This window comes from Peromyscus eremicus, chromosome 23, assembly GCF_949786415.1.
Source record: "Peromyscus eremicus chromosome 23, PerEre_H2_v1, whole genome shotgun sequence".
NCBI lineage: Eukaryota > Metazoa > Chordata > Mammalia > Rodentia > Cricetidae > Peromyscus > Peromyscus eremicus.
In genome coordinates, this window is record NC_081438.1 from 26,464,334 (window position 1) to 26,534,040 (window position 69,707).

The window sequence follows — 69,707 nt, forward strand, 5'->3', positions numbered from 1 at the left end:
CACATCAGTGCCTGGGGGAATCCCCCTGCATGGCCACTACCCATGCCCTTCTAAGAACAGGTCCCTTCAGAGTCCTTCCCTGTCCCAGAATTGAAGAATGCCCTTGCTGGCTTCTCTCTTACACCCCCTGGTGGACGCGAGCAAAAGTGTGTGCAGCATTCAGGAGAGTGCTTCTGTATTTATCCTCACCCCGGAGCTGGCCCGGGGTCCCCCACCTCAGCTTCTGTTGACCAGTAGACACTGCCTCTTCCACTCTGCCCGTTTTTCTCCTCCTCCCTGAACTTCAGTCTCTAACTTAGTTCCCCCTGTGTCCAATCTCTCTAGCTTCACCCACCACCCAGTGGGTAAGAGACTCTGTACATGAAGCGTATTTATAACGCTCCCCATTTGGGCTCCTGTGTTTATCTCTGGTGAGGCATTTTCTGAACCTGTCCTCCCGGGGGGAGGGGGCTCCTAAGAATTTATCCAACTACAGGTTTCACTTTTCAAGGCTCCACTCATAAGCCTTCAGCCCACCGGTGGTTCTGACTGGAAAACTTAGGGCAATAGAGGGCTATCCCATGATATTTCTGGATGCATCTACCTCCATTCCTCTAAATAATGTGTCGACTTCCCCTCGCTCGCCCCTTAGACAGCATCTCACGTATCCCAGTCAGGCCTGATTTTGACATGTAGCTGAGGATGGCTTTGAACTCCTGATCCTCCTGCTTCTACTCCCAAGTGCCGGGATTACAGGCATGCCTGGTGAGGCCCAGTTTCTGCAACGGGTTCTGGGGATGGACGCCAGGGGCTCCAGCCTTCTAGGCAAGCACTTTGCCAATTGAGCTGCGCCCCAGCCTCAGCCTAGACTCTTTCTGCTTAAATATGAAAAGTAACTGTTGTGTTTATAGAGTGTGGCCTCCTTTGCTGCTGGATCTCCACACTAACGGGAGGGAAAGAACAGACTCAAAAAGATCCAAGTGGTTCCTAAGCCGCTCTCGGTTGCCAGAAGCCTCACTGCAGTCTCTAACCTGAGTGTTCCAAGCCCCGGGCATGCGCAGAACCTCTCTCCGGGTGATGCTATTGACTTGAACTTCTTGTTGGTCAAGGGAACAGTTGCTAGGGAAATGTTACCTCCACTACAGAGTTTGCTGGAGCTGGAATCCAAGGTGTGGGCTGTGGAGAGCTCCAGGAGGTTTCAAGGCTTGCAAGAGGGGACAGCCACGGCTGTCCAGATTCTTCCCAGTTCAGCCACTCCAGCTGCTCTGCTCTGTCTCAGCCTGGCCAGCCACCTTTCTGGTCGTTCCCACTACGGCCATATGGCAATAAAGGATCTTTGGTTCTTCTTCTGTGTGTGTATGTTTCATTTATTGTCCATGGGGAAGGAACACACACACACACACACACACACACACACACACACACACACACACACACACACACACCCGCGCCCTGCTCCCCCAATCAGCCTGTATTCAAGAGGATCTCCAAGCCCGGTAGCAATTGAGCTAATGACTTCCTGGGGCGGGAGGTGGGGTGGGGACAGGGAGGGATGTTGTCCACTGCACTCCCCCACCTCCACCAAACAGAAGAAAGAACCCAGGTTGGGCTAGCTCGGGGTCACCATTTTTCCCTTGGACATAGGAATGAATTGCTACCTAAATTATTGGGTTGCTCTCTTAAGTTCACTCGGTCCTCCAAGACCAGCCTCTCTCAAGCTCAGGATCCAGGCATCTGACTCCCACCTCTTTGGACCGTGCTTTCCAGAAGCTCTGCCTTTCCCCATTTCTGGGTGGGCAGCGCGTGACTGAGGAGAGAAGGAGGTGGAAGAACCTGGGCACCGCCCCCCCCCCGCCCCCGCCTCCTTCTCCAGAGCGGCGGAGACTGCGATCCTCAATCCTACCACACGGGGGCGCCAGGACAAGCGCGGACGCGGGCGAGGCAAGCGCAAGGTGGTTCTCGTCCGTGTGAGTGCGCCCATGGGTGTCTTTGTGTGTCTGCGTTTCTGTACATGTGTGTGCGAGCCAAGGGATGTCTGGGTGGGATGTATTCGGGGCAACAAACCTGATGTATCCTCTGAAACAGGTACTCCAAGTGTCTTTTTCTTTTTATGAGGATGCTTAATGTGGTTATGTGTGGACGGGGAGGCAGGCGACTTATGTGTGTGCAGGCTGTGAGTCCCCGAAACCGCGTCTTGATTTTTGAAGTCACGTTTCATGAGGTTTTTTTTTTTGTTGTTGTTGTTGTTGTTGTTTTTGTTTTTTTCTTTTTTTTTTTTTTTAACCCTCTCCCACCACCCTGGAAAAAAAGGAATAAGGTCTGCCAGTGCAAATTGCCATCACTCCGGGCACATCCTCAGCATTAAGTCTGGATGGCTGTGCTAAGGGAAGTGTGACATTGTGTTTGTTGAGTGGGTGTGTCTGAGAGTCAGAGTGTAACTCGGTAGGAGCGGGTCGTGTCCTGTGACAGGTGGATTTTGGAGGGGGTTGGAGTTAAGATCATGGAAGCACCCAATTTCTCTTGTTAGTTGTGAATACCACCTTCATTGTGTGTGTGAGTGTGAAATGTATGTGTGTGTATGCACAAACGTGTGTGGTGTCTTTCCCTTCCCAGGTCTCTCGAGTAGCAGTCTCTCTATGTCTCTCCCATCTCTGCCTCTTTCTCTCTTTGCTTGGTGACTCATCTTTGCGGCAATGGCCTCCCCCAGCTTGCTGGGTCTCCCCTCCCCCACTCAGAAGTGGGTGGGTGGGGGTCTAATGGGATGGGACCCTGGTATTAAAACTCAGAGTGAGAACCCCCCTTCCCACCACGTATCATTTGGAACCCTCTGCTGGCTCCTCCCTGACCCTCTCTCCAAGTTCCTTCCCAGACTTCCCCAGCTTTGGATTGGCCTGGGGGCGGGGGGGGGCGTTTAAGACATGAATGGATTCTAAATCGGACCATTTTCAAGGGTCTTTAACACTTGTTTTAAGCTCAAAGTGGAGGCCCCTATCTCCTTACAAAGTGCCCCTCTCTCTCATTGTCTATTTCCACCCCTCCCCATGGCTGACGAATGGCTGCAGAGGTGAGTCACCGGTTGGGGGAGGGGGGAGCAGGAAAAGGGGGGTTGGGTGAGTGGCAGGGGTGGGGGTGGGTGACGAAGCCCCTTTCTCTCCCATACCTCCTAATGCCCTTCCCCCCCCCAGCCCTCATCCCTGGTTTTCCAAGCCTTTCAACTCCGAGATCATGGTTCTGCTGAACCAACCTCACCTTCTCCGCCTACCCCTGGAATGCGTGAGGGATTCAGAAACCAGGACCAAGGTAGACAGGTCCATAGACGCCAGTCAGAGCACATATTGGGTGTCCCCTCTGGGTCCTCATCTTAGCTACGCCTTTTAAACTTGTCTCTCCGTGTCATTAACCATCTTGCCATCCTCCTCCTCTCCCCAATCCTAGGAACCTGCCCCTTGGCTAGATCTTTTCCTGTGTAGAGGCATCAGAGTCTCGAAAGGTGGTTGATAGGGCTGGGGGGTGCGGGGGAGTGTAGCTCAGTCAGTAGAGTGCTTGCCCAGCATACACGAAGCCCTGGGTTCAATCCCCAACACTGCATAAACTGGGCACCGAGGAGCATATCTATAATCCTAGCACTTAGGAGGGGGAGGCAGGATCAGACAGTCAAGGTCATCTTCAGTTAGTTATATAGTGAGTTGGTGGCCAGCCTGGGCTACTTGAGACCCTGCCTCAGAAACAACAAAACAAAACGACAACAGAGGGAGAAGTTGTGAAGAACATCCGTCATCACTGCGAGGGGAGGTATGTATGACACGTGAATGAGCTGAGCTAGGGACCAGGTAGAGAGACAGAGTCAGTCCCAAGAGGCAGGAGGGGTTCAGACCTACGAAACGAAGTCGCCACGCCTGTCTGGTATCTGGGCCCACCTTGCCCGTCGCCACCCTGTGATGACCAAGGGTCTTGAGATGTGAGTTTATGAGCAGTTACTTGGGTTTCCGAATAAGTAAGGATGGGGAGTTAGGGGTGATGGAGAAATGGGGAACACTCCTAACAACCTGGGAGGAGGACTTGGGGGAGGGGACTGCAGACAAGTGGCTTCCGTTATGAGACTTCATCGCCCTGAGATCTGTAAGGTGAAGAAAGAGGAGAGGGGACAAGGGAGGTCCAGAGAAGTTCCCATAAGCATGGGCGCACACCAATAAACAGCAAAGGATCCCCAGAAAAGCACAAAGACGTACGCACAACACACTAAGCCAGACACCAGATGTGGGTGCATTCAAAGACCCCAAACAGCACAGGTGTGTGCTGACAGTCCTAAGCGATTAGAATGCACACGGATGCTCCCACAGTCACACAGGTGGTAAGAGAAGCCCCCCTCCCCCCAACCCATTTAAACTGGAACCACATCTATCCCATCCAGTCTCAACCTGATTCACTTGCTTCTTCAAATTCTTTCTCTCTTCTCTGCTTTGGGTCTCTTTCATCTCTGTCCAGAGAAACGCACACACATGTACATGCCCACGAGGGTGCTTGTGTATGCACACGAACCCACAGGTATATGGTTTCTCTCGGTGTCTGTCTCCTTTCCCGGGGATCTCAGACTTAAGACTCTCAGTCTCCCCAGTCGCCCCTCGTTGGCGAGCTCTCTCCCCCACCCTCCTCTCTCCGAAGGCTCTCCCCCACCTTCAGAGGTTGGAACCATCAGCTTTCTGATTGATTTTCCTTAAGGAAGGTAATGCGACCCCGTCCTCAGCCTGCTGCTCCTGGAAACCAGGCTGAGATGAAGGGAGATGGGAGGGGGGAGGAAAGGAGGGGACTCTAGACGGGCAGGCTCTGGATAGTGGTGTGGGGGGACTGTCAGGTGCTGCTGCTGCTACTGCGGTGGTGGTGGTGGTGGTGGTGGTGGTGGTGGTGGTGGTGGTGGTGGTGGATCTCCAGGCCCTTCTTCCTCCTTTCTATGGAATGTCTGCTGTCACCTTGGCTCTCAAGTTTGTTGGTTTTTTTTTTTCCCCCCCTTTAGCCTGATCCTTCAACCTGCTCCAGGTTCTATTCCCTTCCCTTCCCCTGCCCCCATCTCTTCTCTTTCCTCTCTCACCCCACCTTTTTCTCCGCAGAGCTGATGGGTTCTCTTCTGGGAAAGTCAAGCCACTGATGGAAGGCAGAAGCCACTGCTGGTTATAGAGGGATAGCACGTGAGTGTGAGTGTGTGAGTGTGCGGGTGTGTGTGTGTGCACGCGCCCGCGCGTGCGCGTGCCCGATTTAGGGGGCTCAGAATGAGGGTCGGTAGCGGGATGGGATGACGGTAGGGCTGACTCTGAAAGAGGCTCTGAGACCCTCCACACACACACCCATCCCGGTTTCCAGCGTGTCGAGGTGCAGGGTGGGGGGTGAGGCTCTGCGTGTGCCTACAAGCACCCCTGTGTCCGCAGCTCTTGTGTGTCTGGTGTGTGTCATTGTCACCCCCCCCTTCCCTGCCCACGCCCCCGCACTGCTCTACGCCTGCACCGCAGCCCCCTCCAGCCTCCCTCCCTTCCTCCCTCCCTCCCTCCCCTTCATTCCTGCAGTCACCGCTCCCGGGGCCACCTTTCCCTCTCCTCTACCCCCTCCCCATTTCCGTCCTCCCCTCCCACCCCCGCCCACGTCTGGTCTCCCTTCACCGGCCCCGGCTGCCTGATAGATTTTCTGCGCAATCTCTGCGTCATCGCCCCCCACTCCCGGAACCTCTATCTGTCCAAGCCCCCAGCCCCAACCCTTCTGGGCAGGAGATACGGTCGAAGGGTCTGATGGCTGAGAGGGTCCATCTCTGACGTTGCACTGCACCCCCGCCCGTCTCCGGTCGCGTTCAAACCTCCCCGTTAAGCAGCAGAGAGAAATGGAGTTGAGTCACCCTCTCCACCTGCTCAACCCCCTCCCCACCTGGTCTGGTCTCGCCCTCCAAATGTCCTTGGGTGGGGGCTGTGGGGGAGAGGGGAATAAGCAGAAGGGTGTGGGAGAGGTGGATTGAAAAGGGGGCACCACAAGGACCCCTAACAGGCACAGCAGAGTCCGCTGGCCAGAAGGACAGACACACCTTTTTCTCCACCCCCTCCAGACACGAACCGATCGTGAACAGACACGACCCAGAGGCACACACATCGTCAGTCTTTTCCTTTTCCCTTCCAACTAGGACCCTTTCCAAGGTGATTACCCGAACCGCAATATCCACCCATCTGCCCTGGCCCTGGGCGGGCATCCCGCTCCGCAGATCCACCCCCTCCGCTCGGGTTCACGTCGTCCTTGGGCGTGCTCCCTACAGACCACGCTGTGGCGGAGTAGGGAGCCCGTCCCCCTCCCCAGCTTTCAAACCCTTACCGTCCCCCCATCCAGTACTGATCTCTTACTGGCGCCCAGTTAGATGCTGGCGGTGCCCTCTTCCTATCCTATTCTGCTCAGCAACGCGGGCTGCGCCGCAAGTTGCTTTGTAACCCACCCTCCCGCCTTCTGGCTCCTCTGTACCCACCCTTCCATTCATTCTTCCATTCATTCATTCATCCTTTTCTCCTCGTCCCTCCTTCATTCATTCATAGCCCCCTGCCCCGCCCGCCTCGACATTTCATTCATTCATTCATTCATTCATTTCCCGGAGCTCGGCTGGCGCACGCCCCTCTAGCCGAGGGCCTCACTGCGCAGGCGCAGGCCGGGAGCGACGCTCACCCTCCAATCACCGGACATCCACCATCCACCAGGCACCCGCCCGCTTCCCCATGAATGAACATTGACGTCAATGGGGCGGGGCGAGCCCACGTGACCCCGCGCGCTCCCCTTTATAAGGCGGCGGCGGCGCGGGCGCTGTCCAGCGTGCTGAAGCCGGAGCGAGAGCGCAGCAGCTGACCCAGCGGAGCCCAGCTCCCAGGACGCCAGCCCTCGACCATCGCTCACACTCCAGCTACGGAACGGAGCCAAGGCGGACGGGGCCCGATCTTCCCCCCGTCCCGACCCTCCTCTCCACCTTCCGCCGTCGTGACACCGGCTGGTAAATACTCCGATGTCCATTCCTCCAACCCTCTTCAGTCGTGGGCGTGAAGGGAGGGTTTTCTCTCCGAGTGGGGTGTTGAGAGCACAGCGGGGTGCCCCCCGAGAAGGGTCTTTGGTAAGTGGGGGAGTCTCTCTGCTCTTCTGTCGCTGATGAAGTCGCCCACGCACCATCCGGGGAGTCCTGTGGGGAGGGAACAGATCCCCCCCCCACCTCCCGCTTATCCTTGTACGCGGGCGCTGGCTGAGAGATGACTTGGGGAAGGGGGCGACAGGAGGCACTGGGTAGCCAGGGCGAGAACTGCGGGCGTTATTTCCCATTTGCACGACTCCAGAGATCGCCACATCTTTCTTGTTCTCTGCTAAACGTTTCCTCTTCGGGTAAGGTTGGAGAAATGAGGGAAACCCCGGATTTCCTGCTTAAAGGTGGGGGAAGGGAACGCAGAAATAGAAAGCGGGGAATTCTTACAGAAATCCTCTATTTCTTTGGCTTCTTCTATTTTTCAGTCTCTGGCAGCCCGTTGGTCATGAAAACCCTCACGTTGCCGGCATCCGTCCTCTTCTGCTTCCTTCTACTGATCCAGGGGTTGGGAGCAGCGCCCCCCGGGCGCTCCGATGCTTATCCTCCTCCCCTCGGCTCTGAGCATAAAGAGCAGGTAGCTGAGGACGCAGTGTCCCGGCCAAAGGATGGCAGCGCCCCAGAGGTCCGAGCCGCTCGGAATTCCGAGCCTCAGGACCAGGGAGAGCTCTTCCAGGGCGTGGATCCCCGGGCGCTGGCCGCGGTACTGTTGCAGGCACTGGACCGTCCGGCCTCGCCCCCGGCAGTCCCAGGAGGTTCCCAGCAGGGAGCACCCGAAGAAGCAGCAGAAGCTCTGTTAACCGAGTCCGTGCGCAGTCAGACCCATAGCCTCCCGGCACCAGAGATCCAAGCGCCCGCTGCGGCCCCCCCTCGCCCTCAGACTCAGGACAACGATCCCGAGGCAGACGACCGCTCAGAGGAGCTGGAGGCGCTAGCGTCCTTGCTCCAAGAACTTCGAGATTTCAGTCCGAGCAATGCTAAGCGCCAGCAAGAGACGGCCGCGGCAGAGACGGAAACCCGCACGCACACGCTGACCCGAGTCAATCTGGAGAGCCCCGGGCCAGAGCGCGTATGGCGCGCTTCCTGGGGAGAGTTCCAGGCGCGCGTCCCGGAGCGCGCTCCTCTGCCACCCCCCGTCCCTTCGCAATTCCAGGTTCGAATGCCCGAAAGCGCTCCCCTTCCCGAAACCCATCAGTTCGGGGAAGGAGTGACCTCCCCTAAAACACATCTAGGTGAGACTTTGACACCCTTATCCAAGGCGTACCAAAGCCTAGGTGGCCCCTTCCCCAAGGTGCGCCGCCTCGAGGGCTCACTCCTGGGCGGCTCTGAGGCTGGAGAGCGCCTGCTTCAACAAGGGCTGGCTCAGGTAGAGGCAGGGAGGAGACAGGCGGAGGCCACCCGGCAGGCCGCGGCGCAAGAAGAGCGGCTGGCCGACCTCGCCTCCGACCTGCTGCTCCAGTATTTGCTGCAGGGCGGAGCCCGGCAGCGCGATCTCGGGGGTCGCGGGCTGCAGGAGACGCAGCAAGAGCGGGAGAGCGAGAGGGAGGAGGAGGCGGAGCAGGAGAGACGCGGTGGTGGGGAGGACGAGATGGGGGAAGAGGATGAGGAGGCGGCGGAGGCGGAGGCGGAGGCGGAGGAGGCGGAGAGGGCGCGGCAGAACGCGCTCCTGTTCGCCGAGGAGGAGGAGGACGGGGAAGCCGGAGCCGAGGACAAGCGCTCCCAGGAGGAGGCGCCAGGCCATCGGCGGAAGGATGTTGAGGGGGCAGAGGAGGGCGGGGAAGAGGACGACGACGACGAGGAGATGGATCCGCAGACCATCGATAGCCTCATTGAACTGTCCACCAAACTCCACCTGCCAGCCGACGACGTGGTCAGCATCATCGAAGAGGTGGAGGAGAAACGGAAGCGGAAGAAGAACGCCCCTCCCGAGCCGGTGCCGCCCCCCCGGGCCGCCCCAGCCCCCACTCATGTCCGCTCCCCGCAGCCCCCTCCTCCCGCCCCGGCCCGGGATGAGTTGCCGGACTGGAACGAAGTGCTCCCACCCTGGGATCGGGAGGAGGATGAGGTGTTTCCCCCGGGGCCCTACCACCCCTTCCCCAACTACATTCGGCCGCGGACACTGCAGCCACCCGCATCCTCCCGCCGCCGTCACTTCCACCACGCGCTGCCACCTGCGCGCCACCATCCCGACCTGGAGGCCCAGGCCAGGCGCGCACAGGAGGAGGCGGACGCGGAGGAGCGCCGTCTGCAGGAGCAGGAGGAGCTGGAGAATTACATTGAGCACGTGCTGCTGCGCCGCCCGTGACCCGCCCCGGCCCCGCCCCCGCGCGCCCGCCCCAGGCTGGGCGCGCCACCACGCCCCCCCTCCGTGTCGCTCCTCCTCCCTCTCGGTGTTTGCATGCGCCCCGGCTCCGCCCCTCGGCTGCCGCCCGGCCCCGCCCCACGTGACCCCGCCCCGAGCTCTGCCGGGACCGGACCTGTCAGACTTTCCCCGGGTCTGCAGTCCAGAACTCCCCAAACTCAACGGGCGATCCCGGGGCCATCCCAGGCGGGTGGGTGTTTTGTGCGAGTCCCCTTACACCCCCACTTCCTCCAGGGGCCTCGTCCCCATCTAGTATCTCTTGAGACTTCCCGGTCCCCAACGGGAAAATCTGTTCTAATTAATCGTGTGAAGTGTCTGTCTCCCAGCCGTGGGGCCCCCGGAGCCTCCCCCTTCTCCAAATCGCTGTGAACTTACCCACTTCCTGCCCTTCTCTGTTGTAAATACCCCTCACGGAGGAAATAGTTTTGCTAAGAAATAAAAGTGACTATTTTATTAGGACTTTGTTTTCCGTTATTCACCCGACCCCTTGGGCCTGCTTGGTCCTCTCCAAGGGGCGGTGAGGGGAGCGCCAGTCTGATCCGGTTCTGGACTCTCTGACCAAAGCCAGAACTGGGTGGGAGAAAGGTGTGAAGCTGTACCTGCGAAGGGAATGATCTAGAAATACCTATGAGGGAACCCTACTTTGGGGCCGGTGAGATGGTTCAGCGGGTGAAGGCACAGGTTGCCAAGCGTGACCTGAGTGTAACACTAGTGTTCTTTCCACATGATGGAAGGAGAGGGCTGACTACCACATGCCCACCATGGTACACCCACCCACCCACAAAATAAATGAATGTAATAAAAAAAAAATAGAACCTCTGCTTTCCATTACCACCCTGTGCCGGAAGTTGAGTCATAATTGCTAGTGTTTGACCCACGGAAGAGTGGAATCCAACGAGAGCCAGGTGTTTGGTTGGGGCTATGGCTCAGTTAGTATGAATGTCTGCCTAGTATGCACTGGGCCCTTAGGTCTAGTCCCATAAAGTGAGTTCAGGGTCAGAAAAAAAAAAAAAAGACCAAACAAAAAAGAAACAAGAAGAGAAACAATTGTCTGGGATGAGCAAGTTTCTAGAACGCAAAAGAAAAAAAAAAAAAAAAAAACGGTACCACATAGGAGATGCTCCTCTTTGGGTATCTGGATGGCTTCCCCCACCCCAAGTCATCCATCCTTCCCTTCATGGCTCCCTGAACTCCTAGAAGCTTGGGGAGAAGGAGCTGACGCCCCCACACACACCTTGTTTTTAACCATTTCTCAGTTACCTCCCCAAACAAAAAGAGGCAAACAGAAATCCTTCCCACGGACATCTCAGAATAGAGAACCTAGGACCTCAGGGCTTGCCCTCCTTGGCTGTGTGTCCTCACAGCAGTGTGTGAGATTCTTTGGGGCAGCGCTGCCAGACAGAGCAAAAGACAATCATTTAACCTTCAATTCCAGATAAGCAAGATACCCCCACCTCCAGAATAACTCTTCACGGTGCATGGGACACACGTACTAACTTATCTGTTGGGGTTGTGGCTGGGGCTGAGTGATAGATCATTGACCTCGAACGCAAGAGGTCCCGGGTTCTGATCCCTAGTACCGCAACATACAGTATCAACATGTGGGTCGGCTGGTCCAGTGTTTGCCCAGCATGTATGAAGCATTTCATAGAACAGGGTGCTGCTGAACACCTGTAACCTCAGCATCTCTAGAGGCAGAGGCAGGAAGCTCAGAAATACCAAGCTGATTCTGCCATCCATATGGAGTCTGAGGCCAGCTTAGATTATGTGAGACCCTGATTCAAAATGTAAAGAAATGTCAAATGCATCTGTTGGGTTGGGGTGTGGTTGGCACATGCGTGTAATCCCAGCATCCAGGAGGTACAGGTAGCAGAATCATCCCTGAGATACAGGTCACTCAGAGCTATGCAGCAAAACCCTGTCTCAAAATACAAGAGAGAGCGGAGGGCTAGGCGCTCAGTAGACAGCGGAGTGTCTGCGTGGCGTGCACAAGGCCGTGGGTTTGACTATCCTGGGACACAGAACAAAACAATACAACCAAACCTGTTGTCTAGCGGCCATCCAACTGGGCGTCTTCTATTTTTAGCTTTTCTTCCTAACTATGACAACCCAGGTCCCAGGAAGACACTAGCAGGAAGCTGCCCTTGACCTCGGGGTGGACACCAGTCGGCTTCAACAAAGACAGAGGCAAGCCAAGTCCAGAAACACTTTTTCCTTTTATTTCAGAAGAAAGGAACTAAAGGCAGCCGCTTGGCCCACCCCACCTGCTTGGCTCCCGCCACATCCACAATGTGGTGTGGGGGTGGGGGGACAGGGCCAGTGTCCCAGAAAGCAGGCCCCTCCCCGAACCATGCCTTCCCTCCGGGTGGCAAGGTTAGAAAAACATTAACTCGGTGGTTCCTTCCCTGGCTCTGGCTGGACACTGGAGCCCAGGAGGAAGCGGGGGCAGAGAGGGAAAACCCCTCCCAGGCAGAGAAGCTGCCCTGCCTGGCTATGGGGAGGGGCGGAGGTAGGTTTTGGGGCAGAGGGGAGAAAAGAGCCCTGGAAACCTCTTCCCTTTAACCTGACGTATTTATATATTTACAGCGATATAGGACATGGGGAGGGCTGGAGGAGGGCTGGGGTTAACACGGGTTCTTCCAAGGAGGGGAATGAAGCCACGTAGCACCCCCATCCAGGTCACATTTCCCTGCCTTCTAGCTCCTAAAGCCTCCGCTGGGAAAGGTAGAGGGTGGAGGGAGGGAATGTCTGAATGAAGGGCTGGAGCCGCAGCAGCTCCTTCCAAAGAAGGTGAGGTGGCGGAGGAAAGGCAGCCGCCGGCTCCCGCCCAGAGAAGGGGCTGGGGGAGAGGTGGGAAGAAACAGCCCCCAAGTGCTGTCTCTTGTCTCGGCTTCCCCAATTCCACAGGGACCCCGGGCTGGCTGACGGGGCTATGCCAGGCCCATTCTCCTCCAGGACACTGCGTGGCGACTCATCCTCCTGGGACGGACGAGGGTGACGCAGAGACACCAGGAAGGGCAGACACGGGGTGGGCGAGACGAGGGGGTCAGGAGGCACAGACACACGTGGGGGGGGGGGGAAGAAGAGAAGCCGATGTGAGCCCAAGGCTGGCACGCTGTGAGCCCCCAGTGGAGGGGTGCTCACAGGCCTCACGACACCACTGCCAGCACCCACAGCGGCAAGGAGAGGTGGAGGCCAGGCTCCTCACCACCCAGGTGTGCAGCTTCAGAACCCAATGGGCAAGAAGCATGAAGCCGGGGCAGGACGCAGAGGAACCCTGACTCCCAGGAGGCAGGCAGTGCGGACGCTTGGTCCGTGCCTTTCAGAGTAGCGAGGGCAGTCAGACATTGGTACCAGGGTCCTTGGGGAAGGGAAGGTGGACTCCAGAGTGATGAGTCCCTAGGGTCCAGGAACCGGGGGACACACACGCGTGTGTGCATGTGTGTGTGTGTGTGTGTGTCAGGGAGTGAATGGAAACTGGACCAGTGGGGTGACCTCAAGTTTCATCCCGCCATCTTTTCCCCCTCGAGAGCTGACCAGCTCCTTCATTGCCCCCATCTCTCCTCTCCTCAGAGGCAGCTCAAGCCGGCTTGTCACTGCGGAGTCCTGGTGACTCATCTTCCTGCACCAAGGCTCAGCAGTAGCACAGCAGAGAGGGGGCAAGCAGCGATGGGCAGAGGGGGGTTGTGCCAGACAGACATCAGGGAGAACTAACAGACACCCTCCAGGCCAGCCCCAAGCCCCACAGCCGTTGGCTCCGAGCAACAGAGGGTGTGTGTGTGTGTGTATACATGTTGTTAAAAGCGAGGATTAGGCTGGGCGGGGGAGGCTGCTCAGTCATTAATGCCTCTGTCATGTAAGCATGAGGACCTGAGTTCAGATCCCCAGCAACCACACAACCTGGTATGGAGGTGCGGGTCTGTGATCCAAATATTTGTGGGGATGGAGTTGAGAAAGGGAAGATCCCTGGAGCTCAGTGGCCAACCAGCCACTGAATGGATGAACTCTAGGTTCAGTGTGAGACTGAAAAAATAAAGGTGGAGAATGGTTGAGGAAGATACCCAATGTCAACCTTGGGCCTCTACATACACATGTGCATACACACACGCCTCAGTGACACATAGGAACACAGAGACAGGCAAAGTAAGGATCAGGGCCCTAGGCTCCATCAGAGAGAGAGAGACAGACAGAGACAGATAGGAAATCGAGGAAGAAAAGGCTTATCTACCACGAACCGCTCTCCAGTTCTCTAAACAACCCTTATCATCAGAGAATCCTGAAGCCAAAGGAGACTGGGCCAGATAAGACAGACATCTTGGGCCTTGGGAAGAGGACAGAGAGATGAAAGAGGGAAACACGATGGGCACCAGTGGGGGATGGGCACCAGTGGGGGATGGGCCCACCCACCTCCTGCTCCAGGGGTTCGGGACTCAGGACAAGTTAGACAGCAGGGCGTGACGGGGGCCAGACGCCACAGGGAGGGGGGCCCACTCGTCGCCGGGCAGGGTGTCCAGGGGAGGGGGAATCCCCTCGGCCACAGTCCTCCTCCTCCTCCTCCTCACTGTCCCTGGCTCGTACCTCCTGCAGCAGGTCAGCCTGCTCAATGGCCTTAAGCACACTCTTCTTGGAGGTGTCCTGGACGTCCCCACCCATCAAAAACTCATCCAGGATAAAGTAGGCTTTCTCAAAGTTGAAGATGATGTCCAGCTCGCAGACCTGGGAGACGGGGGAGAAGGCAGAGCTGAGCATCAAGGGGTACCCCTGCTTTCTTCCCTCTGCTTTCGGCCCCTAGACAGTCTCATGCGGTCCAGCTGAAGTCCCTGAACTCACTACGTAGCTGAGGCTATCCCAGACGGGTTCTCCTGCCTCCACCTCCTAAACGCTGGGATTGTAAGCACATGCCTCCACACCACAGCATGTGGGGCAGGGAAGGTCCTCAGGCAAGCACTCTACCAGCTGAGCTACATCCTCAGCCCACAGGAGTTCCTTCAGTGAATCTTAGATCCTCCCAGTCCTCAACTCTCAGTACGTTGGTCTTTTCCTCCAGGCTGGCCTTGAGGTCTTGATCTTCTTCCTGCCTCAGCCTGAGTGCTGAGATTACCGGCACAGGCTGCCATGCCGCCTATTCTGGACGAGGAGACAGAAGTCTGTGGTTGCTGATGCCTTTCTCTTAAAATCTCCAACAGGTTCTGCCAGACCCCGGGCTAGCCGCTACCCTAGGCATTCTGGGGCAGAGGAGAATGTTATGGTCTTTGCTTTAGAAGACCCAAGGTGATCTCTGTTAATACGAAATTCGCTGTGCACATCATGGAACGTCTATGAGCCTCAGTTTCCCCAGCCAAAAATGGAGATGGTAACACTGACTCCTTGGATAGATGAAGAACAAGCCAGAGACCCTCAAAAGGCATGTGGGGTGGGGTGGGTCTCTTATCTCAGCTATGCAGGAAGATGAGGCAGAAGAGGCCTCCTGGGCTATGGAGTGAGTTCAAGGTCAGCTTAGGCAACTTGGTGAGACCCTGCCTCAAAATAAAAAGTAAAAAAGGGAGTAAGGATATACCTCAGTGGTAGAGCACAAAGTAACTTGATGTGTGAGGCCTAGGTACGATGTCCAGGCATCACAAAATCAATCCATCCATCCATCCATCCATCCACCCATCCATCCAGTCTGGGAATGTAGCTCAGTTGGTTGAATAATTGCTGAGGTGGTTTGAATAAGAATGGTCCCCATAGGCTCATATATTTGAACTCTTAGTCACCAGGCAGTAGAACTGCTTGAAAGGATTAGAAGGATTAAGAGGTGTGGCCTTTTTGGAGGACATGTGTCACTGGAGATGGGCTTTGAGGTTTCAAAAGCACATGCCAAACCCAGAGTGTGTATCCCTCTCCCCTCTCCTCCCTCTCCCTCTCCCTCTCTCTCTCAGGATGTAGCTGGCTCTCTCAGCTACTGCTCCACCACCTGCCTACATGCCACCATGCCCACCCCATGGTGATAATGGACTAAACCTCTAAAACTGGAAGCCAGCCCCCAATTAAATGTTTTCTCTTATAATAGCTGCCTTGGTCATAAAGCCTTTTCACAGCAATAGAACAGTGACTAAGACACTTCTTTAAAATGGGTCAGCTCCCAAAACCATATAAACTGGGTGTGGTGGCCACACCTGTGACCCCAGAACTTAGGAGGTGGAGGCAAGAGAACCAGAAGACCAAGGTCACCCTCAGCTGCACACTGAGATGGAGACCAGCTTAGGATGCATACATGCATCAAAACGGGCTGGCCAGACGCACTAGTAAGTAAAGGCACTTGTCACATAAGCCTGACAAGCAGAGTTCAAGGCCCTAGGACTTATGCAGAGGTGGAAGGAGAGAATTCCCTCAACAAAGCTGTCCTCTTCCTTCCTATGCATGCTATGGCAAGCACATCCCCACCCCAGTAGCCACAATATTAAAATAAGGGTAAGGAGATGGCTCTTTGGGTAGGGACACTTGCTGCCAAGCTGGAGGTCGGTTGATATCCAGGACCCACACGGCAGAAGGAGAAAACAGATTCTCAAAAGTTGTCCTTTGACCTCCACATTCCTGAGCGGGCCTGACCATCCCCAAGTAAACAAATGTAATTAAAAACAAACAAAAAACAAAACAAAAAAACCTTAAAACAAAAACAAACAAAAAAGAACAGCTCTGGCCGAGCACAGAGTAATAGCAGGAGTGCAGTCCTGGGTTCAATCCCTGGTACCAACAAAAGAAATCAACTGAAGTAGAACCCAATCGTGCTCCCCGCCCCCCAAGGCAGGGTTTTTGTAGCCCTGGCAACCCTGGGACTCGGTCTGTGTAGCCCAGGCTGGCCTCGAACTCAGAGATGACTCTGCCTCCCGAATGCTGGGGTTAAAGGTGTGTGCCACCACTGCCCAGCCCCCCAATTGGGCTTTGTACATCATTACCAGTGTTAAGTATTACGGAGGCATTCCGATTCTGTATCTAAGGTCTGCACTATCTGTCAAAACCCAGGCCACACACCACATAAATTCACTCAGAATCTCTGGGAGATTGGGCTCTGGGCATCTTTTTTTTTTTTTTTAAATATTCTAGATTTATTTATTTTTATGTGCTTTGTCTGCATGTATGTATAGGTACCACCTGCTTGCCTCAGGCACGAGAAGTTGGGTCCCCAGGACCCATGTAAAAAAAGCTAAACGTAATGGTGCTTATTTGTAATCCCAGTACAGGGGAGGTAGAGACAGACAGATAGGGGAGGTGGAGACAGACAGACAGGGGAGGTGGAGACAGACAGACAGGGGAGGTGGAGACAGACCGACAGACAGGGGAGGTGGAGACAGGCAGACAGATGGGGAGGTGGAGACAGGCAGACAGACAGGGGAAGTGGAGACAGACCGACAGACAGACAGGGGAGGTGGAGACTGACAGACAGGGGAGGTGGAGACTGACAGACAGGGGAGGTGGAGACAGACAGACAGGGGAGGTGGAGACTGACAGACAGGGGAGGTGGAGACAGACAGACAGGGGAGGTGGAGACAGACAGACAGACGGGAGGTGGAAACAGACAGGGGAGGTGGAGGTGGAGACAGACAGACAGACGGGAGGTGGAAACAGACAGGGGAGGTGGAGGTGGAGACAGACAGACAGATCCCCAAGCTGAGCTGAATCAAAGAGTTCCAGGCCAGTGAGAGACCCTGACTCCACAAACAGAAAATACCAAAACAAACAAACAAAAACCTCACAAAACAAGCAAGCAAAAACCAAATCAAGGCAGGAGCTGGAGAGATGGCTCAGTAAAGACGACATACTGTCCTTGCAGAGGACCTGAGTCCAATTCCCTACACCCATGTGTGTGTGTGTGTGTGGGGGGGGGGTCATGACCACCTGGGACTCCAGCCCCAGGGAATCTGATGACCTCTGCAGGCACCTGCACTCACATGCACATGCCTAGACAGACACACATACATAGAGATAAAAAAATAAAACGAGCTGGGTGGCAATGGCGCACGCCTTTAATCCAGCACATGGGAGGCAGAGGCAGGCTGATCTCTATGAGTTTGAGGCCAGAGCAAATTCCAGCTTCATAGAGAAACCCTGCCTAGAAAAACCAAAATAAATAAAAAAAAAAAAAAGAAAGAAAGAAAGAAAGGAAGAAAGAAAGAAAGAAAAGAAATTCCATCAAGGAGGAGGGTGCCTGAGTAACAACATGAGTTTGTCCTCTGGCCTCTCCATGCACATATGCACACACACACACTCACATTCTCTCTCTCCAGAATATTCCAATACAATGCCAAGGTCAGGAACCCCTATAAAACGAGAACTTGGTCTCTGCCAATGCCAGTCTGTCTCCCTCTACTGCCACCCCCTCCACCTCACGCAGAGCTCTACCTACTGAGGTATACCCCCAAGCTGATTAAGGGCCACAGCTAATAGGCTTAGAGCTTAAAAGGGGAGATTAATTACGGTCCCTGTGCCCCAACACCACCTCCCCACTGAGACTTCCAGGGCAGGGATTGGATGAGTCTTTCTTAAGGCTTGGCAGGAAGACGGAATTGCCTGGCAGGGAAACTGGGGTTCATGGGGAGACGTACGCTGCCAAAGTACTTGTCCAGAAGCTCCACGTATCGGTGGATCAGCTCCAGCGTGATCAGCTCATTGTCTTGACCTTCGATGGCGCAGCAGAAATACAGACTGGCGTATCTGGAGAGGAAACCCAAGAGACAGAGTTAGGAGCTGGTTTCAGGACCCTGGAGCTCCAGGTCCAACCTGCCCGCCAGCCTGAGGTCCTCCGACAGTACACGGACATGGTGGTCCCAGCGGGTACAAAGACTAACGCTTTTCCTGTAGCGTGCTTCAGAAACAACACAAGTTCCATTTCCTCTCCTTCTCGCCCTGTGACCCGCCCGGGGGGACTCAGCCGAAATCTGAGCCAGTTTACACGCTTGTTCAGAGTAGAAGGAACTAGAAAGGGAGGGTGTGGGAATGTGGGCGTGTGGATTGGGAAAAGTGGGGTGAGGCCTCAGTGTGGTGAATGAGACTGGGAGGGACCTGTATGCGGGCAGGGGGGTCTCCGGGTACTCTCAAGAGGCTGTGTCAGAAAACCAAGTAGGAAGCAATAACTGAGAAGAACTCAGAAGTAAGGGAAGAGGGGATTCCTGACCAGCCTGTGGACTCCTCAGCTCCCCGGAACTCTCCCGACTTCGAAGGGAGTTAGTTATTCCCCAGCCATTTTAACCCAGTCACCTCTTATAGACAACTTTGAGGTCCCTCCACTCCAGGAAGCTGCACATCTTGGGCTTTCGAGCCAGGACGACCTGCATGAGCTCGCGGACCATTTTCTTCCTCTCCTTGTCTGAGGTGGCCAGGTACCATTTCTGCAGCCGAAGTTTCCCCTGCCGGCTGAACAGTAGCATGAATCGCATCTGGAAGGGAGGAAGGACCAGAGCTGAGGGCCAGAGATTCATCGCTACCTTCTTCAAAACTTCTGTCCCAGCTGTCAACGCTGGGTAGAGAAGAATGTTCTTCCTGAGGGAAAGTCAAAGATTTTCCTGCCTGCGGTTTGGGTTCGAATCCTGGCTCTACTAGCTGAGTACAACCTCAGGCAAGATAGCTAAATTGGTTCAGTTGCTTGCTACCGAGCCTGATGACCGGAGTTCAATACCCATGACCCACATTACAGAAGAGAATTGACTCCCACGAGTTGTCCTCTAGCCTCTACACTCATGCTGTGGCAAGCGCCCACCTTGCCCACACACATATGATAAAATAAACATAAAAACATTTTAGTGTGAGTGTGTGTGTGTGTGTGTGTGTGTGTGTTTCAGAAGACAGCTTTTGGGAGAGGGTTCTCTCCTTCTATCATGTGAGCCCCAGGGATCAAATTCAGAGACTCAGTCTTGGTAGCGAGCGCCTTTCCGCGCTAAGCCATCTTATTGTCTTTGAAACTTAGTTTCTTTACCGGCAAGACAGAAACAATAAAGTTACTTTCCTTATAGAATTCTTTTAAGATTTGTCTTTCTTCTTATTAATTAGAGATATTTAACTCTGTGTGTTTGAAACAGTCACATGCCTGCCTGTTGGATTCCCCCAGGACAAGGGTTACAGATGGTTGTGAACCACCATGAGGGTGACGGGAATCAAGCCCAGGTCCTCTGCAAGAGTAACACATGTTCTTAAGCCCGGAGCCATCTCTCTAGCCCGTTTTTAATCATGTGTAAGTGTGTGCTGTGTGTCTACACAGCGGGGAGCAGCACATGAGTGCAGTGCCCAAGGAGGCCAGAGGCATCACATCTGCCGGATCTGGAGTTACAGACGGTTGCAAGCAGCCTGGCATAGGTGTTGGGAACTGAGCTGGGTCTTCTGGAAGAGCAGCAAGTGCTCTTAATGGCTGAGCCATCTCTCCCTCCACCCCTCCTCCCTTAAGGAATTCTTAAATGAGTTACTTCATGGGTGTGCGTGGCGCACAGTAGGCCCTATAACATGCTAGGCCTACTGTGCATCCCTGACCTCCTCTTTCCCAAGCTTGTCTTCCACGAGGAATAAGATGCCTGGCCTCATGACAAGCGGATGTCAACAGACTACAGTTCTACTTATGCTCCTTCTAGACCCCATGCCTCAGAGAGGTCGGGACTCTACCCAGCCTGCCATAAGCCCTGAGATGCCCCGTGACATACGGCCTCTCCATGCCAGCCCCATGCTTGTTGACAGTCTTGTCTGTATCGTACATATATCCGAATTGCACTTGGTACAGGGATATTCAGATCGTGCCCTCTGCCATCCACACATTTGGATCCTAGTGTTGGCTTTCTTTCCATTTTTCTAAAATGTTATTTTATATGGGGGGCACCCATGTGCCACTACCCACATGTGGAGGTCCTAGGACAACTTTGTGGAGTCAGTTCTCTGCTCCACCATAAGGGTCCCAGGGATTGAACTCAAGTTGGCAAGTACCTTTACTTTATAAGCTGAGCCATCTCTCTGGCCCTCTTTTCTTTCTTTTTTTTTTGAGAAAGTGTTTCATGTAGCTCAGGCTGACTGATCTATATTCCCTTTGTAGCCCAGGCTGCCCTTGATTTTCTGATCCTCCTGCTTCTACCTCCTGAGTGCCAGGGTTACAGGTGTGTGCTCAAAGGCCTGACCTTTCATCCCAGACACCAGATCCCGCAGTCCCTCATTGAGGGTCCGGTCACCCAGATGGCTCTCCTAGGGAATGTCTGAGGAATAAAGAGCAAGCAGAGTCCTCACAGCTCTGTGGATCTAGTTTTTTCCCAGCTGCAGGGGTTCCTGGTTCCATATCCTGAACTCAGTTCCCAGCAAACAGATCTGTGAACATGGCCAGGGCTGGAATCTCTGGGTGTGTGCGGCACTTCCAGCTTACAAATGAAAAGGAACAAAGACCCCAGAAACTAGGGGCGGGAGCTGGTGGGGGGGACAGGGACTGGGAAGAACTGAAGAAACCGCGTGTGGCCAAGCTACAGAGGTGATAACTACGGCAGGAAGGCGGAAGGCCTGGGTTCCGGAAAAGAGAATGGATTGGGGAGGGTGGAGAGCCGGGAATGCCGAAGTCGGGGAGTCCTCCGGAGACCCGGAAACCGTCCCCTCCCACACGGCTCTCCCCGGGCCTCCTGGGAAGGGGACTCGGCGCCCCGCGACCCTCCGGCGTGACCCCGGCGCCCCCTCCTCGAGTGCCCGCCCCTGCAGCAGTGACCGGGGCCGTCTCGAGGACCGAACCCCGCGCCCCGAGCGCTGCACCCTGCTCGGGACGGTCCCGCCACCCTCCAGCCCAGTCCCCTCTCTCTCCCCGCCCCTGTCCCGAGTGCCATTTCCAGCTCCCGAGGTCGGCTCGCCCCGGCCGCTCCGGGAAGTGGATCCTCGGCGGACCACAGGGAAGACACGGCGCCTCCCACCAAAGGCGTCCCCCGTCTCCTCCGGACCCCCGCAGGTACAGCCCACGCCCCTCGGGTCCCCGTCCCCTCCCTCCCAGCACAGCCTACCATCCTGCAGCCTCCGGCCCGGCACGTCCCTCTCCGGCCACCGTAGGCGCCAGCTCCACTCCCCGTCCGATTCTTTTCTTTTCCCTCCCTCTCCGCCTGAAGCCCCGCCCCTCCCGGGCCTCGCCGGCTCCCTCGAGCGGCCGCATTGCGCAGGCGCCAACGCTGGGCCGCGGTGCACCCCCACCCCACCCCCCTCCCATCCCACCCGGCGCGCGGGCGGGGCTGGAGGCGGAGAAGCGGAAACCATGGCAACCAGGTCCCTGACTTCGGCTTTGCAGAAGCTCGGTCGTCATGGTAACAAGGCTGTCTCGGTGGGTTGATTGGAGGATGGGAAGGGCGGGGGTAGCGGGGGGTGGGGGGGGACAATGAAGGGCCTCGAGCTGTGGAGCATTTTCGGGGGGGGGGGGGAAGAAGGCGGGAAAAGGGTGAGAGGTGAGCGAGGAGGAATGATGCAGGGAGCCGAGCACCGAAGCGGGAGCACGGTGGGAACGATCGGTCCAAGGGTGGTGGTGGGGCCGCACGAGGGAGGCTAGGGGCGCAGAGGTCAAGAACAGCTCAGGGCGACATAACAGTACCCTGTCCCCCAAACAAGCAAGGCGGTGTGGTGGTGCAACCAAACAGTGCGGGTACGATGGCTCCGATCATACAGAAGGTCCCCCAGACCATAACTGACTCCTGCAAGTTGTCCCCTGACACCCCCACAATCGAGCACCCTGGCATGTGCACGCTCCCACACGGCACGCTCCCGAGCAACACAAAATACATACATGAAATGTAATCTTGAAACTAAAACAGCCGGGCGGTGGTGGTGCACGCCTTTAATCCTAGCACTCGGGAGGCAGAGGCAGGCGGATCTCTGTGAGTTCGAGGCCAGCCTGGTCTACAGAGTGAGATCCAGGACAGACACCAAAACTACACAGAGAAACTCTGTCTCGAGAAATAGAAATAAAAATTATATATATATATATATATATATATATATATATATATATATATATATATAGTGTGTGTGTGCGCGTGTGTACAAGTGTACAAGTGATGGTTTACACTTGTAAACTTGTAATACTGGAGTTTGGAAAGTAGAGGCAGACAGATCAGGATCATGAGTTCAAAGTTATCTTTGGCTACATAGCCAGTTCACAGTCTGGGCTGAGACACCATGTCAAAAACAAAACAACAACAGAACAGCCAAACAAACAATAAAACTACACAAACAAATAAACCATATTAGCCGGGCATCATTGTACGCGCCTGTAATCTGATCCCTGGGGAGGCAGAGGCAAGAGGATCGGTCAAGAGAGTTCAAGGCCAGCCTAGGCTATGTAAAGAGAGAAGCTGTCTTAATAATAAATAAATAAGTAAAAGCAAACAGCAACAACAAACCCCCAAATCAAAACAAAACAAAAAAAGCGTGGGTCAAAATTAAAATGCAACAGATGTAAACGACACCTAAATGTGAACTCAAAAAGAATTGTAGCAAGAGCTTTAGTGTTCTCTCCCTCCCCATTTCCCTCTCCTTTTCTTTGTCTCTCTCTCCACTAAGGAGGTGTGGATATAAGGAAAACACTCAATGTGTTTAGGCTGAAGGTTTAAAACCACACTCACCCTTTATCCTCTGGAGATTGCACCCCAAGTCTCCCAGGTGACTCCTGAAGCCTCAGACTGTGTGAAATCATGGACTGAAGTTTTCCTATACCGATAATAAAGTTTGATTTATAAATTATGCACAGAATGAACCTAAGGACCAAAATAATAATAAGGACTAATATTAGGAGCTGGAGAGATGGCTTAGTGGTTAAGAGCAGGTACTACACTTGAAGGGGACCCTAGTTCAGGTCCCAGCATCCCCAGTGGGTGACTCACGAGTGCCTCTAATTCTATGTCCAGGGATCCAGCTTCTGGCCTTTGGGGGGCATCTTCACATCTATGCCCATACATAGACACACATGAATAAAAATTAAAAAATAGATATTAAAAAGCCCACATGCTGAAATGGAACAGTTACTACAGTGTGTTGCCATGGAGTTATCACCCTCACTTCTTTTGCACTTCAGAACCATTCAGCAGAATATGTGGTATTTGAACACAAGCACTGTGCTCAACCTCACAACCAAGATGGCCACTAAGTAGTGAACGTGTGAGTGTTGGACAATGAGACGATTTGGGACAGAGGGGGAGTCCCTAAGAATGGCATGCGATTTAAAGCTCTCGAACTGGGGCAGGGAATGTGGCTCAGCTGCTGGAGTGCCCGCTTGCCCCGTGTGAAATCGTGGGTTTTGCTCCCAGCACAGCATACCTTGGGTGAAGTGGTGAACACCTGTCATCCCAGCCCTTGGGTGGTGGAGGCAGGAGGATCAGGGGTTGAAAATCGTTTCTCTCTACGTAGCTAGGTCAAGGCCAGCCTCGGGTACACGAGACACTGTCAGACAAAAATAAAAGACCAGTGAGATGGCTGAACAGGTAAAGGCACTTGTCCCCAAGCCCTGACCTGAGTTTGACTCCTGGAACCTGTGTCGTGGAAGGAAAAACCTGGTGCCTACAAGTTGTCTTCTGATCATCCATGTCATGGCAAGTGCACACACACAATAAATAAGTAAATAAATGTATAATAAGACAGAGTGGTGGTGGCGCACGCCTTTAATCCCAGCACTTGGGAGGCGGATCTCTGTGAGTTCGAGGCCAGCCTGGTCTACAGAGCAAAATCCAGGGCAGGCATCAAAAAACTACACAGAGAAACCCTGTCTTGAAAAAAAAACAAAACAAACAAACTATATATACATATATATATAATAAAAATAAATAGGAAGCTTGTGGATTGTTTACTTCTGGGTATTTGCCATTTAATATTTTTGGGTTACAGTTGACTTTAGGGAACTGAAACTACAAAGACCTTAACTGAATAAGGTTGGGGGCAAGAAACAACTGTATTTTTTTTAATTGTTTTTATTTTTAAATTGTGTGTGTGTGTGTGTGTGTGTGTGTGTGTGTATCTGTCTATGTATGTATGTGGGTATGCTCTTGTGAGTATGGGTACTCTTGGAGGCAAGAAGAGGCTTGAGATGCCCTGGAGCTTCCTGATGTGGGTGCTGGGAACTGAACTCGGGTTCTCTATAAATGCTCTCGACAGCAAAGCCTTCTCTCCAGCCCTGTGCTTTATTATTATCACTTATTGTAATTTTTAGACAGAATCTCATTATGTACCCCTGGCTAGCGTGGAACTTGCTATGTAGAGCAGGCTGGTCTCGAACTCACAGAGATCCCCTGCCTCTGCTACACAAGTACTGGGATTAAAGGCGTGTACCATGCTACATGCCACCCTAACATCATGCCCAGTGGCAGCTTTGTTTCTTGATCGTCGGCTGCAACACATGCTGTTATTATTTCTGTTTGTTCATCAAGAAATTGCTGGTAAAGCCTTACATGTTTTCACCGTTTCTTGTTCTTCGGTATGGATGTAATATCCTGGATCGGTTGGAAGAGAACCCAATTCCCGTGGAATGGAATCTGTCTTTAACTTTTTTTGGTTTTGGTTTTTCTTTTTTCTTTTCTTTTTTTTTTTTTTTTAATACATTTCCTTTATTTCTTCCAGATCAGAGATGGTTTTGGTTTTTCAAGACAGGTTTTCTTTGTTTAGTTTTGTTGCCTTTCCTGGAACTCTGTAGACCAGGCTGGCCTTGAACTCACAGAGATCCGCCTGGCTCTGCCTCCCGAGTGCTGGGCTCAAGGCGTGCGCCACCACCGCCCAGCTATAGGTGAGCCATTCAACTCGCCCTGTCTTTATTTTTTTTTTAATAATTTATTTATTTTTATTTTATGTGCATTGGTGTTTTTGCCTGCATGTATGTCTGTGTGAGGGTGTTGGATCCTCTGGAACTGGAGTCACGGACAGTTGAGAGCTGCCATGCTGGGAATCGACCCTATGACCTCTGGAAGAGCTGCCAGTGCTCTTAACTGCAGAACCATCTCTCCAGCCCCCGCCATCTCTTTATTTAAAAAAAAAAAAAAAAACCCAGAACAAAAACAAAAAAACAAAGGGTTGGGCTGGAGAATGGCTCTGTGGTTCAGAGTGCTGACTGCTATTTGAGAAGATCCAGGTTCGGGTCCCAGCACCCACACTGGGTGGTTCACCACCACTTTAACTCCAGCTCTACAGGATCTGACAGGCTCTGGCCTCTTCAGGCACCACGTAGGTACATGGTGCACATAGACTCATGCAGGAGCATACACACGTATACACATAAAAATAAATAAAAGAGTTTTCAAAAATGAAGGATTGGCAAGATGGCTCAGTGGGTAAAGATGTCTGCAGGCACGTGCATAAAATAAATAAATAAAAAGGTCTTTAAAAAAAAAAAAAAAAGACAGTTTAGCCGGGCGGTGGTGGCGCACGCCTTTAATCCCAGCACTCGGGAGGCAGAGGCCGGTGGATCTCTGTGAGTTCAAGGCCAGCCTGGTGTACAGAGTGAGTTCCAGGACAGGCTCCAAAGCTACACAGAGAAACCCTGTCTCGAAAAACCAAAAAAAAAAAAAAAAAAAAAGACAGTTTTAATGAATAAAAGTACCTCTGCTGCCAAGCCTGATAACTTGAGTTTGATTCCCACCCACATAGTGGAAGAATAAATAGTAATAAACTCATAGTGTGTACTCTTTCTCTCTCCTTCTCCTCCGCTCTCTGGAGTAGTATGGACACACATGATTCTCACATACAGTTCCCATGAGTTGTTCTCTGACCTCCAATCATATTATAGCAAGTGCATACTCTCTGTCTCTGTCTCTGTCTCTGACTGTCTCTCTCTCACACACACAAACACACACACACACAGAGGCACACGAACACGCACGCACAAATAAACATTAAAAAGAAAGAGGAGCGGAGAACCAGCCAACAGGCTGCTAAGTTTGGAAGCTCCAGAGATGCGAGCCCCTACACTCCCTGGAAAGCTGAGAAATCCTAGAATTCCTCATCGCACTTTGCCTAACTGCGGAAAAGAGGCGATTCACAAGAGAATTGTCTGGAAGGTAGGTGTTCCCGACCCGGCTTGCTAGGTGTGGAAGCTGGCCATGGTTCCTGGGTGGTTTGCCTATCTTGTCTTTCCACCTGGAAGATGGGAGAGCAGCAAGATCCTGAAGGGGATCATGGGAGGTGACAGCCCTATTACCTGTTCCCCTCCTGCGCCAGGCATGTAGCTCAGTACGCTGCTTGGCTGATGAGAATGTAACTAGTATAAACAGCTGTAGCAGCACACACTTGTAATCCCAGCACTTGAGAGACAGAGGCAGGAGGTTCAGGAATTCCAAGTATTTAGATGCTATACGGTGAGTTCAAGGTCAGCTTTGGGTTACGTGAGGTTTTGTATCCAAAGCAAAACAAATAACAAGATAACAAAACAAACAGGGAGAAGAGGGAGGAGGAGGAGGAGGAGGAGGAGGAGGAGGAGGAGGAGGAGGAGGAGGAGGAGGAGGAGAAGGAAGAGAAATAGAGCAGCTAGAGCTAGAGAGCATAGAGAGGACCTGAGTTTGATTCCCAGCACCATGTAAGGTGGCTCCCAGTCCCGCCTGTAACCACAGCTCCTAGGATTCTGCAGCTCGCTTTTTACGTCCTTTGGGCGCCCGCACATCCACACAGACACAGAAACACAGTACATCTTAGAAACAAGCAAACAAAGAAGCATTTTGCCTGTCATTCGTCCGGAATGACAGAAAGGTGATGGACTGGGTTGCTTAATTGTTTGTGAGTAATGGAAGTTGAGACCACACAAGAGGGTTCCTTACTGCTGGTGCCTGGGGAGGTGTTAGGGTTTGATGCAGTGGGCAGTTGGGAGTGATTACGGCTATTGGAGTTGGTGAGCCACCTAATGAAAATAGTGGTGAGAAGCTGTGAGCCGGCTCCGTGGTTAGAGTGTTAGTCACATAGCAATGTGTGGGATAATTGGAAAGCATTGATGGAGGGCCAGGAGATCACAAAGGAGGTGGGTTATCGAGGCACAAGGAGGAAATGGAGGAAGACAATCAGAGTTGACTGTGATGAGCTAATCAGCCGAAGTTGATAAATGATCTATGAGGTAAAGAAGGGAGAAGAATCAAAGATGAGCTAGAGGGGTGTGTGTGACTCCGTTTGTACAGATGGAGACAGCAGAAGACAGCTTGGAGGGGTGCCACTGTCCCAGATGTCATCAGAGTCCTCGGATGACATCATCTTTATTTTTATTTTTTTGAAATGGGGTCTCAAGTAGCCCAGGCTTATCTCGAGCTTGTTATGTAGTTGAGCATGGTCTTGAACTTAGGATCCTCCTGCCCCTACTTCCCCAGGGCTGGGATTGCCGGCAGGAGCCGCCACATCTGTTTTGCTTTTTGTTTGTTTGCTTTTCTAGACAGTGTTTCTCTGTGTAGTGCTGTCTGTCCTGGACCTCGATCTGTGGACCAGGCTGGCCTCGAACTCAGAGATCTGCCCGCTTCTACCTCTTGAGTCCTGGGATTAAAGGCGTGCGCCACCATGCCCGACTCCACCTGGTTAATGCTGTGCTGGAGATGGGACCCAGGCCTTCATGCCTGCTAGGCAAGCACCCTACCACCTGAGCATACCCCCCGCCCCCATTTGACATCATTTACAATTAAAAAAAATTTTTTTTTGAGACAGGGTCTTAAGAAGCCACCCCAAGACTAGCTTCCAAGTGACTCCACAGCCAGGGCTGTCCTGGCTCTCTTAGTCTCTCGAGCACTGGGATTACAGGTACATGCCACCACACCCTGCTCACATGACCCTTTGTGTCCAGCTCTGCGCGTTCATGCACCCGACCGCGTGGACTTTGGTCTAGGAGTGGGTGAGGCAATGTAGGATAGATTGGACTCTCAAGACCGTCAGAGAGTAAAATCCCTCAGACAGCGGTGTGGTGGTGCTGATGAGGTATCCCGCGTTCAGCGAGGATGGCTGGGGTAGGGGAGCACAGGTGTATGGGGGGCGTTGTTCTTCATACGTGACTCCGTTCCCCTGCTGTCCCGTTCCCCCTGCTGGGCTTCAGTTAGTCAGAGCTGGTTTCTGTTCATGTCACAAAGCACTGCCTGGTAAATTTCCTCGCTGTGAGTTCTCCGCTGACTGCTTATGACTCAGCCTCATCGATTCAGCTGGGTCTCCGGCTCCTGTGGGATGCTGTCACGTGCATTTTCATTTCTCCCCATCACCCGGAAGAGAGCTGTTTGTTTCTGTATATGTGTGTGCGTGTACACACACGCATGTGCTTATGTGCACATGTGCCATCTGTGTACATGTTTATACGGGTGTGTGCATGTGAGTTGTCTGCATGTACACGTGTGTATGTGCATGTGGAGGACAAAGATGGATATCTGGTGTCTTCCCCAATTGATCTCCATCTTGTTTACTCATGTTTATTACATTTGTGTGTGTGTGTGTGTGTGCATGCTCACACGTGCCTGTGCACATGTTTTTCACATGTGGAGGTCAGAGGACAACTCTCAGGAATCTGTCCTCTTCTTCCATCGTGTGGGTCTCGGGGATTGAACTCCGGTCATCAGGCTTGTTGGCAAGTGTCTTCATTTGATTCCTCACCTCCATTTTGGAGACAGGGTCCCCTTGAACCTGGAGCTCACTAACTGGCCGGCCGGTGAGCTCCAGGGCCGGCCTGTCTCTGCCTCCCCAGCACCGGGATGACAGATGAATACTGCTGCACCCAGCTTTACACAGAGTCTGTGGGGTCAAGTCCGCACCTCTGCCCAGCAAGCTCTTGCCTCAGCAGGCTGAGCCCCGTTTCCAGCCCCAGAATGGTGTTTTCTGACTACCCCTAGTTGTGACCCACATGGATGAGTTTTGAGATAGATTAAGTGTGGGTCTCAGTGTGACAACATTGGGAAGCGGGGCCTGTAAGATGTGAGATTAGGGCTGGGGCTGGAGAGATGGCTCAGTGGTTAAGAACTCATTGTTCCTGCAGAGGACCCAGATTTGATTCCCAACACTACGTGGTGCTTCACAAACATCTGTAACTCCAGTTCCAGGGGATCTGATGCTCTCTTCTGCACTTAGCAGACACCAGACATACATGTGGTACACAGACAGACAGACAGACAAAACACCCATAGTCATGAGAGAGAGAGAGAGAGAGAGAGAGAGAGAGAGAGAGAGAGAGAGAGAGAGAGAGAGAGAGAGATGGTTAGGGGATAGTTATGGTTTGAAGCTGAAATGCCTCCTACAAGGCCGTATTTAAAGCACCCTGTCCCCAAGCTGTGGAGCCTGTTAGGAAGCGTGTGTGTGTGTGTGTGTGTGTGTGTGTGTGTGTGTGTGTGTGTGATGGTTAACATTAATTGACAACTTGACACAGTCTAGAGTTCCCCCAGGGTGGGGGTTATCTTCATCTCATAAAGTGGAGAGATCCTTCCACTGTGGGTGGCACCATTCCCTAGGGGGACCCTGTACCGGAGTAGAGAAGGGAGCTGAGCACCAACATTCATCACTCCGTTCCTGGTTGTGGGTGTCATGTGACCAGCTGCTTCCCACTCCACCTGCCTAGTGGTGGACTGTGACCCTTGAACTGTGAACTACAGCAAACCCTTTCCTCTTGGAATTGTCTCTGTCAGTGTATTCTATCACAGCAGTGAGAAAAGTAACTAACACGGGGCGTGGCTGACGGAAGTCCGTCACTGGTCTTTGAAGGTGATACCCACCCCTTGTTCCCATCTAGCTCTCCGTTTCCTGATCTCTTACCATGTGAGGAACCACGGCATCATGCCCCCACTGCCCTAGATGGAGCCATTCTGTTGTGTCTCCCGGGGTGATGGACTGTGTCCCCCTGAAATCATGAGTCAAACTAACTCTGTGATGGCTAATCTTCCTTGTCAGCCTGCCTGGATTGAGAATTTCCTAGGAGACAGACATAGCTTTTGGTGTTACCGTGCAGCATCTCCAGGGAGTTTAACTGAGCCGGGAAAACCCACCCTGAATGTGGGTGACGTCATCCCATCCACTGGGACTCCAGACTAAATAAAACAGAGACAGTGAGCCGAGCACAGCATCTCTCTGCTTCCTGACTTCAGATGCGATGTGGCCTGCTGCCTCACCCCCTGCCCCCCCACACTGCTGTCATCCCCTCCCCACCGTGAGGGACTGAGGGAACTGTACCCTCAGACTGTGAGCCGCAGCAAACTCTGCTTGGAGCTGCTTTTGTGAGTTTTTTTTTTTCTCACAACAACACAAAAGTAACTAACACAGCCATTAAGGGGAATGATGATGACTTCCTCGCTCCTTTGAGCTGGATTAGTCATTGAAAGTGCGTTGTTATAAATGGAATCCACCCTCCCCGTTTTCTCTCCTCTGCACACACAGCCATTTGCCCTCTCCTCCCCCCCCCCCCAACGGGAAGCAGCGCCAGGCCCCCGGCAGAAGCTGAATGGATGCCAGCCCTGTGCTTCTGGCCTTCCCAGCCTCCAGAACCATGATCATCACGATTCTCTACTCTTTACAGCTTATTCAATCCTACCTGGGCATGCTGGCACACACCTGTCATCCTCTTATTTGAGAGGCTGAGACAGGTGAATGACAAGTTCGAGGCCATCCCTGGCTAAGCAGTGAGGCCTATTCTCCTAAAACAAAACAACCCTAGAAACCAGAACAATAAAACAAGACGTGTGTGTGTGTGTGTGTGTGTGTGTGTGTGTGTGTGTGTGTCTGTGTCTGTGTCTGTGTCTGTGTCTGTGTGTACGCGCCATGGCGCACATGTAGAGGTCAGAGGACCCTTGCCCAAGTTGGTTCTTTCCATATCAATATGGGTCCTGGGGATGGAACTCAGGTTGTCAGCCTTGGTGGCAAGCGCCTTTGCCCGCTGAGCCGTCTCAGTGAACCGCTAATACTTTCCCCACACACCTCGTTGGTGGAGATGGGGGTCTCACGTATCAAAGGCTGGCCTCAAACTTGCCACGGAGCCAAACGTGACCTACAACTTCTGATCCTCCTGCCTCGGTTACAGGAGTGCTGGGATACAGGCCTGCGCCGCTGTGTCCGGTTTTGTGGCGTTCTGGGGCTAGAACTCAGGGCGTCGTGCACAGGAGGGAAAGCACTCTGCCAGCTGAACCACGTTCCCAGCCCCGGGTTTGTCTTTTAAGTGACTCTAAGCTAAACAACAGAGTTCAAAATTTTGGCACGATTTTGTTTGAAGACACAGCTGTTTCCATCCAGAAAAGAGCATTCCATTAGAGTCAATGTGACATCTGGTGGGAGGGGGGGGGGGACGGACACGCGCGATGACACACACGCCTCACCCAGGAAGCTTCTGTTTAGGCTAAAGAGTGGCGTATGTGAATTCAGGCGCTGGAGACGGGAACATGAGGCCAAAATGGTTTGCCTGGCTGTGTATAAGCTCTTACACTCACACACACACACACACACACACACACACACACACACACACGCGAGCGCTCAAACAACACAATGATGACTGATTGCGGTGTGGGGGGGGGGAGGGGATGCACATACCATGTCATGTATGTGGAGATCAGAGGACAACTTTCAGGAATCCGGTCTCTCCTTCTGTTATGTGGGACCCAGGAATCGAACTTAGTTCCCCAGGCTTGGCAGCAAGTACTTCTACCAACTGAGCCATCTCACTGGGCTGTCTCATGGCTCTTCTAAGCACTTTTGGTGTCTGGAGAGACTTATTCTCATTCATAAATGCCACAAAGAGTCAATACATATAGTGACAGAAGTACAGATATTGTCCTCTGTCGTGCTGTTAGGTAGCTATGATAATATTAGCAGGAATTAGGGTGCATTAGTTACTGTCCATAGTCCTAGCGACTTAGCAAGTTGTTAAGCCCAGGCGATTGAAGCCATCCTGGGCTATATAACAAGACACTGTCTCAAAAATACTGCTGATAGAACCATCCAGTTTCTTAATCTGTTTTTCTTTCTTTCTTTCTTTCTTTCTTTCTTTCTTTCTTTCTTTCTTTCTTTTTTAAGTTAATACATACTTCTTTGAAACTTTTTTTTTTTTAACATTTATTTACTTATTGTGTGGGTGAGCATGTGCCATGGGTGTGGAGGACAGAGGACAACCTGCAGGGGTACATTCCCTCCTCCCTCCGGGGTTCTGAGCATTGAACTCAGCTCATTTTGGAGACAACAGCCTTTACCTGCTGAGTCCTCTCGAGGACGCTGTCTCAGGTTTCCTCATTGCTACATAAATGTTTGCCACTGTTACTATAATGAGACTTACTTGGTGGACCACTTTAAAAATGGTTTAAGCCGGGCGGTGGTGGCGCACGCCTTTAATCCCAGCACTCGGGAGGCAGAGCCAGGCGGATCTCTGTGAGTTCGAGGCCAGCCTGGGCTACCAAGTGAGTCCCAGGACAGGTGCAAAGCTACACAGAGAAACCCTGTCTCGAAAAACCAAAAAAAAATAAAATAAAATAAAAAAAAAATGGTTTAAGGGCTGGAGAGGTGGCTCAGTGGTTAAGAGCACTGAGTGCTTTTCCAGAGGACCTGGGTTCAAGTCCCAGCACCCACATGGCAGCTCATAGTCATCTATGACTAACAACTCCAGTTTCAGAAAACCAAATGCTTTTTTCTGCCTCCTCAGAAGCACATGTATGTCTGTGCACACATGTACACCCACACAGTAAATAAATGTGCACAGACATACATGCAGACAAAACAGCCATACTAATAAAATAAAAATAAATGAATAAATCTAAAAATACTAATTAAAAAGAAGATTTCCCTGAGCCCCGTGTGATGTTACATGCCCGTCATTCCAGCACTCAGGATGCTGGGGCTAGCCTGGGCTACATATCAAGACCCAGTCTTAAAACAAAACAAACAAAGCATTCTTGTTTGTTTGTTTGTTTGTTTGTTTGTTTTTCGAGACAGGGTTTCTCTGTGTAGCTTTGCGCCTTTTCCTGGAACTCACTTGGTAGCCCAGGCTGGCCTCGAACTCACAGAGATCCGCCTGGCTCTGCCTCCCGAGTGCTGGGATTAAAGGCGTGAGCCACCACCACCCGGCTCAAACAAAACATTCTTAAGATTAGTGAGTCCTTTAATTCCAGCACTTGAGAAGCAGAAGCAGATGGATTGCTAAGAGTTCCAGGCTAGCCTGGTCTACATAGTGAGACCCTGTCTCAAAACAAACAAACACAACTGAAATCCCATGGTTATTATTTGGCAATGTGTCACACAATCCCTGCACTCAGTAGCGTGAGGCACGAGGATTGTGAGATCAGGGATAGCCAAGGCCATTTAATGGTATCCTGTTTAAAAAAAAAAAAAAAAAGAAGAAGAAGAAAAGGAAAAAGTTTGGAAAACAGGTCACGTCTCCTTAGCAGATGTGGTCTTTATAGAATATTTTTATCACGGAGGGTTTCCCACATTTGTGTTCATTGCCTGTCCGTGGGCAGATAAACAATCCCCCTGTGTAATATTGATAAAAAAAATAAATTAAAAAAACTGGGCGTGGTGGCTGGGGACAGATCTTAGTTTTTCATCTCTAAAGAAAGAGAGAAAAGAAGAAAAACTTTGGGAGGCCGAGGAAAGCAGGGCAGGCAGAAGTCAAAGAGGCCGGGCAGGCCGCACGCTGTGAGGTCGCCCAGGTCCCTCACCGTCTTTATCTTGGCTGCCTCTGAGAATAGCAGAGAAGCTGTTAAGTGGGGCAGCGCCGTGCTGGACTCCGCTGCAGTGAGGGGACCTTTTGAAGAATCCTTTTCTCTGGAGCCTTCTCAGCATGTGAGGCCATTTTTGAACTGTCTGTTGGAGAATTAGGGCTCACGAGTCCTGCTTTTTTGAGCTTTTTTTTTTTTTTTTTCCGATGTAGAGTTCCTTGTAAGTTTTTAAAAGAAAATCTCTTATTATAAATGGGTCACTATTCAGCCTTCACCCCGAGGCCTAGAACTGCTCACATTTTTGGGGACATAAGGAGATTGTATCTGGGTCCCCGTGTCCTTGACTTCTTAGACTGCTGTCTTCATGACCCTAGCTACCCACCCCTGCACCCAAAGGGGACTTGTACAAGAGAGTGAGGCAGGAGGATGGAAACTATTGTCAGATGAGGGTTGTTTTCTTTCTTCTTTTACACTTATTTCCTTTTCGTGTGTGTGTGTGTGTGTGTGTGTGTGTGTGTGTGTTCATGAGTAGAGAGATGCACGTGCCATGGTTGACATATGAAGGTCAGCAGACGATTGACATCCATCAGTCTTCAGTTTTCTCTCCACCACACCGTATCAGCCCTGGGAATGGAACTCGCATCCTCATGCTCGGCAGCGAATGCCTCTATCCACTGAGCCATGGTGCCTGCCTTCAGCTGAAGTTTGGCCCACAATCTCAGTCTTGAACTATCTGGTTTGAATCTCGAGGTTAAGCTAAGCCCTTTGTCCTTTTAATTCTGTCAAGTTTCTGTTGTGTGCTGGAGACTGAGCCCGGGGCCTCACCCACGCTCTGTAAGCATCCTACCACTGAGCCAAGTCCCCAGCCCCTCACCGGTCAGTTCTAGCCAGCCTAGAGAACTCTTGCCAATCCCAGCCCTGCACAAGACAAGCGCGCACGCGCACACACACACACACACACACACACACACACACACCAGAAATGAATAAGCCCCCAAGCCCCAAACTGGAGGTAGAACAAGAGAGAGAGAGAGAGAGAGAGAGAGAATCTTTAAAAGTGGCTATGGAGAGTATGTACGTAACAAAAGAGCCCTGGTTCCTAGACACATGAAGACAAGCATTGTTATAGGCCTGGAAAGTCTAACAGGGGCCATGTTGAAAGTGATCCCACTGGCTGGCTTTGCTGGGCCATCCCAGAAGGAAAATCTGGGGCTGGAGGAATGGCGAGCAGGGGTAGAGGTGTGTGGGGGGGGGAGTTCGTGATGGAAGGAAACGATAGAGGAATAGATTCAAGAGTCCAGAGACCGACAGAGATTAGGCGCTTGGGTGTGGGTGGGAAGTGTTTGGCAGATCTGGATCTCTGTCTCCCTTTCTCCCCACCCCCTCCTCTCCCTCCTTGTTTTCACATACCCCAGGCTGACCTTGAACTCACTATGTAGCAGAGAATGACTTTGAACTCTTGATCTTCCTGCCTCTACCTCCCAGATGCTGGACTTACAGGTGTGCACCGCCAAGCCTGGCCCTCCAGCTTCGGAGACACAATCTCACTGTGAAGCTCGTTCTGGTATCCAGCTTCGAACCATCAACAAGTGCTGGGGTTACAGGCACGCCCCACCCTGTTTTTCCCTCCCCTTCTCCTTCCTCTTTCAATTAATCAGCCCCCACCCCCACCCCCTTCTCGCCAGGGTTTGTCTGTCCATGTAACCCTGGCTGGCCTGAAACTTGTAGATCAGGCTGGTTTTGAACTCACAGAGATCTGCCTGCCTCTGCTTCCCAAGTGCTGTGTTGTGCGCCACCACTGCCCAGCTTACCTTTCCTTCTCCCCACCCCCCACCCTCTCTCTCTTCTTTTTTCCTCCTTTTGTTTTTCTGGAGACAAGGTCTCACACAGCCCAGTTTGGCTACAAATTCACTACATGGCCCAAAACGATCTTGAATTTCTGAATCCTCCTGCCTCCACCTCCCAGGCACTGGAACTACAGGCGTGTGTCACCATGCTTGCTTTGATGGAGTTCCAAGGATCAAACCCAGAGCTTTGTCCAGGCTGGGCAAGCATCAGCTGAGCCTTGTCCCCAGCCTTCCCTTTCCCTGTTTTAAGGATGATTTCCCCTGGGGGAGAATCAGACCCTGTACAACGTGTCCTTGAGGTGGGACACAGAGCTGTGGTGACCGTCTCATGGATTTTCCCACAGGGTGTGCGCTTCACCAAAGTCCCTACCACCGGAGGTCAGTTATGGCTTCTTTTTCGTTCTTGCTATAGTTATCGATTCCAGTTTATACCCGAGGCTGAGCTAGCCTAGAACTGGAGATTCTTCCTGCCTCTGCCTCCCAAGCGCTAGAGCACTGGCTTGTGCTCAGTCATGGCTTATTTTTATTTACATTTATTTTATGGGTGTGGGTGTGAGCACCTAAGTATGTGCTCAGCATGGGTGTGTCAAAGTCAGAGGATAACTTGTAAGAAGAGTCGGGCCCAGCGGTGGTGGCGCACGCCTTTAATCCCAGAACTCGGGAGGCAGAGCCAGGCAGATCTCTGTGAGTTCGAGGCCAGCCTGGGCTACCAAGTGAGTTCCAGGAAAGGCGCAAAGCTACACAGAGAAACCCTGTCTCAAAAAACCAAAAAAAAAAAAAAAAAGTAAGAGTCGGTTCTTCTGCCCTGTGGGTTCTGGGAATTGAACTCAGGTCTTTGGGCTTGTCAGCAACTGTTTTTACCATTTGAGCCATGTCGGCTGTCCCTCAACTCTGTTTCATTCTCATTATCTGAGTGTGTGAGTGTGGGTGCACGGGCCGTGTCCTGTGTGTGGAGGTCAGAGGACGTTTCTGTTCTCTCCTTCCATCATGTGGGATCCAGGGTTTAAACTCAGATCATCAGTCTTGCGTGGCAAGCATTTTACCGATCCCCAGGACGGTTTTGATGCCTTGTGTTGAGTAAAACGTAGAAGGCAAAAAGCAGGCAATTTTATTTGCATATCATTTATTTTTACTGTTTTTAAAAACATATTCACCTGTTTATATATCAAAAGTGAAAAAAAAAAAAAGCATTTACCAACAACATTCAAGAACATTCGACCCCACATTTGGGGCCCCTGTGGGTACAGTGTGTGGCTGTCCAGTGCATAATGAAAAAAGGAAAAAGAAAGAGAGAGGGAGAGGAAGAGAGAGAGGAAAGAAAACACAAAGACGGAGTTGTTTTTTTCCGGTGGAGGCATAATGGATGCAGAGTGGCCCTGCTATGAGATTACATTCACGTTACCTTCTTGTGCAATTTTTCAGTAAATTGGTTTTCTGATCATACCCCCAGCTGAGGAGGCTTTCAAAAATGATTATCTAACTAAGGTGGTTGACCGGGGAGCTGGCTGTCTCTTTCACCCCTCCCCCTCCACCCCCCACGTGTCCACTGCTCACATACAGCAGCCGGAAATGACACATTGAAGTGAGTCACCAGTGCGGCTCTGAGTCACCCGGTAATTGGAGAAAGTTCTGTCCTGTTAGGTCACACAGCCCCTTTTGCCATTCTGTTCCTGAATGTATTGGGAAAATGTGAAACCACTTTGCCCTCCCTCAAATCTCTCTCTTCCACCCAATCTTTTTTTTTTTTTTCTTCTTCTTCTTCCTTTAACGTGGGCTGTCAAGCATCACCTTGGCAAGGTCCCTAAGGAAAAAAAGCCACGGGGGTGGGGGTGGGGGGCGAGTATTGGGGTAAGGGTGTGTTAGGCTGCCACTAGGCGGCAGTGTGAACCCCCATCACTGGGGCCACCCGGAGGGGCAGGCTTGTGGAGTGTCGCACCCCTGAGATACAGGAATACAGACCCCAACTAGGACACCATGTGCCATGGTTTAAATAAAATGCTTTTTCCTTAACAGTGCTTTTTCTCTCCAACAAGCATACAAGAGGAAGAATGTGATAAATATTCACGCACACCCCTGGCCTCTCCCCTGCACCCCTCTGGGAGGTTGGGGGGATGAAGAGCCAGGCATACACACATCTGACCTTTCTTTTCACTGTTCCCAAAAGGGAAAGAGTTTGTGGGTTGAAAAAAGCTATGTAAACAAGTCACCTACACTCTGAAATAACCTATGCATGCTGTGTCGGGGAGGGCACACAGGGAGCTGGGAGAGGGCTCAGTCCTGGGCAAACACTTGATCCGTCCATCTGCTGGCCCTGGGAGCTGGGCAAGGTGGTCGGTTCCGCAGTGCGCCTTGAGAGAAAGGCAGCGCTTCTTCCTTTAGCCCATGGCCACCCACCCCAGCCATGGCAGACAGGGGCAAGAGGTGGCCACAGCGGGACTGGAACACAAATGACTTTTGCCCAAGCATGCCGAGGGGAAGCCTTGTGGCCCCACCCCACTGGGGCGTTGGTGGGACCCAGGTCCAAAGGCTGAACGTTAGAAAGATGAGCAGATGAAGATTCTGTGAGGTCTGTGGTCTGGATCACAGACCTTTGTGGAACAGGGGAGTCCAACTCCCAGTGAGGGAGTTCGACTCTTTCCCCTTCGAGAGTCCGAGGTCTGGGAGGCCGGTTGGAAAGATTTACCAGTGTGGGAGTGAAAAGGAAATGCCTCCTTGTTCTCCAGAAAGAGTACTTAAAATAATTCTTTTCTTCAGAGTTTCTGCTTATAAACGTCTCCAGTTTTGTCCCAAGTGAAGGCTTCTCTTCCCGCTGTCAAGGCTCCATCAATTGGCCCATGAAGAGGATTGTCTCTGGGGGAGGGAAGAATCATGCCAGGTGAGAAACTAAGGAGGTGAGTCACAGCTGCCATGTGACCAAGTTAGGACAGGGGTCCTGGCACTGTGTGGGCTATCTCAGGGTGCTGGAACGGAATGGAACCGAGTTCCAGAATCTTGGCTGAGTCCCTAAAGGCTCAAGGGATATCTACATGGTGGGCAGGTATATAATGATTTTTGAGAAATAGCAGGAAGAGAGGAGAATGTTAGGGGGTTCTGCTCACCTGTCGGATTGTGCCGAACCACAAAGAGGAAGGGCCGGTCCATAACCACCTCCTGAGGAGCCATGCGGGCTGAGACTAGAATGGCTGGAAGAGAAGGGACACCGTGTTAGGGTGAGGGGGATGTTGTCACTAGTATAGTCCCAAGAGATGCAGCGACACTAGTCTATCTGGTGTCAGCACTGGGAAGTGATTTTCAGGTGGTTTAAAAGAAACTAGTCGTGGGTATGGAACCCAGAGCCTCAGGCATGCTAGAGCAAGAGCGCTACAGCTGAGCCACACACCCCAGCTCCTCACTGGGGGATTCTAGGCAGATGCTCTCCCACTGAGCCACACCCCCAGCCCCTCACTGGGGGATTCTAGGCAGGTGCTCTACCACTGAGCCACACCCCAGCCCCTCACTGGGGGATTCTAGGCAAGTTCTCACCACTGAGCCACACCCCAGCCCCTCACTGGGGGATTCTAGGCAGGTGCTCTACCACTGAGCCACACCCCAGCTCATCACTGGGGGATTCTAGGCAGGTGCTCTACCACTGAGACACACCCCAGCCCCTCACTGGGGGATTCTAGGCAGGGGCTCTACCACTGAGACACACCCCCAGCCCATCACTGGGGGATTCTAGGCAGGTGCTCAACCACTGAGCCACACCCCAGCCCCTCACTGGGGGATTCTAGGCAGGTGCTCTACCACTGAGACACACCCCCAGCCCATCACTGGGGGATTCTAGGCAGGTGCTCAACCACTGAGCCACACCCCAGCTCCTCACTGGGGGATTCTAGGCAGGTGCTCTACCATCAGGCTACAATCCCTGTCCTTGGTTTTCAGGACAGGGTCTTGCTTCTTTGAACTTACATCCTTCTGCCTCAGCCTTCCAAGGCATGCACCACACTATCTGGCTTTGGGTAGTTTCTTTGTTCTCTGACCATTGCCCTTAAATTTCAAGACTTTCTCTGAGCCCTGGTTTCCTGTAGGATTTGGTTAAGCTCTATCATTCACAAATGTATTCAGGGCTCGCTGCCTAGCAAATGTTTTAAATTCACTTCCTTCAGGTTTTCCTTTGGGGTCCTGGCCGCATCCTGGGACCTCGGGAGCCATAGACGAGGCAGCAGGGTCCCAGGGGGAAGTGGAGCCATTTTCCACACGGAGGAACAGGTTTGGGGGAGGGTGGTGACTGGGCTTGCTCTGGGTTCCCTCCCTGCAGGGTGACTGCCCACCCCCCCCAGGTGGCAGGCTGACACAGGCAGAGCCCCACTCACCTGTGGAGGATGACGCCACAGTGCCGCTCTCGTTCACCTCGATCTTGACTTTCTGCAGTGCCTGAGCTACAGAGAGCTGCTCTTGGTCTGAAACAGAGCGGGAGGGGAGGGGGGACGGGTTAGCCACCGCTCTATCCTCCCCGGGGGACCCTGACCCTCGCAAGCAATGAAGTGAGAGGGTTTATATCTCACCGGAAAGACTTGTGAAGTCGGCCTGGACTGGGCTAAACATGTCCGTCATGCCCAAACTCTCCAGGGGCCCTCTGAGGTCCACCTCAGTCTCCAGAGAGAACCTGCGAGCAGGAGCAGGGAACAGGGTTAGTTCGCCCGTCAAACGCTGCTACTCCCAGGACCTACCAGGTGTCCTCTAGGGCGGTGGGAGAGAGTAGATCCTGTGTTTGCTTGACACAGGATCTCATGTAGCCCAGGCTGGCCCCAAACTCACTGTGTAGCCAAAGATGATCTTGAACTCCAGATCTCCCTGCTTCTACCCCCTGAGTGCTAGGATTTACAGGTGTGCACCACCATGCCTGATTTATGTAGCGCTGAGGTTTGAACCCGGGGCTCCAAACAACTTGGGCAAGCATTCCACCAACTCAACTACTTCCCTAGCCCTGACCTTGAACTTCTGATCCTCCTGCCTCCTCCTCCCTAGTATGGGATTAGAAGTCTTTGAAATCTCATTTGGCTAGGGGGTCTGGCCTTTTTTTTTCCTCCTTGCCAGAAACTTCTAACATTAATGAAACATTGTTCAGTCTTGCCACCCCCTCGAACCCGTGACCAATGGCTTTCCCCAAATAAGACAGCAGTTTGACATAATTGTATTCCGTTTGACCGCAGGAGAGGAACAGGTTCGCATTCTCCTGCCAGGGGGCTGGAGATAACTGTGGTCTGCAAGCTGTTTCTGAGCGCCTCACACAGTGAGACCTTGGGGGGGCCCTCTGCTTCCCACCAGGGCATGACTCATTATCTCCATCTTGATGAAGGAGGAAAACAGTAGACTTAAGTAGCTAAAGCAACTCTATTCCTCTCTTTCTCCAAGCCTGACATTAGAGCATCTGGGAGTTTAGGGGAAGCCTGGGCTGGGAGCTTCCCTGTAATTCTGGAATTGCCCAGTCCCAGCCCTCTCCACCCCTTTCAATTCTGCAGAAGGATTAGGGGAAAAGAAAAAAGAAAAAAAAAATCTGTTTTCTTCTTCTTTTTTTTTTTTTTGAGGGGAGTAGGGGGAGTCTTACTCAGAAGCTGTGGCCACTCCTCTGCCCAGTCTTGGGATTGATGCCTTTCAGTGTTAGTAGGTGAGGGAGGGGGTGGGGTGGGAGCAGGAGACATTTACAAATGGATGTCGAATGATTTAGAAGCTCCTACATACTGATTTCTCTAGCTCCTCTTTTGGTGGGTCTTATTATTATTATTATAATTTTTCTTTTAAGATGGGGTCTCATGTAATCCAGGAACAGAGTGAGGATGACCTTGAACCCCTGGTCCTCCTGCTTCCACACCCCTCGTGCTGGGATGACAGGTGTGCACCACCAGCCTGGTTTATGGGGTGCTGGGGATGGAACTGAGGGCTTTGTACGTGTGCACCCAGCCACCTGAGCTGTGTCTCCACCCCTTTCCCTGCACCCCTCCCCCTTTATGAGATAGGGTCTTGCTGCATCTAGCCCAGGTTGGCCTTATCGCTCCACGCTAGCCTTTCAAGTGTTAGGATTACAAATTTGTGCCTCCATGCCTGGTCTATGCGGTATTGGGGTCTAACCTGGGGCTTCACGCAGGGTAGGTGAGCACTCTACAAACTAAACTATATCCTCAGCAGTCTTGTCCCCATAGCCAAGGCTGGTCTTGAACTCACTGTCCTGCCTCAACCTCTCAAGCGTTGGGGCTGCAGGCTTGCGCCACTATGCTCCACTTTGGCTGACTCTTGCTGGGTGGGTATTTGGTGCATGGTCTATGTGGGGATGGATTTTATAAAAACCTGTCTCCTCTCCAACAGTAGAAACTTTCTCCAGGCATGATGATGAAATAAGAAACCATAATCAAACCCAGGCTAGAAGGTTTCTCATCAGCCTCCCCCACATGTCCCTTCTGGGAAACTCCACATGGGGACAGTGGCTTTAGGAGAGCTGGTGGGTGTCGGGATTAGGGTGTTGGCAAGCGGGATGGCTTACTTAGGCAGGATGAGGAGACGGGGCAGTCTGGTCATGTTCCCTTTCCATTGTCGGATGAGCTCAGCATCCAAGATGCTGGTGAGGGCGGACAGGGGCACTTCCTTCTGGTAGGGCGCCGCTATGAACATGCTGAGAGTTTCGCCGTGGTAGGGCAGTTCCAGGATGTCATAGTAGTGGCCATCAGGAGTGGTGAATTCAGCTGGGAAGAAACCACGATGGCACCTTAGAAGTGGCTCCAGCTCACATGGAGTCCTTCCTAGATTTCCTCCTGCTTCTCCTGTCTTCTCTCCCTCTAGAAGGCCAAGCTCTCCTCTGTTCTAGCTTTGGAGATCCTTTAACCATTCTACATCCCTCCCGTTCAAGTGTTTTCCTTTCCTTTCCTTTTTTTTTTTTTTAACTAGCGATATAGCCGAGGATGGCCTTGAACTTGCTCTCGACCACACCTGGCTTATGAGATGAGCATGGAACCCAGGGCTTTACTGATGCTGGATGAGCATTCTCCCTAAGCTGTAACCAACCGCACCCTTCCTGTCTATCTGCTCCCCTTGATCTTCACTGTTTTCTGTCTGACCCCAGCCACTCATTATCCCCATCCTCATCCTCTAAACCCCAACTTCCCCCAGCTCCCCCCCTCGCCGGGCTTGTTGGCCCCAGGTAACCACACTAGAAACCCCTTAGGAGGAGAGATGGCTTAACAGCAGGGCAGATGTGGGTCCGGGAGACTATCTCCATTTCAGCTTCATCTAGCATCAAAAAAACTGATATTTTTTCCCCCTTCTCGAACTATCTCAGTATCTCCTGTTGGGAAGTCATTGCCATCACTTGGGTGTGTCCACCTCCTCTGCCCTCTTCCTCACTCTGAGAGGGACACTGGGTGCTGCCCAGGGCCTGCAGTTGTGAGATGTGAGGACGGGGGATCTTGGACTCACTGTAGTTGAACTTGTTGGTCTGAGCCATCATGGGCACAGAGACGGTGCTGCCATCAGACTTGTGGAAGAGGCGGTGGTGGGTGCTGGACGCTGAGAAGGGGGTCTTCCACTGGCCGTTGAAGTAGAGGGCGTTCACCAGCACCAGACGCGTCAGATGGTCCACAGCCCCTTTGGCAAGCAAGTCGCTGATCATACCTAGGGGAAAAGAGGCGGTCAAGATGTAAGATTGGGGCTGGAGAGATGGCTCAGCGCTTAAGGGCACTGGCTGTTCCTCCAGAGAACCTGGGTTCAATTCCCAGCAACCACATGGTGGCTCACAACCATCTGTAATGAGATCTGGCGCCCTCTACTGGCCTGTAGGCAAACATGCAGACACAACACTGTATGCATAATAAATAAATAAATAAATAAATAAATAAATAAATAAATAAATTTTTTTTTTTAAAAAAAGAAGACGGTTTTTAAGCATCTTTTTAGATGCTTCCCTTCTGTTCCCAAATGGATATACATTGAAGGAATACAAAGAGCTCGTGGGGGTCAAATGGATCGATTTGTTTTAAGTCTCAGGATGTCTTCCAGCTCAATATTCTCTCCCTCTCCTATTCCTTTCCTTCCCTTCCTTCTTTCTTTCTTCCCTTTTTTCCCCCCCTCTTTATAGTACAGCCTAGTCCAGAACTCACTCCAAAGCCTAGGTTGGCCTTGAATTCATGGTAATCCTCCTGCCTCAGCTTCTCAAGAGCTGGGGTAATAAGCATGAGCCACGTCCCTGGCTTCATCACATTTTTCTTGGCTCTGGGATCCAGGTCAGCATCAGAATTAGACGCTCCTGCCTTCCCTCACGACACCTCTTCTTTTGGTCCTTAAACTAACAGTCTTGGAGGCCTGTGCACACCCGTGTCATAGTTACTGCTGCTCTTATTGACAGTGATGTCTTTGATGTTGGTGTTGCTTTCGTTCATTTGTTTTAAAAAATATTATTATTATTATTATTATTATTATTATTATTATTATTATTATTATTGTGTGTAGGGGGGGAGTAGGAGGTGTGTGTGGGTGCGTGCATGCCAAGTGGAGGTCAGGGGGTGACTTATGCAGAGTTGGTTCTTTCCTTCCACATTTCTCTGTGGCTTCCAGGAATCAAATTCAGGTTGCCAGGCTCCACAGCAAGAGTCTTTGCCGGTGGAGCCATCTTGCTGGTCCTAGTGGGTTTTGGTTGTTGTTATTTGGAGGTAGTAGAGTAGCTAGGATTATAGGTATACTGTATACTGTACTGCACTCGGCTTGAACTGGTTAGTTTTCTTTCTCTCCCTAGAGTTTTGGTTTTGATTTGTTTGTTTTTTGGACAGGATCTTGCTATGTAGTTCACTCTAACCCCAAACTCAACATCTTCCTACAGGGATGAGCCATTATACCCAGCTCCGAGTGCTCTTATGCAAAAGCCTAAACAAGGCAAATACGGTTTTGGGTTTTAGCTCAGTGGTAGAGCATGTGCCTAGAATTCCCCGGTGAGGGGCTGGGGTGTGTCTCAGTGGTAGAGCACCTGCCTAGAATTCCCCGGTGAGGGGCTGGGGTGTGGCTCAGTGGTAGAGCACCTGTCTAGAATCCCCCAGTGAGGGCCTGGGGTGTGGCTCAGTGGTAGAGCACCTGCCTAGAATCCCCCAGTGAGGGTCTGGGGTGTGGCTCAGTGGTAGAGCACCTGCCTAGAATCCCCCAGTGAGGGCCTGGGGTGTGGCTCAGTGGTAGAGCATGTGCCTAGAATTCCCCGGTGAGGGGCTGGGGTGTGGCTCAGCAGCAGAGCGATCACCCAGCATGCATGAGGCCCTGGCTCCCATCCTCAGCACCACAGGAGGAAAGGAAAAGGACAGACATTAACTATTATACGCTGGTTCTGGAAGCATTTGCCTTTTCTCCACAAAGACGAAGCAGAAGGGAGAGCTGAGGATGGGCGCATTTGACCCCGAATTCCCTCCCTTACGTGCGCCCTCGGGACTGGCCTGCCTTCCCCACCCCCTTACCTTTGGTGTGCCTCTCCACCCAGTCATTGATGATGAATCTGGCTCTCTCCACCTCTGAGAAGTCCACCTGCTTCACCGTGGTCCGGAAGAGCTTGAAGAAGTGGGGCATGAAGCCCTGGACCAGCTCCAGGTCCCGCTGGACGAAGATGGCGTCCGCGGTGGTGATCTCGTTCTTGTTCCAGGGCCCCATGAGCTCCTTGGACAGCCGGCGGAGAGCGGGGGCCGTGTTCTTCTCTGCGGAGGTACCAGGACAGGGTCCGTTAGGCTCACGTTGAGCCCAGGGCTTTCATCCGGACCAGGTTTCCCAAGGAGGGCCTTGCCTCACCCAGATGGATGGGGTCCATGGAGGGAAGTCTCTTTCCAAACTGTAACTTTTTTCTTTCTCTCTTCTTCTTTCTCATCCTCCCTCCATTTCCTCCCTATTCTCTTTCTTTCTTTCTTTCTTTCTTTCTTTCTTTCTTTCTTTCTTTCTTTCTTTCTTTCTTCCTTCCTTCCTTCCTTCCTTCCTTGCTTCCTTTCTCTCTCTCTCTCTCTCTCTCTCTCTCTCTCTCTCTCTCTCTCTCTCCTTCTTTCCTTGTTCATTTTTTTGAGACCAGGTCTCACCCGGCACCTCTGGCCTTGAACTCACAGAGAACGGCCTGCCTCTGCCTCTGGAGTCCCGGGACTAAAGGTGTTTGACACCATGCTGTCTCTGCTCCTTTGTTCTCCTCTCCCGAGCCCTCTCAGAGGGGGGTCTCACACTGTAACCAGACTGTATAGACTGGTTTGCCCCTCGCTATATGGTCCTAGATGTCTTGGAAGCTAACAGAAATCCCCCTGCCTTTGTCTCCTCTACACTGGGACTGTACTCAGCTCTCAATGCAACCTTTTTGAGCATCCTTTCGCAAAAGGTCTCAACTCCTGTTTTCTTTTTCTTTACATTAGCATATTCTTCTCAGCTCTTAAATTATAAGGATTAGCTTGCTTCCACCCCTCCCCCCACCTCTTACCCTTGCGACAGTCTTCCTAAGGGCCTTGCCAGTGCTGGGATGACAGGCATGAGCCAGCCTGCTTGCTTGGCTCTTCTGTTTGGTTTTGTGACAAGATCTCCCTCTCTATCCCAGCCTGAACTGGAGCTTGCTACGTGTAGCCCAGGCTGGCCTCAAACTCATAATCCTCCTCCCTCAGCCTCCCAAGGGCTGGGACTACAGGTATGTACCACTGTACCTAGCTAGGCTGTTTGTATAATAATGGTGTTATTAAGTAATTCGTGTTCATAATCCTCTTACATATTTACTCAGCCCCGTGTGGTAGGCATTTTTTCAGTTGTCCCCCTCACTTTATAGATAATAAAACAGAGGTTTACAAGCGTTAAGGTCACAGGTTTTTTGTTTGTTTGTTTGTTTTTAAAGGTCTCATGTAATCCAGGCTGTTGCTAAACTCAATACATAGCCAAGTATGGGCCTGAACTCCTGATCCTTCTGGCTCCACTTTCCAAGTAATGTGGTTACAGGTGGACACCACCACCTCCAGTTTGATTTGGTGTTGGGGATGGACCCTGGGGCGGTGTGCATGCTAGGTGAGCTATATCCCCAGGGCCAAGGGGATGTAAGCACACAGTTTGTATATTCTGTATCTACTGGCTGGTACACCACAGCCAAGTCAAGGCCGTCCGACCCAGAAGCTAGAGAGAAAATGGGTGGTCCCGGGGCTGCAGTTGGACATGACTGGACTTGGCCATGCTGGAGCCAGCTTCCTCTGGTCTGAGAGAACCTCCTGACCCTCTTCACCTCCCACTCTCCCCCGTCTCTCACCATTGACTTTGAATCCCATAGCGTCTTGGATCTGCTGCTGGGTTTTCCCTGCTGTGGTCAGCTGCAGCATGGCCAGTACCGAGGACACCCCGTAGGGAGAGAAAACCACGTTCCGGTCCTTGGAGGCCTGGACCACATACTTGAACACTTTGACCCCGAAGTCGGTGGCCTGATGGGCTGTGTGGGACTCTCGAGGATGTAAAGCAGATCCTCTCCCAAAGACCAGAGCCAGGCCCAGGGCGAGGCACGCTAGCGCTGAAGTTATCTGCATCCTAGGATAAATGGAAGAGAATCTGATAAGATGTTTCTGAAAGACTGCCCGGAGCGGGACATGGTGCCTCAGTCATGGACTAGGCTCTCTGTGTTTGTCTCTAGCCTGTAAGAGATCAAGTCCGGTAAATTCACATTCATTAAGATCCCATAATGCAATTGGATGATGAGCTCATCCCCTTCTGCCTTCAACCAATTCTTTTAATTTTTTTTCCAGACTGTGTCTTGTTATGTTACCCAGGCTGCTCTTGAACTCAGGGTCCTGTTTCAATTCTCCCAGGTGCTGGGGTTATAGATATACATTACTGCCCATAGGTGCTAACTGATTTTCTACCCATGGAAATCTTAGAAAAACACCCCATGTATCTCTCTCTCCCCCTCTGTGGGGTTGAGAGACGTTTGGACAATGACAATTATTCCAGTTGTAATAACTCCCTTACCACAGTTCCCCAAACTACTGCTCAAGTTAGCAGTATGAAAAAAAAAATTCTCTGGGGCTCGTAGAATGGCCCAGTGGGCGAAGGCATTCGCCACCAGACATGACCCAGAGTTCTATTCCTGGGACCCACATGGTAGAGAGAGAGCTGACTGAAAGTTGTCCTCTGATTTCCACACTTGAACTATGACACACGACTGTGCACGCACGCGCGCACACACACACACACACACACACACACAAATGCAGTTTGTAAAGTTTTGGTTTGATTCTTTTGTTTTGTTTTTTTTTTAACTAAAGTTTCTTTGCTGAATTAAGAAAGGGGGGAGGTTTGCTGGAGAGGGTCTGAGAAACAGTGTCTTTGCTTCTGGGATCCGGGGTTAGAAGTGGGATTGGACCATCTTTCTCGACCGCCTGTGATCCTGGTTGGGCCAGGGTGGACTAAAGGCAGCAGAGTTCCAGAACGGTGGAAAAACACGGAGGGAGAATGCGGGTGATGGACAGAGACTTCTGGGAAGGGAAGTTCTCTTCCGTAACGAAGCCTTAGGTGAGGGAGCGAGCTTGCCTCTCTCCTACCTGGAGCTTTCAAAGGTGCCTTGTGATTGGCTCTTCGTCTTGCTTGTTGGCTGTTGCTCAGCTGCGGTTGGCTGTGTCCTGCGGGAGGCGGGTGTGCGGGGTTCTTCCTTCACGGTGCTCTCCGGGCTCTGCAGCAGCCTGGTCCAGCTGTGCTCTGTCTTGTGGCTTCAGGCTCCCTTTATACCAGATGTGGCAGGAAATAGATGAACTCATGCTCCAGCCCCACCCACTTTCCAACTCTGGAAATGTCTGGGCTGCCCGCCCGCCCTTCCCCTCCCCCGTCCGTCCCTCCCTCCCTCCCAAGGACTTGCTGGGACATGTGTGTGTGTACGTGTGTGAGAGGGCATGAGGGATAATTGAGCAAACCCTGGGTGCCTTAATTGGAACATCCCTGTCCGTTTGCCTTCGGCTGGTCTCTCGTCTCGACCCCTGGTGGTACCACCGAGCTTAGGATGCCTGGTGTTTGGGACTCCTGGGTCTCAGCTTGCAGAAACTCGAGTCGGCCCCTTTTCCTTTGAAGAAACCCATCACAGAGGAGCTATGGACCTTGTAGTGCCGTCTGCCCCGTGTGCACCCTGGGCCTACCTCCAGGAAAAGTCGGCCTGACCTTCCCTTGAGTTTCTGCCCAGTGGCCAGAGGGCATGAAATGTGCCCTGTGATTGTCTGGGTTCTGGTTCCTCTTGGACTTGAGCCCAACGGAGAACTTCAGGTCCTTTCTCTTCTCTCCATGTGCCTTCCAGGCCTGCCGTGAGGCAGGGCCGACTCCCCACGTGGGGCCAGGCTCTCCTGGGTACCCTGAGGGCTCTCTTGCTCTCTCTGTCAATAGCCTCCTGTGGCTGGGCTTTGAGGTGTACTGGGTGGGGAGCTGGTGGCTGGATTGGACCAGGGTTTACCGCGAATGGGAACAGGGGTTGGCACAAAAAGCCTTGTCAAGGGGCAATGTGGAAATTTAGCTCCTTGGAGCAGCCTAAGACGACTGAGGGAAAAAGAGGTAGTGTTTTCTAAAGATTTTATTTTTATCATTTGTTTGTTTATTTATCTATCGAGACAGAGTCTCATTATGTAGCCCTGGCCGGCCTGGAACTTAATCTGGAGCTCTGGCTGGCTCCCAGTTCACAGCGAATCAGTCTGCTTCTGCTGACATTAAAGATGGGTGCCACCACATCCGGCTTTATTCTTAAATTTTAATTATCTGTGTATGCGTGTGTCCATTTGTGGGTATGTGCATGTGAATGCTGGGGGGTGTCAGATTCCCTGGACCTGGAGTTGCTGGTTGTGTGCTGTTCATTGTGGGCGTTGGGAGCGGAACTTAGGGCCCCTACAAGAACAGTGTGTGCTCTTAAGGGCTGAGCCATCTCTCCAGACCCCAGAGAATTCTTTGAAGCTTTCTTCTCTGGGTGTAGACATTGGCGGGCTGGAGCCACAGGACCAGGGATAGAAAGAAACAGAATATATATCGTAGTGGTGCTCTGTTCTTAAACCATTGGGGTCCTAGGGAGGAGGTATGACTGAGCAGTCTTTTTTTTTTTTTTTTTTTTTTTTGACAATCTCAGGCTCATGCAGCCCAGGTTAGCCTCAAATTCATTGTATAGCTGAGGATAGCCTGGAATTCTGATCCTCCTGCCTCCACCTCCCAATTTTTGAGACTACAGGTGTGCCTCACCACACCCAGTTTATGCAGTACTGGGGCTCGAACCTGGGACTTGTCGCATGTTAGGTGAACTACCAACCGAACCACATTCCCAGCCTGACGGTTTCTTAAGCGAGTAGACGTTAGTGCAGCACATAAGAGGAGCAGGCCGCTGACTTACAAGGTTGGACAGACTCAAGCACCCTTTGTAACCCCAGATACAGTGACCAGAGAGAAGGATGACTAGGAAAGGCCAAGGTGGGCCCATGGTGGGAGCTGAGGAGAAGAGAAGGCACTCTCGGCCTTGGGGTTCACATGCTGTCATCTTTTGTATAGGCGATGGGGTTCACTTGGCAGTATCCATGGAGACAGCTGACTGGCGAGTCATAGGAGGTTTAAGTGGGTGGTGGAGCAGGATGTTTGTTTTGGATTTTCAGTAAACAGATACCAGGGCAACCAGCCCAGCTGAGTTTTCTCACAGCGACCCTGCCTCTGAGCCAGGTGGGGGAGGGGAGGTGGAGGAAAGAGGGGAAACCTCAGTTGGAAACTTAGGCTCACAGGCCCAGGGGAGCGGCATCCTGGCCCATGTGCTGCTTGTTGGTGTTCTATTTCGTTTCCCCCTTTTTCTCATCTGTGGCTTGGAAGCCCTGAGCGAGGCTGCTTGGCTGGTAGGGAGAGGCAGATGTCCTTGGCCATCTCTGAGGAAGAAGACACACACACAGCCCAGACCCATCCTCATCTCTTACCCCCAGACACATCTCCAGACGCCATACCCCCATCCTTAGCGGTCAGAGGGACCTAGGGCCTGGGTGTCCCCAGGTTACAGAAGAGGGGTGGGTGGAGATGCAGATGGAGGTGGGCCTCCTTGGGTACGCTAGCTGGGAAACTGAGGTACCCCCTCTTCCTCTCACTGCTGTTCACGGTTGTTTCTGGATCTTCCCCACCAAGACCACTGTTTTCTGTGGCGGGGCTCACCTCTGCCAGGGTGCAAGCACCTTTGCCCTGACTTGGGTTGGATCCTCCGTTCCAGGCATCAGGGGAGCTGGATAATGGCTCTGTGTCCTTTCTGGGGTGGGGAGGGATGGGGGACACCCTTTTCTTTGGACATGGAAAGCTGTGGGTCTTTCTTTTTCCTTCCTCTCTTTTTCTTTGGTGGGGAAGACACTAAAGCCACGTGATATAAGCCTGGGTGTTCTGGAACTCACTACATGTACCAGGCTGGCCTCAAACTCCCAGCAATCCTCCTGCCTCTGCCTCCTAGTGCTGGGATAATAGGTATGTCCAGCTTCCCCCGCCCCACTTTGAAACAGACTCTCACTCACCATGTAGCCCAGGCTGGCACTGAATTCACAATCCTCTTGCCTTAGTGTCCCAAGTTCTGGGATGACGGATGTGCCACCAGGGTCAGAATCCTGAAGGAACCTCTAAACTAGAGGGAACCTATGGGCATCTAGTGGGTAGGTTTTAGAAACTGAGTCAATGGGCCTATGAGATGGCTCACTGGGTAAAGGAGCTTGCTGCCAAGTATGACGACATGAGTTCAATCCTTGGGACCCACATGACGGGAGGAAAAAAACGGACTCCCACAAGTTGTCCTCCACATGTACTCTGTATCACGTCCGTGTCTACACATGGACACAAGCATATATAAAAATAAACAACTGAATAAAAGATATATAAACTGAGGCACAGCCTAACAGAACGAGGACTCTGTTTCTTTATGAGTTAGGGCTGCCTAGATGGCCTGAAACCCAGACTTGACCATGGTGCCTGCATCTCCTCTACACCCCCTATGTCTGTCCTTGGACATGGGGAAGAGCTAGTTTTCCACACACAGGATGCAGCTTCCTGAGGGCTTCCTGGATGAGCAGAGGTGGGGGAGGGAGACGGGGTGTCTTACTCCCCAAGCCCTCTTTGGGACACCCTTCTCAGAATCTAACCTGAGTCACAGGCTTGTGTCACTTTCTCTTTTTCATCCCTGCTAGAACCCCCAAACCACATGGACCTCATCATCCTCTTTACCTTTTGACCCTTTGTTAAGTGGGGGGAGGAGGGGAGGGATCGAATGAACAGAAAGAAAAAAGTCCTTGCTGTTGAAATAACTCAGCCCTTGATTTCCCCGGGATCAGAGATAAGACCATGTGTTACGTGGGGATTTCTGGGAAACTTCCAGGATCGACTACCCAGAAAGATGGCTCCATCTGGTTCCTCTGCAGGTGGTTTGCGACTGGAGCAACTCATCCTTTCCATGACTTGTCCTCTACCCCAGCTCCTACCCCTGCACTCTGTCATAGAGAGCATCAGGCTCCACTGGGGCCTTGGGAGCCACGGTCCTCCCTGCTTTTAACATGTGTGTGCACGCGCGCGTGTGTGCATGTGTATGTGTGTGTGTGCATGCGCGTGTGTGTGCATGTGTATGTGTGTGTGCGCGCATGTGCACATGTGTGCATGTGTATGTGTGTGTGCATGTGCGCATGTATGCATGTGTATGTGTGTGCGTGCATGCGCCCATGTGTGCACGTGTATGTGTGTGTGTGCATGCGCGCATGTGTGCATGTGTATATGTGTGTGTGTGCATGTGCACATGTGTGCATGTGTGCATGTGTATATGTGTGTGTGCATGCGCCCATGTGTGCATGTGTATTGTGTGTGTGCATGCGCGCATGTGTGTACGTGCGCACAAACTCACAGTGTCAGTCAGCCTTGGCGGCAGGCGCCAGTATTAGCTGAGCTGTCTCTCGGGCGCCTCATGACCTCTTGCCCTCTCGTCCTCTCCTTGTGCCCTTCCTCTTTGGCTCTCTGGTTCTCCCCCTGAGCCGTCCCCGCGTCCCTCAAGATAAAGCTGCTCCCCGCTCGTTTCCTCTTCTAGTTCCCTCTCTCACTTTTGTCCTGTCTCCCTCAAAGGAGACCGGGCTTCCACTCCTCTCCAGCAGTCTGACTCAATCCCTCTTTCCTTTTCTTTTGCCTCCTGGAATCCCTTTTACAGGCAGTCTGGGGCCCCGCTCTTCCTCTGGGGAGGAGGTTCGGCCTCCTGCCAGTTACACAGGCTCCTTGGAATGCTGGGTCCAGCCCCCCATGCCTGGTGATTTCACTGGGAGAGCTGGGGGTGGCAGAAGACAAGATGCCCCCACTGACTCTAACTCACTGCACTATTTCTGGCCTGGTAGCTCTCCAAACAACACAGTTCTGAAAATAACCCATGTTTGGGCTGGGCCCTCCCTGCCCTTTCTAGGAGTGAGCTGGGTGGAGTGGTCAGAGCCTTGGCTTCTGTTCACTGGGAATCATGGCTCCAGGACAGCCCGTTCTGGCCTGTCTGGTGTCAGCCTGTCTGGGGGTTCCTGCCACATACCTGACTTTCTCCTCTCCTACCTTCATAGACCTTAGTCTCTCTTTCCTTACCTAGCCCATGGCCAGCCATTGTCCTTCAAACTTTCAGATTAAATTCAGTCTTGCTCTGGGTCCCCACAGTGTAGTCCATGCTTAAATGGTGTGTGTGCGTGTGTGTGTGTGTGTGTGTGTGTGTGTGTGTGTATCACACTCTGGCTGCCAGACTTGTACAGTCTTTAGCTACTGAGCCATCTCACCAGCCTCTGACACACACACATACACACACACACACACACACACACACACACGCATGCACATGCGCGCGCGCACGCGCGAACACACACACACACACACACACACACACACACACACACAAAATTGAGAGCCGTAAAAGTTAATTGACTCAGAGAGGCCGAGCTATCACAGTCCGACAGTAGCTGTTTTATAAATGGAAGAAGGGGAGTCACAGTCAAACCAAGACTCCCTCCAGGCAGGGACCTGACGCTAGCTGACCGAGGGCTGTAAGGATTACTTAATCCAGAGAGGCCGAGAGATGAGCTATGGTCACACAGCAGCTATTCCATAAATGGGGCTAGGGGATCCCAGCAATGAGATCAGACACTCCTGGCCTCCAGGCAGGGACCTGAGGCTTGACCTGAGGGTGTGTATGAAGGGCAAAGTGTTCTTTTGGGTTTGTCTGTCTATTTGCTTTAAGGACAGATCTTTCTATGTACTTCATAGTACTTACTAGGTAGCTCAGGCTAGCCTTGAACTCTCCATCTTCCTGCCTCAGCCTCCTAAGTGTTGAGACTGTAGACGCGTGGTCCCACATCCAGCATAACTTAATCATTTTGAGCCTTAGCTTTAATTTTTTAAATTAATTTACATTGAAGCCGGGCGGTGGTGGCGCATGCCTTTAATCCCAGCACTCGGGAGGCAGAGCCAGGCGGATCTCTGTGAGTTCGAGGCCAGCCTGGTCTACCAAGTGAGTTCCAGGAAAGGCACCAAAACTACACAGAGAAACCCTGTCTCGAAAAACCAAAAAAAAAATAAATAAATAAATAAATTAATTAATTTACATTGTTTGACGATCGATTGATTGACGGGGGAGGGGGGGGCTTGTGCGTGTTCCGTGTGTGTGTGTGTGTGTGTGTGTGTGTGTGTGTGTGTGTGTGTAGGTCAGAGAACACCAGTTGGGAGTTAGTTTTCTCTTCAATCTGGTTGTGGGGAGAGAAGGCAGGTCAAACAGTGTGGAGACAAGCATGTTTACCCTCTGAGCCCTCTCACTGGGCTCCAGTGGCTTTTGGTTTTTTTTTGTTGTTGTTGTTTGTTTTTGGGGAGATCGAACCTAGGGCTTTACTGGGCAAAGTCACATCCTCTGCCAGATCTTAACTTTCCTGCGTGCTAATTATTAGCCATGCGTGCGTGCGTGCGAGCAGCTGCTTGTACATGTATGTGTGCATTCATTAACTGCTCTCTACCTCGTTTATTTAGTCATTCATTCATTTATTTATTTTAGAGACAGAGTCTCTTTGCTGAGCCGAGCCCTCACTGATTCCGATAGACGAGCTGGCCAGCGAGCCTCGGGGATCCGTCTGTCTCCATCTCTCTAGTCACACAGGATTTCAGCACTGCTGTGGCCAGTGTTTTAAAATATAAGTTCGGGGAGGGGGCTTCAAACTCAGGACCTCATGTTTACGTGCCATATCTGCTGAGCCATCTCTCCAGCCTTTTTCTCTCTCTCTCTTTAAAATTAAAATTCCGTTTGTCTGTTGAGTGTGTGTGGGTCAGTGTGTGGCAGTGAGACACAGCTCTCCCCTTTCACCACGCAGGTTCTGGGGACCAGACTCAGGTCGTCAGGCTCGGCTGTGAGCGCCTTTACCCCTGGAGCCATCTCACTGACCAGCGTCTTATCTGAGACAGACAAGGATTCCCATGTTTGGGGTTGTTGCGAGAATTTGAACATTTACTCAGTGCTGAGTGCCTTCTGGACACGTGGTGAGCAGTAGCTATGTTTGAGTGGCAGACAGCCGACGTTGTTAACTCTCAAAGAATGCAAGCTCCCTGAAGGAGGAATGTTGGAGGACGTCTTTCGGACTTCCTGTGTTCAGCAGTTAGCCTCGGGTATCTTGATGATGGACTGGCTGCTTCCCAAGGGCACAGCTTCCAGCCCCTCTCTGGTCTGTTTCCATGCCCATTCCATCCTGAGCGGTCCTCACTGGCTGGTGTTGCTGTTTGGGACTATGGGATCCTTTATGGACCCTTCTGATAATCCATGTGCATCTTACGTGTTTCCTGACAGGTTCCTACTATGTAGCTTTGACCTCCCTGGAGTCCAGGCTGGCCTTGAGCTCAAAAGTCTCCTGTCGCAACCTCTTTCGTGCTGGAATTATAGGTGTCTGCCATCACACCTGGCTTCCCTATGCATCCTCCTCCTTTAACCACACAAGGAAGAGGGAGAACTTGACCCCCCTTTCCAGAGGGGTGTATGGGACATAAGTTTTGCTATCCACAACTCTTGCCCCCATGGTCTCACTGTGTAGACTAGGCTGGCCTCGAACTCACAGAGAGTACTGTCTGTCTCTGCCTCCCAAATGCTAGATTAAAGACATCCGCCCCCTAAGATCTCCTGTAGCTGAGGCTGACCTTGAACACTCTTCTGATCCTCCTGCTTCCATCCCTAGAACACTGTAATTTCAGGGGTGCTTCCTGTTTTATGAGGTACTGGGGATCTAACCCAGGACCTTCTTTATATGAGACAAGCACTGTACCAATTGAGCTACTTCCCGTTTTATCTCTTTTTTCCTTTTTTTTTTAAAAAAAATGAAATAGCGTCTTGCTGTGTAGCCCAGGATGGCTTTGAACTTGTAATCCTCCTGTCTCCACTGCTGGAATACTGGGATTCCAGATACAAATCTCCATGTCTGGTTTCTACTATTTCCTGAGGGTGTTTACTGTAGGGTCTCTCTTGAGCTGTCTTCAACTAGAATGAATGACTCTCAAGCATCTGAGACAAGAATGAGCCGCCCAGAGGAAGCGTGACAGCAAGGAAGGGTGGTGCTCACACAGTCTGGGTAGATGGAATCACGGAGGCTGACGCAGTCAGCCAATGAGGAGACTCAGGACCCAAAGGGCCCCCTGACAGCATCCTGTCCCTTTATCCATTTCTCTTTTCCCAAGAGTCTGGATGGCCTGGCTCTGACTCACGTTCCTTCTTGGTGGCCGGCCCATGTTCCGCATTCCCTACATTCCCAAGGTTTCCTTCAGCCCTCTCTCTGGACACAGGCTGTTTGCATTCTGCCCCGGCTGATGAATCTCGATTCGCCCCCCCCCCATGACCAAATATTAATTGCCACTCATGCTTGGTGGCATAACACCAAGAAACAGCTCCCTTCCCTGCAGACATGTCACATGCACGCTGGGGGCCAAAGACCGACTGGCTCTCGTGATTAGAAAATAGCACAAAGAGGCTGGGAGCATGTGTGTGTGTGTGTGTGTGTGTGTGTGTGTGTGTGTGTGTGTGTGGCTCAGTGGGCAGTGTGCTCGCCTCATGCACAAAGCCCTGGGTTCAATTCACTGCATACAATCAGGCATGGTAAGCACATGTCTGGAATCCCTGCTTTCAGGAGGTAGAAGCAGGAGGATCAATCAGTTCAGGGTCATCCTCAGCTACATAGTAAGTTCAAGGCCACCCTGGGCTATGTGAGACCCTGTTGAAATAAGCAGAAAAGAAACAAACATAGTTGAGTGATGGCACACACCTTTAATCCCAGAAGCAGAGGTAGAGGCAGGTGAGTACCTGTGAGTTCAAGGCCAGTCTTAAAGAGACCAGAATTAGATGGACTCCCTGGTCGGCAGAGGGGAGAGGGGCCATGGCTAGTAATAAAGAGGGCAATTTTCCAAGATGGCCAGCTTCTTCCTCAACCTCCTGACTTGAGACAAAAGCCTGGAAGCTTTGGTTTCCTACCCACCGGACCCTGCGGATGGCCCCCAGCAACAAGTTCAAGGACTGTTGAACCAGTCAACGACCGACCAATCAACTATCCTATGTGTCTTCAAACTGACCAATCCTAGAAGAGGGGACGATTCTGCAGAGGTTTAAACCACCCCCATCCTCCCCTCTCCCCGCCCAGGCCCTGAGAAGAGATGGCTTTTCACCTTTTCAGCTCTCCCCGCTCTGCTGTACAGAGGGTCTTTTTCTCCACATGGCTGCCGGATACATGCTTTACCCCCACAAACCCCTTCCTTTAACTACGGAGTCTGTCTGAGGCACTTGAGAACTCTCTGCTGCTGCCTCTTGCATTTCCATTCCCCGCCCCCTTTTAATTCTTTAAGTGGCAGAGAAAACAAACTCCATCAAGACCCCTGGACTGTATCATTTCTAGACTGTGCCAGCCTGGTCTACATAGTGAGTTCCAGGCCAGCCAGGGCTGTGTAGAGAGAAGACCCTGTCTCAAGAAACAAAAGCATGAGGCTGTGTTTTCCACCTTGTTTTGGAGGAGAGGGGCTCTCACTGATTCAGCTGAGCTGCCACTCGGGTCGGGGATTACAGGTGTGAGCCACCACATCCAGCCTTTCACACGGTGATGGGGATCTGAACTCCTCATGTTTGTGCGTCAAGTGCGTTATTAAGTGAGCTGTCTCCCCAGCCCCTTGAGCTACCGTATAAAGCTTGGGGTAGAGCATAACGATATGCAGAAGGTGTGTGAGAAAGGAAGACTTCATGGAGGAGGTGAGGTTGGTACCTGGTGGTGAGGGAGGCCCCATGCCCTTGGAGAGAAACATGTAGGGAAACCTGCATGGGGTTGTCAGGGAGACTCTAAACACTGCAAGGGAGGGTGTATGTGGTGGTTTGATGAAGAAAGGTCCCCATAGGCTCATGTATTTGAATGCTTAGCCACCAAGGAGTAGACCTGTTTGAAAGGATTAGAAGGATTAGGAGGTGTGGCCTTGTTGGAGGAGGTGTGTCACTGAGGGTGGGCTTGGAGGTTACAAAAGCCCTAGGCAGGCCCAGTCTCTCTTCTCTGCCTGCGGATCAGGGGGAGGAGGGAGGGAAGGAGGAAGTAGCTCTCAGCTGCTGCTCTAGAGCCGTGCTCCCCGCCATGATGACAATGGTCTAACCCTCTGAACCTGAAGCCAGCCCCCAATTAAATGCTTCCTTTCATGAGAGTTGTCTTGGTCATGGTGTGTCTTCACAGCAACAGAACAGCACGTTTTCATTTCTAGAGAGCAATTTCATTTCTCTCTCTGTCTCTGGGGATGGAACACAGGGTGCAGATTTGCTAGACAGTTAGACAAGGGTTCTGCTGTTGAGTAACACTCTAGGCCCTGTCTTACCCTCTTGATGAACTTTGATATGGTAGCTCTCTGCTTTCTGGAAGCTTCTGTCCATTGAAATACATGTTCTTGTTCTGTTCTGGCTGTGGACATGGACAGATTTATTCTTGGCTAGGTGTGGTGGTACACGCCTTTAACCCATGAACCTGGGAGGCAGAGGCAGAGAATTTCTGTGAGTTCAAGGCCAGCTTGGTTTATATAGTGAGTTCCATGGTAGCCAGAGCCCCACGGTGAGATTTTGTCTTTAAAAAAAAAAAAGGAAATATTTGTTTTTATGGTTTATTTATGTGTAGCTATGTGTCTGTTTGTGTGTATGTACACATGATGGCAGGTACCTGCAGAAGCCTGAAGAAGGCATGAGATGCCTTGGATAGGGTGCTGATAATTAAACTTGGGTCCTCTTAACCCCTGAGTCATCTCTCCAGCTCCCACTTCCACTGTTTTGTTTTTATTTTTATTTATTTACTTATTTTTATTTTTTGTTTTTTTCGAGACAGGGTCTCTCTGTAGCTCTGGCTGTCCTGGGACTTGCTCTGTAGACCAGGCTGGCCTCGAACTCACAGAGATCCGCCTGGCTCTGCCTCCCGAGCGCTGGGATTGAAGGCGTGCGCCACCGCCCGGCTCATTTTTGTTTTTTTAGACAGTGTCTCTTATGTTCCAGGCTGGCCTCAAACTCACTCTACAGCCAAAGAGAACCCTGAACCATGGGTCCTCCTGCTTCCAGCTGTCAAGCGCTGGGATGACAGGCAGGTACCACCATGTCTGATTTATGTGGTGCTGGGGATGGACCCAGGGCTTCATACATGCTAGGCAAGAGCTCTAGCAGTGAGCTCTGTTCCCAGGCCCTGGGCTTGACTTTTCTATTGAGTTCCCACTGAGCCGGGCAGACGCCCAGAGAGACGGTGACTAGGGTCAGCAGGAGTTTTTGTGGGTAGCTGAGGTCCTAGAGACCAAGCAAAGGAGGTGATAAACCTCTAATGGAATTTACCACGGGGTCTCCGGGGTGCCCCGAGTCACCGCTCTTTTCTCCCTAGCTTCCTCACGTGGGAGCAAGACTCCTGTGTGAGTCCTTATCCGAGTCACTCCGGCTCACCACTATGCAGCCAGGCTACGATTCTGCTCACCTTGCCCTGCACCCCAAGTCTTTCCCAAAGCCCTGGGCACATGGCTGTAGAAGGGGAAGAGCAGGTGCCTGAAGTGAGAGTGAGAATGGGGGACCCCTGGGTTGCTCCTTCTTCTTCTACCACAGCTAATTGTAGCAAAGGGGTCGACAAGAGGACTCAGTAGGTCAAGGCACTTGCTGCCAAGCCTCATGACCTGAGTTCGATCCCCAGAGCCCACAGGTGGAAGGAGAACATCAACTCCTGCAGGTTGTCTTCTGACCTCCACACATAGGCCACAGGATGCGCATGTTCACACACACACACACACACACACACACACACACACACACACACTCTCAATGGATGGAGGAAGTGGGAGTACTAACTAGCTCTTTTGTGTGCTTATGTATGTGTGCGTGCCTACATGTGAAGGCCAGAGGTCCATCTTGAGTTGTTTCTCAAGAGCTATCCACTTTGTTTTTGGAGACAGAGTCTCTCCCTGGGACCTGGGGCTCTCTGCTTTGTAGGCTGGTTGGAGAGCAAGCCTGTTTCTGCCCGTCTGGCATTGGGGTTACAACTGTGCTTCACCATGCCTGGCTTTTCACATGGGTGCTGGGGCTTGAACCCAGGCCCTCGCCTGTGGGCGGCAAGCGCTTTACTGACTGAGCCATCTTGCCAGCCCCTGCTTATGATCTTTTCTGGGATGGGTTGTGTGACCTTTCCAGATATGTATGGCAGATACAGTCCTTGTCCTTAGGATTTAACACAGTCTTTTTTTTTTTTTTTTTTTTTTTTGGTTTTTGGTTTTTGGTTTTTCGAGACAGGGTTGCTCTGTGTAGCTTTGGTGCCTTTCCTGGAACTCACTTGGTAGCCCAGGCTGGCCTCGAACTCACAGAGACCCGCCTGCCTCTGCCTCCCGAATGCTGGGATTAAAGGCATGTGCCACCATCGCCCGCCCCAACACATTCTTTTTTTTTTTTTGGTTTTTCGAGACAGGGTTTCTCTGTGTAGCTTTGCGCCTCTCCTGGAACTCACTTGGTAGCCCAGGCTGGCCTCGAACTCACAGAGATCCGCCTGCCTCTGCCTCCCGAGTGCTGGGATTAAAGGCGTGCGCCACCACCGCCCGGCTCACATTTTGTTTTTAATTAAATGCATAGACCTGGTGTGTGTGTGTGTGTGTGGGGGGTGTATACACGTGAAAAAAGACACCTGAGGGAGACTGGTCCTTCAGAGCTGGACTTACAGGCATTTGTGAGTCACATCCATGCATGTGCTGGGACTGACTGACCTTGGGTTCTCGGCAAGAACAGTACGTGCTCCTGACCCCTGAGCCACCTCCTGCTCCTGCCGGGATGGAGGCCACGAGGAAGGGCTGCCCCAGTTCCCCCACGCCTTGCTTCCTGCTATCTCTCTGCCCGTGTCCAAACCACCTCTAGTCCCACATCCGTCCCTGCTAGAGTCCTGCCATTGTTTAGCGTCTGGGTTAGATTCCTGGCCTCAGGCGGTCCTCAGAAACAAGGACGTCGGAGAATCAGGGATGTGGCTCAGTTGGTAGACAAAACCCTGGGTTCCACCCCCAGCATCACTACACTGGGCCTGGTGGTGCACCCCTGCAATCCCAGCATTTGGGAGTGGAGGCAGGATCAGGAGTTCAGGGTCATCCTTGGCTGCATGGGGAGTTGGAGCTCAAGCTGGGCCGTTCACAAGTGCGTGCATGCATGCCTGTTCACGACATGGAGTGTGTGTGTGTAGGTCAGAGGACAACTCAGAAGAAGGAGTCAGTTCTCTCCTCCCCCCATGTGGGTCTCAAGGATTGAACTCAGGTCCTCAGATTTGGTGGCAAAGACCCTTGTCTGCAGAGCCATTTTGCTAGAGCTTCATTTTATTTATTTATTTGTTTGTCTGTTTATTTATTTATAGGCCATCTCTTACTGACCTTGGAGCACACCGATTGGGCTAGACTGGCTGTGTGGCCAACCCGAGCATCCTCCTGTCTCTGCCTCCCCAGCTTTGACGTTACCAACTGCACCTGACTATTACATGGGCACCAACAGTCCAGCCTAGGTCTTTGGCTTACACTGTAGGTGCCCCTACCCACTGAGCTCTCTCCCAGCTCCATCCCTTGGGCTCTTGGTGGTAGGGGCCAGGACTCCTGCACTATCAGAGGTGTGATGAATGAATGATGAATGAATGAATGTCCTTCAGTGAGGAGACCCCGGAAGCCGAGCAGAGGGAGGGGAGGTGGTCGGTCTGGGTCAGTGCTAGAGTAAGGAAGACCACCAAATGCTCTGCTTTTACCTGTATCCAAACAGCAGGAAAGGAACCAGATGTTTGCCAGGAGTTGTGGTTCATGCCTTTAATCACCGTACTTGGGAGACATTGAAGCCAGCCTGGTCTACACAGAGTCCCAGGCTACATAGTGAGACCCTGTCTCTAAAACAAACCAACGCCGGGCGGTGGTGGTGCACACCTTTAATCCCAGCACTTGGGAGGCAGAGTCAGGCAGATCTCTGTGAGTTCGAGGCCAGCCTGGTCTACAGAGCGAGATCCAGGAAAGGCGCAAAGCTACACAGAGAAACTCTGTCTCGAAAAACCAAAAACCAAACCAAAACAAAACAAAACAAAAAAAAACCAACAAATATGTATACACACTAATTAATTAGTTAATTAATTGAAGGTCTCAGAGGAGAGAATCATTACTATGCAGGGAACTTGGACCCGAAGCAGAGCCTTCAGGTTGGTACTCGCTGTGGCCCCACCTACTCCAGGAACCTTCTGGAGAGTAAAGGCTCACTCTCCTCCCTGCCTGGGGGTGACTCTGCTGCATCCCTGATGTGCTCCCCAATCTGTGTCAGGAACCACCAGACAGGGTGAGTAAGGTCTGAGGCAGGCAGGGCGAGTAACCGTTATTCATATCACACACTGAAGCATGGCCTTCTTGGGGCCCTGGGGGAGGGGCTGGGGATGCAGGGCCAAGGGGAGCTGAGGTGGCAGATATGAGGCAGCTTCTGCTCAGTGGCTGGAGGAGTGGGGTAGCCTGGGGTGCATTTTGTATGCCAGGAATCACACTGGGACTCTTGAATTTAGCATGTGAGGGTGGGAGCTTCAAGGCCGGAGTCAACCCTCGTCCCTGAATCTATTCCTTCTCCCTTACCTTTGCAAACCCCGCCGGGTCCAGCATGGTGGCCTACACCCAGAATCCCAACACACCAGAGGCTGAGGCAGGAGGATTTCAAGTTCAAGGACAGTCTAGGCTACAAAGCAAGACCCTGTCTCAAGAAATTAAGAGGTCAGGGATACAGCCTGGCTGGGTAATGCTTGCTGGCCAGGGATACAGCCGGGCTGGTCATGACTCCCCAGCATGGCTGAAGCTTTGGTCTGAATCTTCAGCTCTACATTAACTGGGCATGGTGATGAACGCCTGTAATCCTTGTACTTGGGAAGTAGAGGCATGGGGATCAAGAGTTCAAAGTCATTCTCAGTTATGTAGGGAACTAGAGGCCAGCCTAGGCTACCTAGGAAGTTGGAGGCTAGCCTGGGCTACATGAGACATGTTCAAATAACAAAGAGGAGGAGGGATGGAGGGGCAGAGGGAGGGTAAGAGTGAGTGAGTGAGAGAGAGGGAGAGAGAGAGAGAGAGAGAGAGAGAGAGAGAGAGAGAGAGAGAGAGAGAGAGAGAGAGAGAACAGGACGTACCATGGGAAGGAGATTTGGTGCAGAGGTTGGGTAGACCTACTTCTGCCAAATGGTGCCGTTTGGTCACTGGTTGCAGTCTCTGTCTGAGCATGCTGTCTCCTTCCACTGGAGGGTTCTTCATCAGATTAACTACCCAACTAGTGGGGGGAGAATGAAGTCTTCAGTGGTAGAGTCTGCCCCTCCGTGTGTGTGTGTGTGTGTGTGTGTGTGTGTGTGTGTGTGTGTGTGTTTCCTTACCTGCCCACCCCAGGCTTGTACCCCAGCACCAGACTTTCCTACTGCGTAGGGGATGGCTTTCTGTCCCTGGGAACACACCACCCAAAGTGGACACCCAAGAAGGCGCTGGGATGGAAGAGTCTCATTTCCTGCTTCAGTCCGTTGCTGTCTTCAAGCTGCTCCACCAATGGTCAAGCCTCTGGCTGGTGGCCAGTGCCTGTCTGGACAGGAGGAAATGGAGATAGGGGGAGCGGTACACGGAACAGAAATTCCACCGGAAAGGAAACAATAAGCTGAGGAGAGTCACTCTCCAGAGAGCAGAGGTCCCAGAGACGGCAGGACCTTCCTGCCTCAGCAGGATAAACAAGCCCCCTGGGGAAGCCCCAGCAGTTCACTACCCTCCAGGTGTGCATGTGGGAGTCTGAGCAGGGACGGTTGCTGGGCGGTGGTTGCTGGGGGGCGGTCCTCTGCTTTGACACCATGGGGAGAAGTTCTCTCTTGCGTCGTGGTCTAGCTATAGGTAGATGAACTCCCAAGTAGCAGAGTAAGTTCAGTGGGGGCCAGTGAGATGGCTCAGCCAGTCAAGGAGCTTGCAGCCAAGTCTCATGACCAGAGTTCGATCCCTGAAATCCACATGATGTAAGGAGAGAACAAGCTTCCCAGAATTGTTCTCTAACTTCTTCTTCTTCTTCTTCTTCTTCTTCTTCTTCTTCTTCTTCTTCTTTTTTTTTTTTTTTTTTGTTGTTGTTTTTCAAGACAGGGTTTCTCTGTGTAGCTTTGGAGCCTGTCCTGGAACTCACTCTGTAGCCCAGGCTGGCCTCGAACTCACAGAGATCTGCCTGGCTCCGCCTCCCGAGTGCTGGGATTAAAGGCGTGCACCACCACCACCCGGCTGTTCTCTGACTTCTACATGTGTGCTGCGGGGCGCATCTCCTTCCCCCACAATAAAATAAACAAATATATTTAAAAGAGTTAGGGTCAGGAGGATGAGAGCAAGGCCAAGGGCAGACTGAAGAAGCATCTGGCTAGAGAATTTCAAGTGTGGAAGCCAGGCTAGCCGTAGTGGGCAGGTGCCTTTTAGGCACCAAGAAGGCAGGCAGTTCTAGGTTTTAAAGGAATCCAGACATCTCTATGGGTAGAGGGGGTAGATGGACAGAGAAGGCTAGCCCAGAGTCCCTATCTAGGGAACTAAAAAGGGCAACTAACTTCCTCTCCCTCCTCTTTTCCTCCTTTTTTTTTCTCTTAAGACAAGATCTAGCCTTATAGCCTGGGTGGACCTTGAACTCTCCCTGTTCCTCCCCCCTCAGCCTCCCCAGTGATGGCATTACAGGGTTACAGGCATGTCACCATGCCAACTCTTCCTTCCTTCAGGGCTCAGACACAGTGTGCCTTCAGGAAAGGTACAGCAGAGCAGGAAGGAGGAAACCTCTAACCTGAAGAAGCCATGCATGGAAGGAACAGAAGAGGCCTACAGGGTACAGTGTCCCTCAGGTTCCCAACCCAGCAAGACTGGAAAGGGTAGCTTAGGGCCTGGATCAGTGGTAGAGCCCCTGCCTAGAATCCCCCAGTGAGGGGCTGGGGTGTGGTTCAGTGGTAGAGCCCCTGCCTAGAATCCCCCAGTGAGGGGCTGGGGTGTGGCTCAGTGGTAGAGCACCTGCCTAGAATCCCCAGTGAGTGGCTGGGGTGTGGCTCAGTGGTAGAGCACCTGCCTAGAATCCCCCCAGTGAGGGGCTGGGGTGTGGCTCAGTGGTAGAGCACCTGCCTAGAATCCCCCAGTGAGGGGCTGGGGTGTGGCTCAGTGGTAGAGCACCTGCCTAGGATCCCCCAATGAGGGGCTGGGGTGTGGCTCAGTGGTAGAGCATCTGCCTAGAATCCCCCAGTGAGGGGCTGGGGGCACCATTCAGTAACAGAACACCTAACATTCATCGGGCCCAGTATGCAAGAGCAGGCTGAAGTAAAGACTGATGCCCAGAGTGAGAAAACTTGTGCCCAAAAGTCTGTATTGGTGTTTGGTCCTTTGTTAGTGTGGTAATTTTTCACTCCGAAAACTCACTCATTTTTAAGATTTGGGGGTCCCCTTCCCCACATTTCAATAACGACCGTGGCTAAAACATGTGGGCTCATTGCTTTGGTCAAACCCTGCTCTATAAACCCGTTATTTATTTCCCCGTCACACTGCTCAGAAATGGGTGTGGTTTGGCTTCGTCGCACGTGCATAGAGAAACAGACACACAGAGCGGCTGATATCTGGCTGTGATCAGAGCTCTCTGAAGAAGCCGGAATCTTGAAGATTCCCCAGGATTACTGGAAGTTGGAGATTCTAAAGAGACAAAATGTTGTCGTCAGAGAGCCAGGTTATCTGGGGCGTTCCTAGGCATTTCTCGACAACCTCTCTATCTGACCTATCATCTCTGTGACTTAGCAGATAAAACATCTGAGCTCCCAGAACCCACATTTCTCCGTCCCCGGATGTGGGGAGTTGACAGACACACATGGCCATGCCCGGCTCTTTGAGTGAGCGCTGAAATCCAAACTCAGGTCCTCAGGCTTTGCGCAGCAGACCCTTAGCCACTGAGCCGTCTCCCCAGCCTCCTCCACCTCTGTTTTTGAGACAGGGTCTCTCACTGAACCTGCATCTTGCTGATTCGACTAGGCTGACCCATCAGTACGCGCCTGGGATCTTTCTGTCTGCCTCCCCAGTGGTGAGATTTCAAGTGTGTACCACCAGGCTTGCTTTTTAGGTGGGTGCAGAGGATCAATCTGGGTCCTCACGTTTGCCTAGCAAGTGAGCAGTTGGCAGGCTGCGCCATTTCCCCAGTGCTTTTCCAGGCGGTTTTGAGCTATCAGGAGCCCTGAGCACCCGTCCCTGACGATTCTTATCAGAATTCTAGGGCACAGATGCTTTGGTCTTGATTTTGTTTTTCATTAGCGGTGGAGCCCTATGGAGATGACGGCAAACGGTGTGGTATTTCAGGTCCTTGCTGCCCTGAGGCAGGTGCTGAAGTCAGCGTCCCCAGTCACACTGGGACCCAGGGGTTAGGTTCAGTGCAGACCTCAAGGGCCTGGAAACAATTCAGTCAACTTAGTAGGAATGTCACAGCTGGAGACATGCCGGGAAGTAGACCAGGGCCACTTTGGGTCATTAACATGATTTCATCCGCAAAATTTTCCTGTGCCCTGGGGCCCAGAAAAAAAAAATGGAGAGACTTTGAGTCTGTGGAGGGAAAAAGGATAGGCACTTAGATGTATTGTTTTTATTTGTTTTAAATGGTTACTCTTTGTCTTTTTAATATTTATTTGTCTGTGTTAGTATATGTTTGGCACACATGTGTGCAAAAGTGTGTAAAGCCCAGCGGTCGACACTGGGTTTCTCCTCTACCACTCAACACCTTACTTAGTATGTTTAATTTTTTTAATTACATCTTATTTAGTGTGTGTGTGTGTGTGTGTGCGCGCGTGCGTGTAGAGTGTGTACGCCTGTACGTATATGTTGGAGGTTGGTATCAGGTGTCTTGATTATTATTGATTATTGATAATTGATTATTCTCCACCTTCCATTTTGAGGCAGGGTCTCTCATTTGGACCTAGTTCTTGCCAATTTCGCTAATCTAGCTAGCCAGTTTACTCCAGGGATTATCTGACCTTGCCTCCCCAACTCTGAGATTACAGGCAGCTTCCCGCCCCCCACAATCACACAGCACTTCAGGTGGGTGCTGGGGACCTGAACTCTAACCCTCACATTGGAGCAACAAACGTTTTCCTGGCTGAGGCCTCTCCAACCATCCATCTTATTTCTTGACACATGATCTCTGAGCTCACTGATTCAGCTATGCTGGCTAGCAAGCCCCAGGATCCTCTTGTCTCCGCCTCCTCAGAGCTGGAGTCACAGGCTTCCATAATCTACTGTGTCTGGCTTTGTTGTTGGTACTGGAAATGGAACTTAGACCCTCATGCATTTTATTGACAGTGTTTCCTGTCCGCCCCACTCCCTATTCCTACCAGCTCCCAAACAGAAATTTTAAAAGGGACGAGGCTTCTAGGCGAGTCCATGACAGTCGCCTCTTAAAACGGGGAATCCAGCAAGGGGTATATGGGGTTTGGGGCAAGCAAGAAAAAGCCCACAGACTTGACCTATGGGTAATAAGAGCGTGGCACATGGAACAGAAGGGCTTGGAAACGGGGTTGAGGGAGCCCTGCTGGGGGATTGGCACACAGGGAGCCTGAGGGAGGCTCTCTTCCCCGCCTGTCACTCACCTGCCCCGACCTGCTGTATGAGTCAGCACCAGGTGCTCCCTCCCCTGCAGTTCCAGGGCAGCGATGAGGCCCCCGTTATTCACAGACTGAACCTCAACTCCCAGGGTGCAGCCCAGGCTGCCAGCTCACTGTTCCCTTGTAGCTGGCCCCAGATCCAGACAGCCCCGGGCGTGCCCAGGTCAGGCCCCGAAGACAGAGCCCTCAGCTGGCAATCGCTGACCTCCAAGGGAATTGCAGAAACCAGTCAAAGCAGGCTTTCAGGTTCAGGAAACGTGGGATCTTCCTTCTCACTCCGAGTCCTGCTTAAAATACACATATGTATATGATTCACTCATTATTGTTTATGCATTATACAAAATGTTTCTTTTTCATTTTAATTTAATGTTATTTACATGTGTATGGGTATTTTGCCTACGTGTATGCCTATATACCACATGTATGCAGTGCCTACGGCAGAGGGCCCTGGACCCCCTGGAAGTGGAGTTACAGACAGTTGTGAGCTGCCATGTGAGTGCCAGGACTCAAACCCAGGTCCTCTGGAAGAGCAGCCAATGCTCTCAGTCACTGAGCCGTCTTATCTCCAGTCCTTGCTGGTATTTTTTTTTTTTTTTTTTTTTTTTTTTTTTGGTTTTTCGAGACAGGGTTTCTCTGTAGTTTTGCGCCTTTCCTGGAACTCACTTTGTAGACCAGGCTGGCCTCGAACTCACAGAGATCCGCCTGCCTCTGTCTCCCGAGTGCTGGGATTAAAGGCGTGCGCCACCACCGCCCGGCCTATTTTTGTTTTTGAGATAAAGTCTTATGGAGTCCAAAATGGCCTTTAATTCACTCTGTAGCCGAGGATGACTTTGAACTTTGACCCCCACCTCTCCAAATGCTGAGGATGTATGTGCACGGGCAGATCCGGTTTATGCAGGATGGGGGATGGGATCCAGGGATTTGTGCATGCTAGGCAAGCACTCTACCAACTGAGCCCCAGCCCCAGCTGCCTTAGTGGTGTGTGTGTGTGTGTGTGTGTGTGTGCACTGCAGCCCTGCCTTAGTGGTGTGTGTGTGTGTGCACTGCAGCCCTGCCTTAGTGGTGTGTGTGTGTGTGTGCACTACAGCCCTGCCTTAGTGGTGTGTGTGTGTGTGTGTGTGTGTGTGTGCACTGCAGCCCTGCCTTAGTGGTGTGTGTGTGTGTGTGTGTGTGTGTGTGCGCGCGCACTGCAGCCCTGACTTTGGGGTGTGTGTGTGTGTGTGCACTGCACCACTGCCTTAGTGGTGTGTGTTTGTGTATGCGTGTGCACTGTGCCCCTGATTTGGTGTGTGTGTGTGTGCACGCATGCGTGTGTGCACACGTGTGTGTCAGTTTCTTCATGACATTTTCACTATGTGTACCACATGCTTTGTTCAGTCACTGTTACTCTCTTGTCCCCTCCCACTGAACCCCCTTTTTTCCAAGCAACCCCTCTTCTGTCGCCATGTTTGATCTAAAAAGCACCTGGCTTCCACGTCTGTGAAAATCCACCCAGCCTTTGTCTCTCTGGGCCTGGCTTCCTTCACTTAACACAATGACCTCTAGTCCCACCCACAGTCCTGAAAATGACATCATGTTGCTCTGTCATCGTCTTTTTAAGACACGGTCTTGCTATGTAGCACAGGCTGGCCTTAAACTCACGATCTTCCTGCCTCGTTTCCCGAGAGCTGGGATTACAGGAATGTACCACCCCACCTGACTGACTTTTCTTTCTTTAAAATAATTTATTACATTATTGTACGT

General features: G+C 52.0%; 3 protein-coding genes across 3 annotated transcripts; 1 reads left to right on the plus strand and 2 right to left on the minus strand.

Annotated features, from left to right (window-relative positions):
* Positions 1 to 7,508: 7,508 nt before the first annotated feature.
* Vgf (VGF nerve growth factor inducible) lies at positions 7,509 to 9,365 on the plus strand. The gene has a single exon (XM_059249000.1). It carries the CDS (start codon positions 7,509 to 7,511, stop codon positions 9,363 to 9,365), a length of 1,857 nt encoding a protein of 618 aa, XP_059104983.1.
* A 2,254-nt stretch (positions 9,366 to 11,619) lies between these two features.
* Positions 11,620 to 21,526, minus strand: Ap1s1 (adaptor related protein complex 1 subunit sigma 1). Its single transcript, XM_059249077.1, has 5 exons — positions 21,410 to 21,526; positions 18,660 to 18,838; positions 18,008 to 18,116; positions 14,001 to 14,138; positions 11,620 to 12,401 (listed from the first exon to the last, which is right to left on the minus strand). The coding sequence occupies exons 1-5, from the start codon at positions 21,410 to 21,412 to the stop codon at positions 12,126 to 12,128; spliced, it is 705 nt and encodes a 234-aa protein (XP_059105060.1). The 5' UTR covers positions 21,413 to 21,526; the 3' UTR covers positions 11,620 to 12,125.
* A 15,517-nt stretch (positions 21,527 to 37,043) lies between these two features.
* Serpine1 (serpin family E member 1) lies at positions 37,044 to 48,530 on the minus strand. The gene is made up of 9 exons (XM_059249257.1): positions 48,387 to 48,530; positions 47,081 to 47,376; positions 45,312 to 45,545; positions 43,297 to 43,491; positions 42,368 to 42,566; positions 40,395 to 40,495; positions 40,203 to 40,289; positions 38,949 to 39,032; positions 37,044 to 38,700 (listed from the first exon to the last, which is right to left on the minus strand). The coding sequence occupies exons 2-9, from the start codon at positions 47,373 to 47,375 to the stop codon at positions 38,663 to 38,665; spliced, it is 1,233 nt and encodes a 410-aa protein (XP_059105240.1). The 5' UTR covers position 47,376; positions 48,387 to 48,530; the 3' UTR covers positions 37,044 to 38,662.
* Positions 48,531 to 69,707: the final 21,177 nt, after the last annotated feature.

Excerpts from the sequence above, each read along its gene's own strand:
- Vgf (XM_059249000.1), top strand. The coding sequence starts at position 7,509 with ATGAAAACCCTCACGTTGCCGGCATCCGTCCTCTTCTGCTTCCTTCTA.
- Ap1s1 (XM_059249077.1), bottom strand. Across the intron at positions 18,117-18,659 it reads CTCAAAGTTGTCTATAAGAG|ATACGCCAGTCTGTATTTCT; the intron begins GTGACTGGGTTA and ends TTTCCTCTCCAG. Across the intron at positions 12,402-14,000 it reads AGGCTGACCTGCTGCAGGAG|GAGGATGAGTCGCCACGCAG; the intron begins GTACGAGCCAGG and ends CGTCCGTCCCAG.
- Serpine1 (XM_059249257.1), bottom strand. The coding sequence starts at position 47,375 with ATGCAGATAACTTCAGCGCTAGCGTGCCTCGCCCTGGGCCTGGCTCTG. Across the intron at positions 43,492-45,311 it reads GGTGGAGAGGCACACCAAAG|GTATGATCAGCGACTTGCTT; the intron begins GTAAGGGGGTGG and ends CTTTTCCCCTAG. Across the intron at positions 40,496-42,367 it reads CGTCTCCTCATCCTGCCTAA|GTTCTCTCTGGAGACTGAGG; the intron begins GTAAGCCATCCC and ends TCCTGCTCGCAG.